The 72089-nt window shown below is 37.6% G+C and overlaps 1 protein-coding gene across 1 annotated transcript; it reads left to right on the forward strand.

Annotated features, from left to right (window-relative positions):
• Positions 1-26069: 26069 nt before the first annotated feature.
• On the forward strand, positions 26070-28122 carry LOC145166348 (single-stranded DNA-binding protein WHY1, chloroplastic-like). Its single transcript, XM_079085300.1, has 7 exons — positions 26070-26477; positions 26567-26658; positions 26760-26852; positions 27197-27291; positions 27385-27458; positions 27566-27654; positions 27760-28122. The coding sequence occupies exons 1-7, from the start codon at positions 26276-26278 to the stop codon at positions 27877-27879; spliced, it is 765 nt and encodes a 254-aa protein (XP_078941426.1). The 5' UTR covers positions 26070-26275; the 3' UTR covers positions 27880-28122.
• The last annotated feature ends 43967 nt before the right edge of the window (positions 28123-72089 follow it).

A 72089-nucleotide genomic window follows, 5' to 3' on the forward strand; every position in this document is an offset into this window, starting at 1 on the left:
GGTGACTCGGTACTCGGACAACGCTTCGTTTACTTTAAAATAATTTCCTTCGACGAAACCTAGTATTATTACCACTAGATTTTAGTCTAATATTTACTGTGACTAATTATTATTATTATTATTATTATTATTATATAAGCGTTTAAACAATATTTTCCAACCACTATGTACAGACGGGGGCTACACATAAAACACCGGAGGGCAGGACCATTTTGGCATATAGCACTTCTGAAATCCAACAACCCTATGCGGCCCTTTAAACCAGATTCCCCGTACCGTGAGTAGTTAAAAAGATATTATAACAACACTTATATAAGTCATAATAATAGCTCAAATATTTATTATAAGTTCATAATAACAATACTAATTTTTAATATAAGCTATATTAAAATAGGTAAGCATAACTTACTTACAAGGGGGTTTTAGCTAGGAGTAAGGCTCTGCAGGCGCAGAACTTCGTCGCTGAATCTTTCTAAGAAAGATTCGTGCAGCGCTTCAGCGCTCACCTTACTATACTAAAACTACAGAAAGAGAAGTCGAATCACGAGGGACCGAAATGCTCGGGGGATAAGAAGAGAAAGACTCTTGAATCAAGAGAATGGTGCAAGAAATATGAGAGCCCAAGCCTCTTATTTATAGTAATTGAATTTACAAAAACTACCCTCCATAATTACTTAATGACCTTATAGTTATATAAACTACTAAACACCCTTTCATAATACTATTTTAAATAGATTTAACGATATTTATACTAAACTAATGTTGAAAGTACTCAACACTAGGCTTATAATAACCGCATCGTCGATACCTTTCTAATGATATATACATTTGTATATATATGTGTACGTATATATGATTTATACTTTATTTTAATACGTAAATATGCTATTATAATTTGTAACTCGTTCATACGAACTCCATTTTTGACGTTCTTTCGCGTTGGTATTTACGAGTACTACAACTTTCATTTAGACGACGTCAGCTAATTCTCATTCTATCTCAGATTTACAAAACTGTATCGAATTTATCACGCTCGAAGAGTAGGGACCAAGTTTCGTCCATATCTTTAACATACGATCTATACTCTCGACATTATTTATATCCACGCGTAGGTAAAAACAAGATCTAAAACTTTCATTTAGACTCCGTCGGCTAATTCTCGACCGATCTTAAACTTAACAGTAGGAGGAGATTAGACTGTTAAATGACCGCGAAGACTTCGTAACTCCTTCATACGGACTCCGTTTTCATCAGTCATTTTACCGTTAAGTTCCTATTAATGAGATCTTCAACTCTCATTTAGGTCGCGTAAGCCAAAAACCGCTCAAACTAAAATTCGAGTTTCGGGCCGTGCACTGCTAAGTCGAATCTTAGAAAAATCATAACTTCCTCATACGAAGTCAGATTTGGGCGTTCTTTTTATGGATGTTCTCGGTTTAACATATTCTACGACTTTCGTTTAGATTACTAAGGTCAAAAAGTCCTCTATCGCAAATTCGCTATTTGCGCTTCCCGGTGCCGTGTCGGTTCCGTCGCGAAACTTCGACGGGTCATAACTTCTTCGTTATAACTCGAATTTATGCGTTCTTTATATGTACGAAACCCTTGAGACATATTCTACAACTTGTTTAAGATTATTTATTCTAATTAATCTTTTGACGAAAAGTCGTTTTCGACCCCCTATTATCTCTAAATTGACTAGCCCGGATCTACGAGCATTACAATGGATGACAACCACGGACTATTCTAGACAGTCCAGTGGAACACTAGCAGGCTCGCAACCTATAGGTGTTATTTGAACTGTGTATTCGCCAGCTGTACTCTAAAAACCCCTTGACACGTATTGCGAGTGGATTCTCGGAAACGATAAAGTCGATAAATGAGATAACCATGGCGACTATGAGACTTAGTGCCTAAACCCTGGCGACTTTGCGACGTAGTGTCTGATGTATAAACCCTGGCGGCTATGAGACTTAGTGCCTAAACCCTGGTGACTATGCGACTTAGTGTCTATCGTGTAAACCCTGGCAACGATGGATTTCGTGCCGATTCCTTAGGATGATCCTTAGGAATGAATGAACGAGGAATAGCTAATTCTTAGGGTAGATCCTTAAGAGTAAAGAAGATAATGGGGATGGGTAATTGGGTTGATTGTTTGATGTTTAAACATAATAATTATATTATTGTGGGTTGAAAACCCTATGTACTCACCAGGTTTCCCAACCTGACCCACTCAGTTTATTTGTATCACAGGTGTCGATGTGAAGCTACCTTACACTGAGAGATTTAAAAGAGATGTAGATCACTAGTGTAAATAAATGTAAGTTCTGTTTATGCTTATGTTTCTGTATTGACGATGACATCCCAATGTTTTGAAAATGAATCAAAATACATTTCTTCGGAAATGCTTTGATAACGTATTTATCATGTTTTACTGGGAACAAATTCCGCAACATTTTTATTAAAAGAAGCACTCTGATTTTTATAAAGCATAAACAAAATCGGTCTTTTCTGGCCAAGAAAATGGGGATGTCACAGTTGGTATCAGAGCATTAGTTTAAGCGAACTAGGAATATGGATTTATTTCTAGACTTAAACTTAGAATGCTAAGCAATGATTGTGAGGAGTGGGTCTAATAAAATTTAGGTAATACACCTGAATAGACCCAAGCACTAGCTTATTTAGGAAAATACCTAACATACTTTTGTGTGCTAAATGATTTATGATATGCAATATATGATCGGATTTATGGTCTGTTGCCGACCGGATCTGGAAACTTTATGTGTTCAGGTTTCTAAACGTTTAATTACGGTATTAGAACTGGCATATAACCTTTCGGAGTGATAGGGAGATTTACATGTCGATCGTAAATAAAATCTTTCCTATCTTAATTCTCGTCATTACACACCAAACGTCTGAATTGGTGTATACATTGAAATGGCAAGAACCCGCAGTGGAGTCGGGGACGCGAATGGAAATAGGAATCAACCACCAGTGATTGAGCAAATACCCGTTGTAGTAGCCGCTCCTGAGCCAATCACGATGGTCAGGGTACAAGCGATGATCCAGATGATGTTGGATCGTCAAATGGAGGAAACAAGGCGGTTACTGCTACAAGAGAGGGATGAACCTACGATGCCTGTTGAAGAGCCTGAATTGAACGATGGGCAGTCTGAGGAAGGAAACTACAGCAGGACCGTTGGGCAAGCTGATCCGCCTATAATTATAAGGAACAACCAAGATAATGGAGTCGAGAGGAATGGATGCAAGTACAAAGATTTTCTAACTTGCAACCAATCAACTTTCACTGGGAAGGAAGATCCGATCGGAGTTATGGATTGGATCTCGGAGATGGAATTAGCCTTCATGACATGTGGTTGCAAAGGCAAGCTACAAACCACGTTTGCAGTGCGTCAGATTCGAGGAGGCGCGGTTCGTTGGTGGAACACCCTGGGGAAGACTCTGAACCCCAATGAGCCCCTGCAACTGACATGGGCAAAGTTTTTGGTGCAATTCAAATGCAAGTACTGCTCGGCCCAAAACCTGCTCGAGCTAGAGAACCAATTCCTGACCTTGAAGAAAGGAAGCATGTCAATTGATGAGTACACCAACAACTTCACAGAAAAGATGGAGTTTGCCTTGCGTATTGTGCCGGATGAATTAACGAAAATCGACAAGTATGCCAAGGGACTCCCATTGGAGTATGTGGTGCCGGTACGTCAGGCACATACTCTGGAGGCAGCTATATGGGCTGCTAAGTCTGTAGAAGAGATGATCAAGAGTAGAGCCGCCAACAAGGTCGAAGTTGGCGAGAAAAGGAAGCATGAGGGATCTTCAAAGACCAACAAAGGAAGCAAAATCTAAAAATTTGGAGGAGAAGGTGAAGCTAAGTGGTGCGAGAAGTGTAAGAAGAAACACTTCGGAAAGTGTAGCGAGGAGATGACTTGCTACAAATGTGGAAAGACAGGGCATTACGCCAACAACTGCACATCCAACAAGAAGGTGTGCTACGGATGTAACAAAGAAGGGCATATTTCTAGAGATTGCCCAAAGAAAAACGAGGCAGCAAGGCCAAACACGCCACCAAGGCCAAGGGCATTTCACATGATCCTTGACGAAGCAGAAAACCATGCGAGGAATCAAGGATGAGGAATTCATACTCGAAGATCAAGTTAAGAAGTAACCAAGGGGATAGAATCATATGATGTAGCCTATTAGAGGCATAGTTTAGGGTGAACTTGAACACCTATGTAATAGTTTCAAGAAATAATAAAGCCATCGTTTTGTTATCTGGTGTGTTAAACTGTTATGTGATTTTCTTGTATGGTGACTTAGGGACTGTGAGACAATACTTGGGACGAGTATGAGTAGGTGTGAAAGGTAGTAGATGCATATACTACCGGAAGCACAGGACTCACGCTTGGATCAGGGAAAGTCATAAGGTTACCAAGAAGCTAGTAATTGATTCCGTTTTATTCAAGCATGTCGTTACCATCGATTCGGTAATGACTAAGAAGATTGTTGTTATTCCGACCCTGGTGGTCATATCGAATTGAGTCCGACTACGGTGAGTATGATACGTGGTTCAGAGAACCAAGTCCGATGTAGCATCTGACTTAAGCTAGAAGCTTGAAGTGAAAGACAATCAAATCGATCAGTAGAGGTATCGCGATAGTTGCTTGTAGCTAGGAATGCTACATTTTAAGATGTGATTATATCCCATTAGAACATGAAGGAAGGTATAGTATGTTCTAGAATTTGACTCTAAGAGACTTGAGTCTAAGCGTTGCAACATATGATGATAGGTCATTAGAATATGACACATCGTTCCATTGTAATAATAAAAGAACTTATCTTAAGTTCGTATCTAGTGAGGATCGAGATTGTGACTTTAAGGTCATAATTTAGAGTCTAACGTGAGATAGGCAGCAAGTGCAAGATAGAGCACCGCCTGCAGTCAACGAATCCAAGAGTTAGATACTCGTTCGAAGAAACAGCAAAGTTACCGTTATTACTTAGGATGAAGAGATAACGTATGGAGTCATCATGTGAGCCCCGTTTCGTTGATGATTACGGGACGTAATCATCCTAAGGGGGAGATAATTGTAACGCCCGTAGATCCGGGCTAGTCAATCTGGAGATAATAGGGGTCGAAAACGACTTTTCGACAAAAGATTATTTAGAATAACTAATCTTAACCAAGTTGTAGAATATGTCTCAAGGGTTCCGTACATATAAAGAACGCCGAAATCCGAGTTATAACGAAGAAGTTATGACCCGTCGAAGTTTCGCGACGGAACCGGCACGACACTGGGAAGCGTAAATAGTGAATTTACGATAGAGCGACTTTTATCCTTAGCGACCTAAACGAAAGTCGTAGAATACGTTAAACCGAGAGCCTCCATAAAAAGAACGCCCAAATCTGACTTCGTATGAGGAAGTTATGATTTTTCGAAGTTTCGGCTTAGCAGTGTACATCCCGAAATTCGAATATAAGAGCGAGCGGTTTTTAGCCGAAACAACCTAAACGAGAATCTAAGATCTCGTTAATAATAGCGTAACGATAAAAAGACAGACGAAAACGGAGATCGGATGAAGAAGTTATGAATTTTTAACGGACCAATCCTGTCCCGGCCTGTTAAAAATATAACTTTTAAAATAAAGTCAAAATTAGCCGACGGAGTCTAAACAAAAGTTGTAGACTACGTTCCCGCCTACGCGTGGATATAAAGAACATCAACAACGGAGCTCGTATGTAAAAGATACGAATTTTTAAAGTTTAGACTCGAATTTGCGAAGCCTGTTGCTCGATTGATGACGTGGCAAGATCCTAGCCATCGCGTGCTGATCACGCCTCACTGCGCATGAAGGACACGTCGCCCCTTCGCTATGCCCTGCGTCCGAAATTGGGTACCCCGGCGTACTTGATCTTGTGCGGTCCGAGAGATGGCCACGTAGCCCCACCGAAGCCTCGCCACCTGTACCCTATCCGAAGTTACGCCCCGCGTAACCTGCTAAACGCGCAGCGTAGGTCCGAAGTCCAGCGCCTATAAATAGGCTGCGAACCTTTCCGGATTTTTCACACCAATTCTTTTTCTCTCTCTAGTTTCTTTCTCTCTCTAGGGTTTTTAACCCCCCCTAAAGCCTAGGTGAAAACCCTAGCACCCGAAGGAAGCCCCGAGGCTCCCGGAGTCCCGAGAAAAAAGGGTCTTTCGGTTCGGAAACGCTGCTCCGAGCAAAGCCCGGTTTTCTTTAAAATCCGCTGTAAGTGAGCTACGCCTATGAAAATTTTAATATAGCTTTTAAATAATTATAGTAATGTTATTAGGCCCTTAAAATAATTATTTGGGCTCTTATTATGAGTTATATAGAGTGTTGTTTAACGCTTATAATAATGATAATAATAGCTAGACTATTAATTAGTCGCGGTTAACGTTAGACTAAACCCTAGTGGTATTGATACTAGGTTTTGTCAAGGGAAAATTATTTTGAGATAACGAAGTGCTGTCCGAGTTCCGAGTCACCACCTTAACAAGTGAGTGCATAGTTACTTTCATCTTACACATAGATACAAAGTATTTTATATAAATTACATGCTATGTGTGCATATTATCTGAATACTTGTTGTCTATGCTGGATGAACGATTTTATACAAGTTTTAAATGATTTAAATTGTATATGTATTTTATATCTACAAAATGTGTTGGGTAAAATATGGGTAGATGAAATAGTTGTTGTGTGACAAGAACAAAATGATGAGAGGTGATATAGACCACGAGATAAGGGTGAGAGGTGAACCATGAGAGAAGCCTTATACCCGAGTGTTGGCCCCGTCATCTAGTAGAGTATGGATGACAACCACAGACTATTCTAGACAGTCCAGTGGAACACTAGCAGGCTCGCAACCTGTAGGTGTTATTTGAACTGTGTATTCACCAGCTGTACTCTACAAACCCATTGACACGTATTGCGAGTGGATTCTTGGAAACGATATAGTCGATAAACGAGATAACCATGGCGACTATGAGACTTAGTGCCTAAACCCTGGCGACTATGCGACGTAGTGCCTGATGTATAAACCCTGGCGACAATGAGACTTAGTGCCTAAACCCTGGCGACTATACGACTTAGTGCCTATCGAGTAAACCCTGGCAACGATGGATTTCGTGCCGATTCCTTAGGATGATCCTTAGGAATGAATGAACGAGGAATAGCTAATTCTTAGGGTAGATCCTTAAGAGTAAAGAAGATAATGGGGATGGGTAATTGGTTTGATTATTTGATGTTTAAACATAATAATTATATTATTGTGGGTTGAAAACCCTATGTACTCACCAGGTTTCCCAACCTGACCCACTCAGTTTATTTGTATCACAGGTGTCGATGTGAAGCTACCTTACACTGAGAGATTTAAAAGAGATGTAGATCACTAGTGTAAATAAATATAAGTTTTGTTTATGCTTATGTTTCTGTATTGACGATGACATCCCAATGTTTTGAAAATGAATCAAAATACATTTCTTTAGAAATTCTTTGATAACGTATTTATCATGTTTTACTGGGAACAAATTCCGCAACATTTTTATTAAAAGAAGTACTCTGATTTTTATAAAGCATAAACAAAATCGGTCTTTTCTGGCCAAGAAAATGGGGATGTCACATGCGACTTAGTGAAACCCTAATTTAGGGTGTTGCACCCTATATAAGCACCTTAAGTCTTTAGGGCTGGCCTATTTACCAGTCTCTAAGCCTCCAAAACCCTAGAAATCGACCCTTATCCTCCATTGTTGTGCATTTGAGTCCTGAAGAAGCATTTGGTGGTTGTTTTGCTCTTTGTGAAGGAAGTAAAGAAGATTGAAGGTGCTTTGCCTGGTGAGAAAGTTATAGATCCAGAACCATCACCCTTGTTGCAAGCTTATTGAGGTATCAAGTTGAAACCTTGTCTTCTCAATGCTTAGATCTCTTCATATCTTAGTTTTTATGCTTTTGGTCCCTTTTTAGGTTGGTTTGAGGAGTTGGGACATTTTAAGGACTTATTCCTTTAGATCTGAGCTTAGTATGGACTCCTTAAGCATAAAGGTGCAAGCTTTATGGGATTTTTGGTCACATACATGCATTAAGTCACCTATTAAGTCCTTTTGAGCTTTAAGAGCCTCATTTATCCATGCATGAACATAAAGTTAGCAACTTTATGCGGTAATCCAACTCAAGGAAATCATATCTATGTTTTGGAGCAATGTCTTAAAGGAATAAGGGTTGATTATGAAAGATGGCTGAATGGGAGGAGTACGCTGGGCATACAAGCCAGTACGCGTCGCGTACAAGCCCTAAAGCATGCACGCTTAACGTACAGCTGAGTACGCCCCACGTACTCAATCGGTGGGCTTCAGACATTTTGGGCTATTCTTTTGGGCCTTGATGCTTACGGCTTTGTGGGCCATCTGAATGCAAATATTTTGGACTAGGATTATTGGTGGGCCTTGAGGTAAGGCCCATGCAAGGGTTTGGGCCCAATTTTACAAGTATGGGCCTTGAATGATTACTTGGTTTTTGGGCCTTTTGGATTGTAGGTTTGGGCCTAAGTCTTGGTCCAAACTAGGTAAGGGGTAAAATGGTCTTTTTATCCTAATTATGAACTGATAGTTATAGATTGTGATGAGAATAAATCTCAGATCGATTAGATCTTTCACAGGTAAAAGACGAAGATCAAACAAGACAAACACAATAATATTAAGAACACAGAACAGAATCAACGTTATGCTTATAATTCAAGTATAGTCACGCCTCAGCAGAGCTCTATGAAGAACTTCCACTATAGAGGCGAGCTAAGGTTTACAATACTCAATAAGAATAATAATAAAAGTGTTTTTTTTTTCAAAGGCTGCATGCATGCAGCTTAAATACTAAACCCTAGTGAAAACATGCACGGTTGGACAGGCCCACACCGGCAATCAAAACTGGGCTAAGGACCGAGCCCATGACGCAACACTATAAGCCCAACAATCTCCCCCTTTGCGTCAAATGAGGCGAGAGATCATTTTCTTTGAGTAGGCTTCCCAGTCTTGACAACCTTGAACAACCGAGGGATGATTTCAAGAAGTGTTTGCCGAAACTGAATGTACCATCGTAGCATGTCAGTAAACAGCTTCTTGTCGGCTGCAGAATTCTGATTGCACTTGTGGATAATCTCCAAAATATGCTCCAAGCAAGCAGTTGAGAATAAGTGCTTATCACACAGAGCGAAGATACACTTTTGCTTTTCGCCTCTGAGGAACATCACTGTGTGAGACTGGGGATCAATTCGACCCTTGACCATAACATTTACATCGCCCATTCTGCCAGAAGGTTTTATCGTTGGACGCTTGTGAATGGCAGAGGCGACCTCTTGGTCCATTTTCGCTACTTCGTGAATGTAGCATACAAGCATTCGCTTGATATGGTCTATGATCGGCTGATACTCCTGAGGATTGGACAGCAAAATGTTATTGAGGAGTATCCAGTCGTGTAGGTTAAGGTTCGGTAGATCAGCCAGGGAAAAGTTGTGAACCGAGCCTTCAGAGCCTCGAGTCACTTTGAATTTCACATTAACAAACTTCCCTGCTGAGTAAGGCTTCAACACCTTGACAGTAGTAATTTTCTGTAAGCTCCATGTCAGGTACTGTGGTTGAGCAAATTCCAGATAGAATTCCAAAAGATCCCGATCAACCTTCGAGTCTGGAGAGGGAATGGGCACAGTAGAGTTGAAGCAATGAAAAATGAATGCCTTTCGCGTGATAGGCATGTCAAACTGTGCATCCTTGGAATTTTCAAGCCCAAACGACATCACAGGCTCAAGCCAAAGTGTACTTGGTTCGTCAATAGCACACCTTTGGAGCGAATCAAGAGTCCACTCAGGAAAAATGGACTTCTTCTTTTCCAGGAGCTCTTTTTCTTTCAGCTCTTTTTCAAGCTCAAGCGATTCCTTCCTAAGCTTTTCTTCAAGCTCTTTATCAGATGTCTTCATTTTCTGAAAAGGATTAGAGGGATCTGCTTGAAAATTATCTTCAATGTCATCATCATCATTTCGGCTGTGGCAGTGCGAAGCTTGAGGTTCTTTATCTTCAGCTGAGAGGTTCACTTGTCGAGTTCATCCATGATGCGATTTTCCACAGCAAGTTCTGTTTCCAACTGAGTTAGACGCTCATCCACCTGTGTATGAAGTCGTGCGTTGGCACTTTCAATGGCCTTTCGAGCACCCTCAAGATTAGCCCTTTCAGTTTCAAGAGAACTCTGGAGAGTCGCAACCGAGTCATTGACTGTTTTGGCGTTCTTTTGAGCAGCAGCCTGCAAAGAATCTAAGAATAATTGAGCTTCAGAAATTAGTTTTTTGACTTTTTCGGTCGCATCTTTGCATTCTTTGGTGAAAGCCTCAACAGCAAGGGAGGCTTTCTGGCATTGGGAAGTGGATGCGTCAATAGCTTTAGATGCAGCGGTAAGAGAGGCACTTTGTTCTTGAACCACTGAGGAGAACAATGCCTTGAGAGCAGCGTCTGAATAAGCCCCAGAGGAAGAGGAGGAAAGCAGCTGATCAAGTTTGTTGTTGACTGCTTTGAGATGACGCTTAGTAACAGGTTCATCGTCGTCTTCATCACTTTGTACACGGTAAGGACTAAAATAAGTGGAATCAAATTCCAAGTCCTCACCGCCTAGAACTGGGGTGGTGTCAGAAGATGGTATTGGTGATTGAGGTTCAGTTGTTAGGGGAGGTTCGGTGGTAACAGGGGGTTCGGTTGTGAATGTAGTTTCGGGTTCTGAAGAACGAGCCCCCGTATCAGATACGTTGGTTTGAACTCCAGTAGTGGTGGTAGTAGTGGAATTGGTGAAGATAGGTGTAGGAATGGGAATAATGGAGGAGGGTTGAGATGTAATCACAGGAAAATTAGGAGGGATGGAGATAGGTACCGAAACTGGTGGAGGAGAGGGAACATGGGACCGAAAGGGTACCTCTGGTGTGGGCGAACGTGGTGGAGTATTACCACGAACCGAAACCTCATCCTCTGAACTCTCACCTTCAGATTCACTTGGTGGAGTTGGTGGTTGAGTAGGAGGAACATACTCTGAATCAGAATCACTGGATGATTGGAGAATTAACCGGCGAGCAGGTTTCTTAACTTTCTTCGCTTTCGGCTGGGCTGGAGCTGCTTTTTCCAACTTTCGCTTCCGAGGGGTTTGAACTTTGGAGACTTAGCCCCCCTTATCCCCCTTTTTCACTTTTGGCTTTTTGCCTCTTTTCCCAGGCATGTCTGCTTCTTCGATTGATTTTATCATTTCGGCCGTGAGTTCCCTTGGACCAGAGGAGGGAAGCTTCTTGTACTCCTGAATAATTTTGCTTGTAGGAGGCACAAAAGCATACATCGACTCAGGAATGGAGCCAATGAAAATGAATTTTGAGGCATGAGTAACGATGATGTTGGTGGTGTGAAAAGTGGTAATGGTAGAGAGCATGGAGTCTGCCATAATCGGAACATGAAACCGATCCATGATCCACTGAGTAACAACAGTCCAAAAACGAGCACAGGAAATCTCAGTGTGCCGGGATGAAGATGATAAACTTTGAATCAGTTGATGCCATAAAACCGTGCCAAAGTCGAGATTGAGACCGTGATACACCCCATAAAGAATAGTCATGAAGAACTTACTTGCACCATCGGAACCAGCACTTCTTTCAGAGAGTCCTTTGAAGAGCAGTGTGAAAAGGCCATTCCATTGAGGGGGAAGGCAGGAATTTTTGAACCTTGTCACAGTTGTTAGAGTTTCAGTGTAACCCATGTTGTAGAACATTGAGAAGAGTGGACCAGTGGTAATAGAATCAGGGTTCACCATGGACTCTTCGTTTGCAAGCCCTAGAAGAGTACAGAAACGATTCTTTGAGATTGAATCCTTTTGATTGAGAATATCGAAGAAAATTTTGTCTGCCCCTTTGTCATATGTTGCAGACGAGTAGACTTGAGAGAGACAAGACATCGGAACAACTTCAGCAATTGTTAGGGCTTTGGCGAGTGGGGAATACATCAGACATTCCACCACTTGATACATGTACGTATCATACTGAAAAGGAGAGAGATCGATCAGTAGGTTCTGATTAGGCTTGATGGCAAGAAGAGTGGAGCGTGCAGAAGTGTCTTGAACAGATGAGGAGTCTGCCATTGTAGAAGCTTGGAGAAGAAGATGAACAGTAAGATGAATCACCTTTGTTCTTTGAGAGAGTTTTGGAGGTGATAAAAGGTGAAAGAGCAGTGTGCCAAAACCTTTTATACGTACAAGTAGGAGAGAGAAAAATTCGGCTGATATCTTGGAGTTATTTGAAACGGCGCTTGATTTGACGGATGAACAGTTGTCATACCCAGTGATGACGCAGGAAAGAGAAAGGACGTTTCCTTTTTACACGCCATCCCATAAAAAGCGCTTTTTCAAATCGTCGAAACCGTTGGAGAAATTGCTGAGTCAGCCTTAACACTATCCCAATCGTCACCCCATATTTCACATGAACCGCCATCGCTTTTTAACTTTATCGAGCATTGAAGCACCGTTAATAGAACCAGATTTTGGAAAATCAAAAATTTTCGTGCATAGAGTGTAAAAGATAAAGAAATAAAGCAAACGGTGTGGGATAATTTGTGATGTCTTAAAAAGACATAAAGCAACTGATTCTGGGCACGAATCTCTTCCTTCAAAGTCAAGAGAGACCTTGAAGTGCTTGTGTGGCTTCCCATTAAATAACGATCAAATACTTGTTAAGAAGTATTGAAAGGCATCTTTTAAATTTAAAGCTAATAGCGGGTGGTCTTCACTTCAATTCATGAATTCGATACTTGATATAAGACCGAAACTGAATGAAGTACTTGTGAGATCAATGTGATCTGTTGAACAAGTAGGTAGGAAACATATTCAGTGACTTGTTGAAAATAAGATAACTGGAAATCTCAAATAAAATAAAAACTGGATCCATTTGGAAGAAAAGCTTTGGTAAGAAGCAATTTCATAAGGATCGCGCAAAACGAAAAAGGAGATTTCATATAAATACATAAAATAGATCAAACGTTGAAGTATTTGCCGTCAAATCAGTAAGGGAGTTGAATTTTGGGTTTCACTTAATTCGTGGTGAACGAACGTAAGATCATCAACACAGAATGGGTGTAACCATAAACCTCAGTGGTTATTACTGAGAGTCTCAAGGGTTACAAAATGTGAAACGAATCAGTGATGGAGAAAAATAAGGTGGGTAAAAGAAACGAAAGTGCCTCTGCTGGAACAGATGGACAAAGCAGAAAAACTCTTAACTCAATTTGAGAAGAGTATGGCAGCTCATGATTAGAGTAAATGTGATAGCCTGATTGGTAAGACAAGATTTGTATGTATCAAGTCATTAAGGCTTTACTCAGAATCGTTCGAGGCTTTGGTCAACATACAGCAGCATGCTTCTAGGGACACTTAACTAGTACTTATGGAAATAAATATACCTGCCTTAGATCCACATTCTGTTGCACTGGTACTCTTGTTATCTAATAGAAATAAGAACAAAGAAACACACCACACAAACAAACAAACAAACAAACGAAAATAAACCGAACCCGAAACGAAAATGGTATAAAACAAAATACAATCAAAACACATTGATATGAAAAAGAAGCGAATTGAGTTCAGATGGACCGAACCTGAAATAGACCGAACGCTCGGTTCATTTCGGTTCATGGTCGAGCCGAACCCGAAATAGACCGAACGCTCGGTTCATTTCGGTTCACTCTATTTCGCTTCTTACCTTTATTGAGGCGAAGGCGATTTTGGTACTGATTCCGATTCCATCATTCCTAGACCATGCAGAATCTTGTTGAAACTTGCTTCAGGAAGAGCCTTAGTGAATATATCTGCCAGTTGATCAGTTGTCCTTACGAAGTGAATTTCTACATTGCCATCTTCCACATGATCTTTGATGAAGTGATACCTCAGTGCGATATGTTTAGTATTTGAGTGTTGTACTAGGTTGTGACAGATCCTAATTGCACTTTCAGAGTCGCAATATAGTGGGATTTTCTTCATGTTCAGCCCATAATCTCTAAGCTGACTTTGTATCCATATAACTTGAGATGTGCATGATGCTGCAGCGATGTATTCAGCTTCTGCAGTGGAAAGAGAAACACATGTTTGTTTCTTCGATTGCCAGCTAACCAATTTACCATCTAGAAATTGGCATCCTCCAATGGTGCTTTTACGGTCTAATCCACAGCCACCTAAGTCAGCATCTGAGAACGCTTGAACAAAGAATCCTGAGTTGGCTGGATACCACAGACCGAGAGAGGAGGTTCGCTTCAGATAGCGAAAGATGTTTTTCACAGCTTGCAAATGAGGTTCGCGTGGGTTAGCTTGGAATCTGGCACAATAGAAAATTGAGAACATGATGTCAGGCCTACTGGCTATGAGATACATAAGTGAGCCAATCATTTGTCGATGAAGCGTCATGTCAGCGGCTGGTTTCTCTAATGAAAGTGTAAGCTTTGTCCCAAAAGCCATTGGAACTTTAACTCTGGAATCTCCCATCATACCGAACTTAGCAAGTAGTGTCTTGGTGTATGCCTCCTGATTAATAAAAATGCCTTCGGGTCCCTATCTAATGTTTAAGCCAAGGAAAAAGTTAATTGGACCCATTGAGCTCATCTCAAATTTAGTTTCCATCAACTTCCTGAATTCAGCTGTTAAGCTGGGATTCGTGGAGCCGAAGATGATATCATCAACGTAAATTTGGACTATCATAAGGTGGTGACCTTCTCTCTTACGAAAGAAGGTTGGGTCAACCGAACCTTGTTTGAATTTAGACATTTTTAGAAATCGAGTGAGAGTTTCATACCATGCTCTCGGAGCCTGTTTTAGGCCATATACCGCTTTGTCAAGAATATAGCAGTGATCTGGATGCTCCTCGTTTACGAAGCCTGGCGGTTGCTCAACGTACACAGTTTCTTCAAGTTTGCCGTTGAGAAAAGCATACTTGACGTCCATCTGATAGACTTCAAAGCTTTTGTGTGCAGCATAGGCAAGAAAGATACGAACAGACTCTAATCTTGCAACTGGAGCGAAAGTCTCTTCATAATCGATACCTTCTTCTTGGCAATAGCCTTTCACCACTAAGCGAGCTTTGTTACGAATTACGTTCCCTTCCTTATCCATCTTGTTTCTGAATACCCATTTGAGACCGACAACCGAAGCATCCTTTGGAGTTGGAATAAGACGCCATACTTTGTTCCTTTCAAATTCATTCATCTCATCTTGCATGGCCTGAACCCAGTCAGAATGATCAAGTGCTGAATTAACAGTCTTCGGTTCAACTTTGGAAACAAAAGAGTTGAACATGCAAAACTCTACTTGAGAAAAGAGTGCAGCTTGTTTCGCTTTGATCTGTGATCGAGTTAACACTGTTTCTGAAGATTCTCCAATAATTTGACTCTGAGGATGATCTTTGGTCCATTTAATAAGCGGTGGATAGTTTGGATCACAAGAGGGATCCAATTCTGCATTTATTTCTTCTTCCAATTCTGATAGAGTATCATCATCATTGACATGTGTACTCTCCCCCTCGAATGATGACACTAATTCTGGATCAGAATGTTCCCCTTCGTTTGGACTTTCGGTTGAGCCAGATGATTGTGACGTTGAATTCTCCCCCTGGAATGAAGGACCTTGATCGTGTTGTAGAGTCGGACCCTCCCCCTGGACAGAAGGACGGTTATTTGAAGGTTCACCTTCGACTGGCCTCTCGGTTGCTTTAGGTTGATCATCAGCCATCTTTTGAGTAGCATCATCGATGATTTGCTTTAGACTGTCAACCTTGTTATCTTTCGCCATTAATTCAGAATGACTTGTCATTGGAGGCTCATCAAAAAGAAGCATATATTGCTCGAAAAGATTTGAAATAGGGGCTGTTACTTGACCAGTCTTTGGAAAGATTTCCTGAGCTGTACCTTCAGTTGCTTTCATCTTCTTGACATATCTATCGTCAAAAGTGACATAGTATGTTTCTTTAATCTTCTTAGAGCGCTTGTTTAAAACCCTATATGTCTTAGAATTCAGGGAGTAACCTAAGAATATTCCTTCATCAGCCTTAGCATCGAACTTATTTCGCTTCTCTTTAGAGTTGAAGACGAAGCACCTTGAACCAAACACATGGAAGAATTTCACGTTCGGTTTGCGATTGTTCAAGATCTCGTAAGGAGTGTGGGAGAATCGCTTGTTTAGATATGATCTGTTCTGAGTGTAACAAGCAGCAGCTATAGCATCAGCCCAGAAATACAGAGGCAATGAAGCGAAGCTGAGCATAGTGCGAGCTACTTCGCACAGAGATCGGTTTCGCCTTTCGACGATTCCATTCTGCTGTGGAGTATATGGGGCTGAAAAATTATGAGTTGTTCCCTTCTCAGCAAGAAAATCTTCGAAATCTTTGTTTTTGAATTCCAAGCCGTTGTCACTTCTAACGTTACGAACAACTTTCCTTAGTTGAATTTCAACCTGCTTTATGAAGAGCTTGAGCCTTGGAGTAGCCTCAGATTTTTGCTTCAAGAAAAATACCCATGTGAAGCGAGAGAAGTCGTCGACGATAACCAGAATGTACTTGTTTCCACCAATGCTTTCAATGGAAGAGGGACCACACAGATCGATGTGCAATAGCTCCAATGGTTCTATTACCTTTGTATTGATAATGGAGGGATGACTTTGTCTACTCAGCTTTCCCATTTCACAGGTTGCGCATAGATGTTCTTTGTCGAATTTGAGAACTGGAAGACCTCGAACATGATCTCCTAAAACCATCTTGTTGATATCCTTGAAATTAAGATGAGAGAGTCATCTATGCCATAACCAGCTTTCATCTGAATGAGCCTTCGTGAGTAAGCAAACTGCTGGTTTACCTCGAATTGGGTTGAGGTTCAAAGGGTACATTTCCCCCTTTCGCTTCGATTTAATGTTATTTGACTTCTTCTCAACGATTTATGAGTCTTCATCAACAAACGAGACCTTCAATCCAGTTCCAACTACCAGCTGAGATACGCTGATAAGATTGTGTTGGAGCCCTTCAACATACGCGACCTTTCTGATTGAGAAATCACCATTCGTAATCATTCCATAGCCTTTGATGGTTCCAAATGAGTTGTTACCATACTTTACAATACCACCATCCTTGAGAGACCTAAATTCCCTCAGTTCTTCCCTCCTTCCTGTCATGTGACGTGAGCAGCCACTATCAATATACCATTCTTTGTCAAACTGCGCGTCACGTATAACCTGCAAAAATTAAGCAGATTTAGGAACCCAAAGTTTCTTGGGTCCTTGTGAGCCTTTTACAAGAGAGGGAATAGTAAGAGAGATATTAACTAAATAAGTATGTTTAATTAAAGTTGTTTCATCTTTTCTTTTTATAGTGAAAACTTTAATTTTGTTTGACTTAGATTCGATAGGGGTAGGATATGAGATGTCATCTTCTGGAAAGAGCTTTCCTTTCCCCTTTAAGTCTGTGGAAGAATTGGAATGAGAAGAGTTAGATTTGGAAGTGACATAGGATCTTCTCTTCGTTTGATTGATCTTGCAGAGTTGAGGACCGAAACTTCTTTTTCGGTTGCCATTTGGTTGAGGACCGAAACCATTCTTTCGGTTGTTATTGGGTTGAGGACCGAAACCGTTCTTTCGGTTGATGTGGTGCTGAGGACCAAAACTCTCCTTTCGGTTCCTTTCAGACGAGGGACCGAAACCATCTTTTCGGTTCATTTCAGTCGAGGGACCGAAACTACCCTTTCGGTTCACTTCAGTCGAAGGACCGAAACTACCCTTTCGGTTCCTTACCTCTTTTTGTTTAGAATATTTTTCATAGTGAACATAATTAGGATTTTGAGATCTCCAGAACTGCTTCCTTTCGGTAAGGTTTTTCTTGTACCTCACATTTCTTTGATGCTTTCTTTCTCTCACCTGTTTTGGGTTTCTGTGAATGTTAGCCTTTTTCTCAGAACTTTGAGTATTAACATTGCACCTAGGTGAATTGGTTTCGCTTGAAATAACCACTTGCTCATCTGAAGAGTTTTTAGTCCCACTTGTGCTCGGCTCATCAAAACGAGTAGGATCATTAAGTGGTTCGGCTATATATCTGCCTCTCACTCTCCATGTGGTCTTCTGTGACAGACCTACTGTTTCCTCAGCATTATCAATAGGTGCTGACCAGAAGAATTCATCACATCCGTCAGCATTATCTTCTGCTACTATCGCCGTCAGTTCGGCTGTTTGTTGCTGAGTTACTCCATTTACTTTGTATACCTGATTTGGAGTGGATTGTACCTTTTGATACACAACGGCTTTTTCTCTAAGGACTTTGGTCTTGTCTTTGGATAGACGAGCAAATTCAACTGAATTTTCAGAAATCAGATTTTTGTGGGTTTCAGGTTCGCTCTTGACAAACTCAGAACAGTCTACCACGTCCTGTCACACCCCCAAACCAAGGATGGCGGAAACGTCCGGGGGTGGAGGACTTCATGTATAGTATCATAACAACAATTGTAATAGTAATTCAAGCAAACCCAACCAACATATATATAATTGAAAAAGTTACATCATTGTATGAATTACATGTTTACGAATCAATTACAATATGTTGACAAAATATGAAATAGTAGACGCCTTAGCGTCCCATCCTCAAATGCACTTGGTTACCTGTTTAATGATTTCCTGAGAATACAAGTTGTTTGAAAAAGTGTCAACACAAAGGTTGGTGAGTTCATAAGCTTTTGTTTAGTATTATTAAAAGCCTTTCGTTTATAAAAGTATTATTTGTTTTAGAAAATCCAATATTTTCCTTAAAATGTATATGTAGTCTTAAATCCAAAGACCGAAATGTATAAGTAACTTTTCTTACTTATAATAAATAATGTGAGTTTATGTGAGTTTATTAAAGCCTTTTCTTGTAAAAGTAGTGTTCGTTCCAGAAAATCCAATATTTTCCTTAATGTGTAAATGTAGTCTTAAAACCCAAAGACCGAAATGTACAAGTAGTGTTCGTTCCTTATAGTAAAACAATGCAAGTTTAAATCGACATAAACTCGTTTGATTTTAGTGAAATCCCCGTAAATTCTATGTTTGTTAATACCACATGTGAGTTATTATAACCATGCTATGACCTAGTTGGCCTGAAACGACGTTCTTCAGGCATCGGAAATGTTATGACATTTGTCACCCCAGACCTGTCGGTCTAGCTGTTGCATGCAGCTAAGGTGTGGGTTTGTCAGACCCAATATAGATCTATACACAAGTATCACGCTCTCCCTCGAGGAGACTCTGGTTATAATACAGGACTTATTTGTAAATTGAATCGAATGTCTCACATAAGTCATTAACGCATTTACGTGTAGTGTAATGAAAACTTGGTACCGTATGGCCGTACCTTGCTTAATGAAAATATCCTTTTTATAAATGTACCCTTTTTAAATGTATGTGTTATGTAATGTTTCATAAAGTCATTAACGGAATTACGTGTTATGAAAACTTGGTACCGTATGGCCGTACCTTGCTTAATGAAAATATCCTTTGTATAAATGTACCCTTTTTAAATGTATGTATTATGTAATGTATCATAAACTATACCTATTATAGTTTATCAACCAAGGGTAGTACGTAGTAATGTATGCAAACTATATTCAAAATAGTTTATTAAATGTTTGAATGTATCGGTTGTACTTTGATTATAATCACTTGTTATTCTTTATATTTTATATGTCCAAATCCATTTGTAAACTGATGTGTGTCTAAATATTAAGATAAAATGTCATATATTGCAATAACATATAATCACATAAAGATATACACCTTGCTCAACATTTTACAAGGTGAAATGAAATTGACAGCAACTTTTTGTTGTATACAGTTTCTGTTACTGTTCTTAGAAAATTTATAGAAAAATCATCAAAGCTCTAAATCCAAATCCGCAAATTCTGAGAGTTTGGAATATGAGTCTAGTTTGTTCGTAAATTTTATCATGATTTTTAGTGATCTCTAACAGAGGTGAAAATGTTCATAATCACAGACTGGTCCGGGTTTGCCTCTGAAATGATAGGCAGTTTTGTAAAAATCACCATAAATTGTAGAAAAATCATATGGAGATGTGCAAGTAGCCATTTTAAAGCTAAGAGTTTGAACTACTTGCACCTGGAACAGTTTTGAAAACTAAAATATTTAAGTTGACCAAAACTGTTCCAGGTGCAAGTAGTTCAAACTCTTAGCTTTAAAATGGCTACTTGCACATCTCCATATGATTTTTCTACAATTTATGGTGATTTTTACAAAACTGCCTATCATTTCAGAGGCAAACCCGGACCAGTCTGTGATTATGAACATTTTCACCTCTGTTAGAGATCACTAAAAATCATGATAAAATTTACGAACAAACTAGACTCATATTCCAAACTCTCAGAATTTGCGGATTTGGATTTAGAGCTTTGATGATTTTTCTATAAATTTTCTAAGAACAGTAACAGAAACTGTATACAACAAAAAGTTGCTGTCAATTTCATTTCACCTTGTAAAATGTTGAGCAAGGTGTATATCTTTATGTGATTATATGTTATTGCAATATATGACATTTTATCTTAATATTTAGACACACATCAGTTTACAAATGGATTTGGACATATAAAATATAAAGAATAACAAGTGATTATAATCAAAGTACAACCGATACATTCAAACATTTAATAAACTATTTTGAATATAGTTTGCATACATTACTACGTACTACCCTTGGTTGATAAACTATAATAGGTATAGTTTATGATACATTAAATAATACATACATTTAAAAAGGGTACATTTATACAAAAGATATTTTCATTAAGCAAGGTACGGCCATACGGTACCAAGTTTTCATAACACGTAATTCCGTTAATGACTTTATGAAACATTACATAACACATACATTTAAAAAGGGTACATTTATACAAAGGATATTTTCATTAAGCAAGGTACGGCCATACGGTACCAAGTTTTCATTACACTACACGTAAATTCGTTAATGACTTCTGTGAGACATTCGATTCAATTTACAAATAAGTCTTGTATTATAACCAGAGTCTCCTCGAGGGAGAGCGTGATACTTGTATATAGATCTATATTGGGTCTGACAAACCCACACCTTAGCTGCATGCAACAGCTAGACCGACAGGTCTGGGGTGACAAATGTCATAACATTTCCGACGCCTGAAGAACGTCGTTTCAGGCCAACTAGGTCATAGCATGGTTATAATAACTCACATGTGGTATTAACAAACATAGAATTTACGGGGATTTCACTAAAATCAAACGAGTTTATGTCGATTTAAACTTGCATTGTTTTACTATAAGGAACGAACACTACTTGTACATTTCGGTCTTTGGGTTTTAAGACTACATTTACACATTAAGGAAAATATTGGATTGTCTGGAACGAACACTACTTTTACAAGAAAAGGCTTTAATAAACTCACATAAACTCACATTATTTATTATAAGTAAGAAAAGTTACTTATACATTTCGGTCTTTGGATTTAAGACTACATATACATTTTAAGGAAAATATTGGATTTTCTAAAATAAATAATACTTTTATAAACGAAAGGCTTTTAATAATACTAAACAAAAGCTTATGAACTCACCAACCTTTGTGTTGACACTTTTTCAAACAACTTGTATTCTCAGGAAATCATTAAACAGGTAACCAAGTGCATTTGAGGATGGGACGCTAAGGCGTCTACTATTTCATATTTTGTCAACATATTGTAATTGATTCGTAAACATGTAATTCATACAATGATGTAACTTTTTCAATTATATATATGTTGGTTGGGTTTGCTTGAATTACTATTACAATTGTTGTTATGATACTATACATGAAGTCCTCCACCCCCGGACGTTTCCGCCATCCTTGGTTTGGGGGTGTCACACGTCCTCTACAGAGATTTCACTCAGATCATCATCCTCATTAAGTTCAGATGTATTTTCAACATCAATTTTATTTTCTGAACTTAGTTTGGCATTCAACGAGTCAAATTTCTGTACCGTTTCGGCTCTTATCTTCAATCTATCATTCTCATATAACAGATTTTTGAGCATGTCCTTATGGTCCTTGGACTTAATGTAGGACTCAATTTTGTCAAGACCGATTTTGTATGTAGGTGAGATCTCATCAGAGGATACCACGCTTTCACAGTTATAAGCTTCAGCATCGATTTCATCCTCCTTTAACTCAAGGAAGGGCAAAATCATGCGATGTATCTTCTTTCCTATTTCACAATCGAGATGCAACTGAGTGATATTAAAATAAAGTCTTTTAGCAATCAAACAAAACACATTTCGTTGTTTTAAAAGTTTAAGATTGTCTCTTTGCAAATAAATTGACTCATCCTTAGACCTAACCAACTCTTTCTCCTTCAGCTCAATCCACATCCTCCTTTCCTCACTCTTCGACGATACCCTCTGCTAAGTTGATCAGTCAGGTTAGAGTTTGTGACACGGGTTTGGGAAAGACTGCTACTTATACTAGAAAATTTAGATTTTAAGCTATTTAGTTCCTTTTCATAGTTAGTAACAGGTAATTTTAGAGAAGCAAGAATATCTTGTACCTTCTTGATCAACTCATCACATTCGTTGATCTGTACACTAACAGGTTTCGCAGCAAAACACCTGTCCTCTCGCTCCTTCTCGCCTTCTATTCCTCCATCAGTTGTATATCCTCTCATCTGGGATACACCTTCGGTCACCATGAAACACCTTCCAGCAGTGTGTTCTTCTTTTACCAGCATCTCCTTGCCATGAGTGGGTCTTCTTACTTCTTCGTCCTCTGAGTCTGTGGACCATACTTCGACGCCACCAAATTCGTCACTATTGCCTGTATCCTGTACAATCAAAGCATTTATAGTTTTATTGTTAACAGCAGACTTTCTTTTCTTGATTTCCTCCAGTCGTCTCAGGAGGCTCGCTTCCTCATCATCATCATCTGTCTTTTCTGCCCTCTTTTTCAGCATGCAGTCCTTGGCAAAGTGATTCTTGCCTCCACAGTAATGGCAATCAAATCCTGAGTCTCCACCATTTTTCACTTCTTTCTTGGACTCTTCTGACTTCGATACTATCTTCGGTTCCTCCTTAACCTTTTTAGCGCTGTAACTTCCCTGCCAGTTTCGGTTCTTGTTGGCTGGGAACTTTCTTTTAATGAACTTTCTAGGATTGGACACCATTAGGGCATACTCTTCACCGGTTAGATCATAGTCGGCAAGATCCAATTCCTCTTCTTCTTCAACATAATTTTTTTCTTTAGAAACAAGGGCTAACGAACCTAAGCTAGAAACCACATTCGTTTCCTTAGTCAGTGCACTTTCATGGGATTTCAAAATTCCCACCAGTTTCGCCAGAGAATACTATTTAAACTGTTCATGTGCCTTTACTGTTGACACAACTGCCATCCATTCGGGTCTTAGACCGTTCATGAATGTGACCTTCTGTTCAATAACCTTCCTTTCGATCCCATGCTTTATCATCTTACTTAAAAGATGATTAAAGCGATCAAAAGTCTGAATAAGTTTCTCTTCCGACTTCTGTTTGAAATCACCAAATTCAGAAAGCAGCAAAGTCTGTATCGAATGTTCCAGATCTGCGTCAATGGAATACAATTCTTTTAGTCTGTCCCATATCTCTTTAGCTGTAGTGCATGAATTTACCAGACGAAACGTATCGGACTGCAATGCAAACCTAATCATTCTTAAGGCTTTAATGTTACATTTAAACTTTTCTTTCTCGTCTTGAGGAATATCTTTCACATCACTAACAAGCTGATTGTACTCCTTTTGAGTTTTGACAATCCTTGAGGTACTTGAATGAGCAAATGGGCCAACTGTGATAGCTTCCCAGATCAAATACCCATTATCTTCTGAGCCAATCACATAATCTTCAAAGTGGTGCGTCCAAACCTCATAATCCTGAGTGTACAAGATTGGAATCCTTGTCGTTGATCCGATACTGTTGAGATGTTAATTGGATTAGTTTGCGAATCATCCATGGACATTGTGATGAATTTTGATCGATAACCTGTTTAAGATCAGACTTGTAATTTATCGTTAGAGTAAGATCGACAATTAATGAGATACGCCAATATGGAATGACGGCTCAATTAATATCAATCAATGTAGAAAAACCCTAATAACTTCTTCGACAGAAGAGATGTGTATGAATTACACAGTCTCCTGCTCTGATACCAATTGATGAGAATAAATCTCAGATCGATTAGATCTTTCACAGGTAAAAGACGAAGATCAAACAAGACAAACACAATAATATTAAGAACACAGAACATAATCAACGTTATGCTTATGATTCAAGTATAGTCACGCCTCAGCAGAGCTCTATGAAGAACGTCCACTGTAGAGGCGAGCTAGGGTTTACAATACTCAATAAGAATAATAATAAAAGCGTTTTTTTTTCAAAGGCTGCATGCATGCAGCTTAAATACTAAACCCTAGTGAAAACATGCACGGTTGGACAGGCCCACACCGGCAATCAAAACTGGGCTAAGGACCGAGCCCATGACGCAACAATATAAGCCCAACAGATTGAATTCCATTTATTAATTGGATGTTATTTGATATTGATAGCTCGGGGATTCGTCATTTAGTAGCCAAAGATTTAGTCGTGTGATTCAGCAGGCAAGGTGAGTTTCCTCACTGAGTTTAGCGGGTCTAAGGCACCAATGTCGGCCCTTGTTATTTATGTTAGGATGCTAGGAGTCTGCGTGACCCTTGCATGCGATATGCTCTGCTATGTATACCGGACGGGGCTCGATGTCAGGCGAGGCCCGATGACTGTATCGTATGCTATTGTTTTATGATCATTGTATGTGTTAGTATGATTATGTGATATATGTCTATGTGTATGGTGGGCGGGGCCCGATGTCAGACGTGGCCTAAGAATAACAAATTTGTATACCGAGCGGGGCTCGATGTCGGGCGAGGCCCAAAGCCGAGTGGGAGTCGATACCAGGTGGGGCTCGATGGAGGGCGGAGGCCCAATATGTGATTTAATATGTATTGTATGAGGTAGTTTGGGGAACTCACTAGCTTTGTGTTTACGATTTTCAGTTTATGTTTCAGGTACTTCCAGTTACAAGGGGAAGTGTTCGGGATGATTGTAGAGCACACACCACCTCGCTCCGCTTTTTGTGATGTACTCTGATTTGAGATGATGTTTGTTACACTTATTTTTATTGGGATTATATTGATGATGTTTTTAGAATACTGGTTTCATCAAATTAAAAATGAAAATTTTGGGTCTTATTTCTGGGAGGTTACAAATAGAAACATTTAAAAAAAAAAACTAGGGGTGACAATGGGTTGGGTTGGGTCATAAACGAGTTGACCTATTTATTTAAATGTGTTGAAAATTTCTACCCAACATAACCTGTTTAAGTAAATGAGTTGAAAATTTGTAACCTAACCCAACCTTTTTAGTAGATGAGTTGAAATTGGGTTTGCTTGTTTATTGATTTTCCAATCCAACCTATTTACTAAACATATTAAACCCGGGTCGATCCATTTAAATATTTACAAAAAAAATCCTTTAAAAATCAAATAATTCATCAAATAAAATTGCATACAATTTTAAAGCTATAATAATTGTTCAAGTTTGAAAACAAAAATAAGTGTTTACATCTATAAAACATTATAAATGTTTAATTTCAAAATTCTATGCAACTTGGATATCATTTTTACCAACTCAGAATTTCAATAATAGTTACCAACCCATAGTTTTGATAAATAAAATAATCAAAATATAATAATCAACTAAATAATAATACTAAATAAATAAATATAACATTAAAAATATTTAATAATTTTATATGGGTTAACGGGTTGTAAACGGATTAACCCATTTAATTAAAAGGGTTAATTTATTTAATTAAATGGTTAAAAATCTAAACCTAAATATCTATTGGGTTGGATTGGATTAGAAATGCCAACCTAAAAAAACCGTTTTATCACACACCCGATAAACACTTTTGCACGTACACCTTTAGAAACAAAAGTTCCGTGGAGCTAAAAGTAGGGTTTTGAATGGGTTTTTCAAGATTTTAGTACATTCGTCCTTTTGTCTATCCAGGACCGAGAGAGAGGAAAACAGAGATTTTTCAAGATTTTAGTTATTTCTCACCGTCTACGGTGAAGAACTCCATCAAAAATCATCGTCGAGGGCAGAAAGAATGTTAAACCTATCACTATCTTCAACACAAGGTGGCTACATCATCCAAAACCCTAAATCCCCTTTCATATTAAACCCACATCTCTCTTCTCCTCCTACAATCAAATTCATAAACCCCAGCTCAAGAAAACTCAGTCTGAAATGTCAATACTCCGACCAACAACAACGACCTGATGCTTCATCTTACTCTCAACCCAGAGAAGGTAACATCTCTTCTTATTTTGTAAAATGAAAATGTTACTCAAAATGTGAAACGCGTTTTGTTTTGTTTCGGATTTCGATTGATGAACAGACGCTCCGAAGGTTTTCATCGGGCATTCGATATACAAAGGAAAGGCTGCTCTTACAGTTGAACCTCGCCCTCCAGAGTTCGCGCCTTTAGACGTATGCCTGATTGTTTCTTCGTTTACTGTTTAAATGTTGGCTTACTATAATATGATTCTTCGATACACGTTGTTTGATTTTGTGGGTGATTGTTTGCATAGTCGGGGGCGTTTAAGTTGACAAAAGAGGGTTTCGTGTTGCTTCAATTTGCGCCTTCTGCTGGTGTTCGTCAATATGATTGGAGTAGAAAGCAGGTAACTTTATTTTCTTGATTTTCGACTGATATAAACGAATTTCTTTTGCGCTTCATTTGCTACACTGTTTTGATGTTTTCATTCTAAACTAAATGTGTCAAAATTGATAAAGATCCTGACTCGTGTCTTAAATATGACATGATTACTAGATTATAGAAGATCTAATGTGTAAAGATTACAGCCTCTGTTCTTAAAAGATTGTCTATATTTCTTTGATAAGTTCATTCTACTAGTCAATGTTGTATGTTAATGTTCTGTTTATTATAGTTATTCCTGTGAACTTTTGCGTTAAGCATATATTTTCGCATAATTTATTCTTTTTATAATTCCATATGCAATTCCAGGTATTCTCATTATCAGTTACTGAAATCGGAAGTATAATCAGCCTTGGTGCGAAAGATTCATGTGAATTCTTTCACGACCCTTTTAAAGGAAAAAGGTAACCTTTATATATAATTTAAATGTCATTTATTAAATCAAATGTTTTTTTTTTCTTTTTAAATAAAACTAATGTCACCATGATTTTTTACAGTGATGAAGGCAGAGTTAGGAAGGTTTTAAAGGTGGAGCCTCTCCCAGATGGATCGGGCCACTTCTTTAATCTAAGTATTAATCTTTTTTTTGTTTTACTATTTTCAACTCTTAATCCACTCTTTTCTTGATTATAAATTTAACCCAACTTTTTTTTTTTTTTTTTTTTTTATAACTTGAAGGTGTTCAAAACAAGCTTATAAACATGGACGAAAGCATTTATATCCCTGTTACAAAGGCAGAGTTTGCAATTCTTGTCTCAGCTTTCAATGTATATATATTCTTTCCTGCATCAATTTATGTCTTCATTTTTTTTTATATATAAATTTTTGGGTTGTTTTTTTTATAACTTATTGTGTGTGTGTGTGTTATGCAGTTTGCTGTGCCTTACCTTTTGGGTTGGCATACATTTGTGAATTCTATAAAACCCCAAGACTCGACCCGTTTGAATAATGGTAACCCGCGATCCGGTGCTGATTTAGAATGGAGCAGATAGTTTGTATTTTGAAGATGGTTTATGGATTTGTATGCTTTTAAGTTTGAGGGTGTCATTTTGTTCTTGTTTTTTTAGGTTATGTGAACCGAAGTTAGAATTTCTTCTCTCCCATTATGTATATCTTTGTTATCTTGAAGAGTATTAGGATTTACATTTGGATGTGGTTTTGAGTTCATGTTTGTGATGGCATGTACACCTTGATCTTGGGTGAGATCTATCTCCGTATAAAAAAGAATTGCAGAATTGTTGTGAGTTTATATTTTAGGGTTAAAGTCAAATTTGTTCATTTTAACTTTTGGTTATCAGCTTATTTGGTCATTTAACTCGTTTTAAAATTGTTGGTCATTTTAAAAGTTAAGATGTTAATAAACTTGTTAATGTTTGCCAAAATGGTCTTTGAACTGTCCTTTTTGTCTATTTAAGATTACTAACTTTTTTTGGACTCTTATTAGTCTCTAAACTTTTAAAACTATCATCGTTTAGTTTTATATATATATATATTTTTTCAAAGTCTGTTTTTACAACTTCATGTATTTTTAATTAGATATAGATGAACATTTAATGATTGGTTTGATTGTTATTTGGATGTTACTAGTGATATAATTTATTGTGTTTGTTTAATTAAAGACAAATGTGTTTGCTTGAATCATAGTAGATCATGATTATTGACAATTATAACTAGTGATAGACAAATCTTATAGTTAAGTAGATATAGTAATGAACTTTAATATGTGTGAATTGTATTAGATGACCATTCTATGTAGTATTGATTTTTCATAACTATTAGATTAACAAAGATTAAATTTTGCATAATACGGACTAAATATGGGTAATAAAGATAGTTAATTATATGACAATTGTGTTAATTGTCTTTAGAATCATCAAGATTAGAAATAAACTAAGAGACTTAACCACATTAGAAATCGATGAATGAGTAACTAATATCCTCTGCAGGTAATAGATCTCAACATTAAGGAAAAGGGTGTAATCAAAGTCTAACTAAAGTATCTTTATTTATCTATTTCCTAATCAATTTTCTAGTTTTGTTTTGCTTTCTTTCTTAGTTTGCGGTTTGGTAATAAATTCCCCCCTTTTTTTTTACTGTTTTTAGTGTAACTGACAATTAGATGTTTTGATTGAATCATATTCGTTCCTCTAGTGTTCGACACTCGTTTTTATCAAAACTATATTACTAAACAATTGGGTGCACTTGTCCATTTGTGTAATAATTTCTAATTCTAGTAAAATCGATTATAAATTTATGACTGAATTTTACACATCAAGTTTTTGAACGGATTATACACATCAAGAGCTATGAATGGAATTAGATATAGTTTGTGACTTGTGGGCGAAGAATAATCTTAAGTGATACATGTGATCAATTGTGCTTGCTTCCTACTTCTAATTGTGAAACCTCGAGATTTGCTATATAAATTTATAAAGTTCATGTTTCAGTGTAATTTGATGATTAAACAAGTTTTAGACATAGAATCAATTTCAACATTCTTATGGGACCTAAAATCTAGATAAGCCAAGTTTAAAAAGAAGTGTAATGTAAACATTATTATTGTTTACATTCAAGCAAATAGCCAAATATATGTAAACTCTAATCCCTGAAGAGATGACATATAAAATGGCATGGTCTAAAAAGTGGGGCATTAGAAAATTACTTTAAAAGGTCAAACGACATGTACAATCCATGATCACATTGAAAGATTAAAGAAAGCATTTCATGATTAGATAATTAATAGAACGTTACTGCTAGATCAAGATGTGTATTAAATTGGTTAGTGGTTTTAAGTGAGATTTAATTCATTGACCAAGTCATTATTTTATATGAACTTGACAACTATGTAATGTGATCACCGTACTACTAACTATTCATTTATTTAAATATATTGGTCCATTCGTTAAAAATATAATATATTTTCCAAATAAATAAGTAACTATAGAAGTCTTATGTAATTATGTTATGTAAGAGTAGGTTTAGCTTGACTTCAATATTTCATTAATTTACTACTAACTTTTAGGTTTACTTGTCTACCTTATAGTCGACTTTTCTTTTTTTTGCAAGGAAAAATATTATAGCCTTTTGGAATACATAAGTTTTTGGTCGTTTATCATATGTTATTCCGGTGGAGTTTTAAAAAGGTGTAGCATTACTTTCAATAGATTTAAGAGTGGAGGAATAACTTATGAATATAGATGTAAAATATCATAGAAAATAAAAACAAAATATTTCTAATAGTATTTGAAGTAGCTTGTAGATTATTATTATGTTTTTTAAATAAAAATTTTAAGTTCATATTTTCGAATGAAGTTTTTTCTTAAAAAACAAATGCTAAAAATTTCTAAAATCTCTCAAAAACTCATTACCAACCGTACCCCAAAGGCTCTTAAAAAGCACCAATGCATCATATTCTATTTTATTAAAAAGGGAAAATATGTTTAGATTTTTAAGTGTAAAAAATGTTTACATTTTTTAGTGTAATCTACGGTAGGGCTAGGTTATAATGTGGATGAACAACTATTGTGAGGACGCGTGGATAATGTTATTCTATGACAATTACTAAGAGAATAAGTTGTTTAGTGATGTGAATACGTTCAATCTCACACAACTATCGTCATTTTCATGCATTATCACTAATTCTTATTCATTTATGTTCTCACACATCATTTTTTACTCATTCTCATTCTTGCATAATATGACTCAATAAGCATTCTGACAGAATGAGAATAATAATAAAAAGTCTATAACAACCTTATAGACGATTTAATTAGTGAGAATGTTTGATAATGACAATAGTTATGTAAGATTGAACGTATCCATATTATCAAACAAAATATTTTCTTTGTCATTCTCACAGAATAGCATTGTCCACACGTCTACACAATAAATATCAATCCACATTTAAATCTAACTCATCTACAGTATATTTATCAAAACTAGCATGTAGTATATAACATTTATTATTCTCTATTCATGTAGTTTACATGTTTAATTCATTCCGTCTCCAGCCAACTAAAAATAACTAAGGGGGGTCTTTGGGATTGTTATGTAAAACAATTTAGGCTTATTTGTAAAAGTCTTTAACAACCTTTTCGGTATTAGAACAGGTTATCAAAATGTAATAAGCTAACAATTTCTGTTTAAAGAAGTAAAAACGACTAAATAATGACGGCAGAATGTATATATATATATATATATATATATATATATATATATATATATATATATATATATATATATATATATATATGATCGGTGCGGCGGTTAGGCATCCTTAGACGAAAGAGTGGTCTTTCAAGATTGGTCGTTGTGTGCCACCACCTCATCTAGAGGTGTATATTCCCATTCTGCCTGGATCCGGTATCATAAGTCATATCGTTTCTACTTTTTCTATATATATATATATATATATATATATATATATATATATATATATATATATATATATATATATATATATATATATATATATATATATATATATATAGAGAGAGAGAGAGAGAGAGAGAGAGAGAGAGAGAGAGAGAGAGAGAGAGAGAGAGAGAGAGAGAGAAGTTCAATTGAGATTAATTTGCCGCAAAATGCTTTGGCGTACCAGCGTGACGGAAGATGAGTGTAACATACTGATTTTTACCACAAAATTTTTATTTTTATTTTAGCAAAAACCTCAAGTATCATACAACTAAATCAAGAAAAATCTTAGGAGTATCAATACACTCATCCCAAATCAGAGTATCAAAATACGATAATCATAAAATCTGCAAGCCGGAGTGTACAGTGATCATCTGAAGTACCTAAAACACATTCAATCCACAACTATAAGCATAAAACTTAGTAAGTATTTCCCTAAAACATCAATACAACACAACATAATAAACAATTATGGGTTATCAGCAACCTTAGGGATTATCAGCAATCTTGGTGGGCTAACAACATGCCTTGTGGATTAATAACACGTTTCAGGGGTTATCAGCAACCCTGTGGATTTTCAGCAATCCATAAATCATCAGCAATTCAATTTAATTCACATATAACAATAATCAACAATTAAGACCCGGATGGTTATAGACATAAATACCACACAGACAAAGGTAGTGAGAAGACTCACCTTGTGAATAACAGCTAGAATTACAACTCTTACACACATAGGGTAAACAGGAGCAACAAGACACCTGACAACAGTAAAGAATACCCTCTTAGTATACACCCTTAAAACCCTAGTTTGACCCAAAAGTCTACAACCGTTAAAGTCAACGGTCAACCCTACTACACCCTTCGTACAAACTACTCCACACATGACGTAGAGCTAGGTGGTTATGGGTTAAAACCAAGCTACGCCCAACGTAACAAGACTTACGCCCCGCGTACTGGTCTGAATGTCAAAAGTTTCATTAAGCTCTTAATACAGAAAGTTTGCTCCTCAAACTTCTAGATATGAACCAAAGGAACGACTTAATGAATAAAGTGTGTGACTTTATCCATTTTCATGCCATAAATGGGCCATAAAACAAATCCTAAGTCCATGAAGTGCACAAATACTCAAGATCTCATGCATGGGGTGGATGGGAGTGATCAAGCTCTCAACTTTATAATTCAACAACCCCCAAAACAATAGGAAATGGTCTTCAAATGGTTTGGAGTAGGTCATACTCACAAAAACCAAAGTTATGGGACAAAAAGCATACAAAATGCATAACTAACTAGATCTAGCATGAGAGATCGGCAAGATGGGAACTTTATACCTTCTGGAGGTGGAAAACAAGATGAATGATCTGGATCTACAAGGCTTGGAGCTACAAGATGCTTCTCCAAAGGTATTCTCCTTCAAAGGGGCACACAAGAACACTTTAAAACCTGAAGGTTCTCATAAAAATGGTTAGGGTTTCAAAGGGTCTGGATGGGAGGATGGAGGCTAGGTATGAAGAGGCCCTCAAGAGGGTTAGAGCCTTTAAATGACCTCAAAACCCCGGAAATTATGGTTTTAGATTCTACATACCATGCGTTGCGCAACCATACTTACGTCCATCGTAAGTCCTTAAATGCCCATATGAAGTCTTTCTCCTCCGCTAAGCGTAGGAGGCCATCCTACGCCCCGTGTAGGACTTAAAAATACACTTAATGCCAAAAAATAATCCAAGGAAAATCATACTTGCGGGTCTCGGTGTTACAAATCTCCCCCACTAGAATCAGACTTCGCCCTTGAAGTCCTCAATCTCGAATAAAGCAGGATAGTGGATACACATCTCCTCCTCGGGCTCCCAAGTCCACTCAGACCCCTTCCGATGCTGCCACTGCACTTTCACCAAGTCCACCACCTTGTTTCGTATAGTCTTCGTCTTCCTATCGATAATCGCTACCGGCCGTTCGATGTAATTCAGGTAGTCATCAACCTGAATGTCATCAAAAGGTACTGCAGTTTTCTCGTCTACCACACATTTTCGCAATTGGGACACATGGAAGGTGCTGTGAATTTGAATGAGATAAATCCGGTAAATCCAAGCAGTAGGCCACCTTGCCCACCCTAGCTGCTACCTGGAATGGACCCATAAACATGGGGCCCAACTTGCACCGCTTCCCAAATCGGATGACGCATTTCCATGGAGACACCTTTATAAGTACCATATCCCCGACCTAAAATTCCAACTCAGATCGACGTCGGTCAGCGTAGCTCTTCAGGCGACTCTGGGTTGTCTGAAATATCTGCCTAACCTGTTAAATGAGCTCCGTCGTCTTGAGCACTTTCTCCGTTATCCCCGTGACTCTCTAACCAACCTCCCCCAACAAATCAGTGTCCGACACTTCCTCCCACAAAGGAGCTCAAAGGCAGGCATACCAATGATGGCGTGATAGCTATTGTTGTATGAAAACTCAGCCAAAGGGAGGTAAGAGTCCCAAATCCCATCCTAAATCCAAGATGCATGCCCTCAGCATACCCTCGAGCCTTTGAATGGTTCGCTCGCTCTGTTCATTCGTATGCGGATGGTAGACGGTGCTAAAGTGAAACTGTGTACCCAAATCCTCATGAAACATCTTCCAAAATATGGAAGTGAAGCGAACGTCCCAGTCTGAAACAATATAAGTAGGCACCCCATGGCGAGCAAGCACCTCTCGGGCATAAATGTTGACTAACTCCTCAGTTAAAGAACCCTTTCGGATAGCCAAAAAGTGAGGACTCTTGGTCAACCGATCGACAATCACCCATATAACGTCCAAACCCTTTGCAGTCTTTGGTAACTTCGTGATGAAATCCATAGTGATCTGCTCCCATTTACATAATGGGACCTACAGAGGCTGCAACTTGCCGTGAGGGCGCTGATGTTCGGTCTTGATCTTCCACCAGGTCAAGCACAACTCCACGAACCAAGCTATATCCCTTTTCATACATGGACACCAATAACTATGCCTCAGATTGTGATACATCTTCGTCGTGCCCGGGTGAATAGAAAATCTCGACTTGTGTGCCTCGTCCATCAAAATATGCTAGGTCTCACCCAAATAAGGCACCCAAATCCTTCCATGCAGCGTCAACAATCCCCGACTATCATAATGAAAAGCAGATATCTGACAAACCACCCACTCGCTCTTCCGATTCTCATCCTTGATGGCCTTCGACTGTGCAACCCTAATAATCTCCAAAATTGGAGTCACAATTGTCATCCTCAAACATACATCTTGAATTGGAGTACTAACCGACCTATGACTAAGCGCATCAGCCACCACGTTGGCCTTACTCGGATGGTACAAAATCTCACAGTTGTAGTCCTTCACTACGTCTACCCACCTGCGCTGCCTCATATTCAAGTTAGGGTGATCCATCAGATATCTTAGACTCTTGTGGTCCGTGTAAATAGTACATTGGACCCCATACAGGTAGTGGCGCTAAATATTATGAGGGAAAACCACCGTCCCTAATTCCAGATCATGAGTAGGATAATTCACCTCATGAGGCTTCAGCTGCCTCGAAGCGTAAACGATCACATACCACCTTGGCATCATAACTGCACCCAATCCGATGACCGATGCGTCACAATATACAACAAAATCCTCAACTCCCTCGGAGAGGGTAAGCACTGGTGCCTCACAGAGCTTCTGTCGAAGAGTCTCAAATGATGCATGGTACTCAGGCCCCCAACGGAAGGTGGCATCCTTCCTAGTCAGTCTAGTGAGAGGAACTATAATCTTGGAGAAATCCCTGATGAATCTCCGATAATAACTGCTAGCCCGAGGAAACTCCGAATCTCAGATGGAGACTTCGGAACTTCCCACCGCATAACCGCGTCAATCTTGACCGGGTCGACCAATATACCGTCCTAGTTGACCAAGTGCCTAGAAACTGGACCTCGCGCAACCATAACTCACACTTAAAGAACTTGACATACAACCTCTCCGCCGTAAGAGCTCCCAGAAGCTCACACAGATGCTCATCATGCTGCTCCTTGGACTTGGAATAGACTAAGATATCATCGATGAAAACAATTTATAAACGGTATAACCTAGGCCTACACACCCGATTCATGAGATCCATGAACGCTGTCGGTGCGTTCATGAGCCTGGAAGGCATCACCACAAACTCATAATGCCCATAACGAGTTTAGAAAGCCGTATTCATGATATCCTCCTCCCGAAACCTCATCTGATGATAATCGGATCTTAAGTCGATCTTGGAAAACCAAGATGCCCCCTGAAACTGATCAAAAAGGTCGTCAATCTGTGGCAATGGATACCGGTTCTTCACTTTTAACTTATTCAACTCCCGGTAATCAATGCACATCCGGTGTGAACCATCCTTCTTCTTGACAAAAAGGATCGGTGCTCCCCATGGAGAGCTACTTGACCGAATAAACTCCTTCCCCAACAACTCCTATAGATGGGAGGATAACTCCTACATCTCAGGTGGCACAAGGTGATATGGCGCCTTCGCAATTGGGGTGACACCAGGGATCAGATTGATCATGAACTCCACCTACCTCTCAGGAGGCACGCCAAGCAATTCCTCAGGGAAGACATCAGGAAACTCTCTCATAATATAGACATCGGAAACTGACTTCTTCTTTGATGGGTTTCGAGCAATACATCATTCCTATGGTGTACATGCAAACCCTAATAGCTTTTGGATCTAGTTTGTCTAATGAACATGAAATTGAATATCCAAAGCTATAAACCCTAGATCTATCATATAAGAACTGAAATAAGGGTTTAGTAATTACCTTTGATTGTTATATAGTAATAACAATCAATTCCTTGCTTTGATTTGCTTAAGAAAGCTTAGTGCCTCAAGTGTTGCACCTCTAATGGAGTCACAAACACCACTAAGCAATTGGATGAAGGAGAGAAGAGAGGGGAGGCACCAAAAACGGCTGGAAACCCTAATCCAATTGTTAGCCACGTTTTTGGTGCCCAAGGGTTCCTTATATACTTAGGCTATTAGGGTTATCCAACAAGGAAACCCTAATTTGACTGCTTAAGCCCTAAGCAGCCCATGGACCCCTTCTGGAACATGCCTTGGACGATTTCTAATGGGCTTCCCCATAGAATTCGTCCAACCTATTATTCCAAGGTGATCCATAGCCCAATTGCAATTATCCTATAATTACAATTCTAGTCCCCTAAGTTTAATTAATCTCTTTTAGTCACAAAATTAATTCTTAATTAATTCTTGACTAATATTAATTAAACAATATGATTTCTCCTTTAATATATTATTCTTATAATATATTAATAAATCATAATTAAACCTTTCTCTCCTTAATTCATCCTACATATTGCTATGGTGAAGGCAACCCAAAAGGATCATGCTCATAATCGGGTCAAGTACATACCAAAATAGTTATGGACTTAGACACTAATCCAACAGTCTCCCACTTGGATAAGTCTAATAACTATTTTGCATAACTTCAGAACCTGATCAGCAATCGTAGCTTTCAAAAGCCGTTGTCAACTCTGATCTTATCAGATACGCGTGTCCTTTAGATAAGGGATCATATATTCCTCCATTCTCAAGATATCGTATAGACACGAGACATGGATTTAAATCATTGTCTCTGTCTATGTATTGTTTCCCGACATCTGATTTAGGACGACTGACAACAGACTACAATTGAACACATCAACTTAGTCCCGGCTTGGCCAAGCGCTTAGGGTGTCATCACTAAATCATCGAGGGGCCCACAGATATCGCTTTTATCCCACTTTGGGTAAAAGGAATGGATAAACTTCGACTCAAATGCTTGCTTGCACCTACTAATCGAATCACACACAACAATAAGTTTTATAACACCAAGTTACTGGTGCGTTTACTTATCATCAATGTGCAACCGACCAGCAAATAACAACTCACACGTCTCGGTTTCAAGAACATACAATGTTATCGTCTCACTAATCAGCCGTGATAAATCCATGAAGTGATTCAAGTAAGCGTGGGTTTAATCCAATACTTTAATCTTATCAAAGCACTCATGAACTCTGCAGCAAACTTGTGCTATGTCTAAACACTTTAGACAATCTGCAGACAGATTCATGACAGTCTTCCTTCATACCTACTTCCAACGTATGACCGACTGTGGAGGTTTGAATAACCCAGTTATTCTGGAAGTCAAAACATGCAAAGTGAAACACAATAATAATATTAATCCTATATGGCCCCAAAGTTTTTGAGCGTAAATAAAAACACTTTTATTTAAACACCATATTGATTACTCATTATTCATTGCTTACTGTTTCAAAAAATCAACTTATTACTCGAATTATAACCACAATTGTCCCATGCTCCAAGCATGCACACTTTGGTTTCCTATGGTCCATACTTTGTGAAATAGATCAATTGAAAAACTTTTCCAATGAAACTCATTTCACAATCCCCAATCCTTATTATTAGTATAAGAATACCAAATTCTTACCACTTTTAGAATATGTCAGATTCTAACATTTTATGCAATGATTCTTTCGTAATGTCATAGCACAAAAGTTACCAAGACCCGGCTAATGAAATTACAAGGTATTCTATCGGAAATTGTTACAAGACAATTCCATAGACGTGAAGTCTCACATTCAAAGTACATTCCTTTGAACATCCTTCTCGCATAAAAGTTTCTAATCTAGAACATATTTCTTAATATCCAACTCTCATTAATGGAAACATTTCCATATTTGCCATATGACAACTCATTCTTAATAGAATCTTATCTATTCATAATAATGTCAATATAGTCTATTCAGTACTATACTTCCAACTACTCACAAGCGACAAATCCTCAGTGAACCTCAGATCGTCCTTTGATAGTTGTTTAATTATTTTAGTCAAAACCGATTCTAGTCCCTTTTTCCCTCTTAATGCCCTAGGCATTTGGAAAATTTTAGAACGGTCAAATATTATAGCATATGCAATCGATCCTATACTCGAAGCGTATTGGACACGATGCATAATGTCTCACATAAAGACGTGATACTTTATCATCCTTCTGCCATAATATTTTATGTGCCATGTTCCCACAATTCGAACTATGAAGAGGGATGCCGTAATCATAATCGAATTCTGAGAATGCACTATGTATCCTTGACTAAATTTATTAACATTTCTCGATCTAAGCTTTAGAATTTTGAAACGAAGTATAATATTCTCTCCCTTAATTATAGCAAAACAACTTTTCAACCTTTGCAACTTTGCAAAGTGAATCTTTGTTTTCTATAATTAATATTGCTAACTTGCAATACTTACCATAATAATCATGCTTCCACTAACATGATGATTATTTTCTTACCAGCATAACACTTATGCTCCCACTAGCTTTGACATGTATTCAGAAAACAATTGAACTTCCAGAAAACAATGCTTATTGAATTCCTTAAGTTCATATTTCTAATACCTAATGCTTTGATAAGCCTTTATCTAAGCTTTTTAAGTTCATACACCTTTGCCTCAGATAGCTCACATGTATGTCTAAACAATTCAGAATTTATGTTACTAAGTCCCAAATGTTCAGACCAATTGCCAAATCTCACACTTCGAACTATGAAGAGGGATGCCGTAATCATAATCGAATTTGAGAATACAATTTTCACAATTGCAATCTTCTTAAAATCTCTCTTAGTGAAAGGATTTCCTCACACTTATTTTCATGAAGGAGGGAAACCTCATGACACTTAGATTTTAAGATGTATGTGTTCCTATCCATGTGAATTTGTCAAAACGAAGGTTTGCGACAAATCCAAAACCATATGGACTGAACTTGTTCAATCTTTATTTTTTTCCTCATGGTAACACGAGTGCCCACCATGTCTTCCAAACAACTCACCCCTACATATCAATATACTTTCCATTGATCAAGGTGCTTTGTCTTTGTGCATTCAAATGAGAACTCATAGAACTCACATGCACATTTAACTCAACTGGAATGGTACAGAAACAAGATAACGTCAACACGATAGGTTATATACCTCAAGTCGTGTGCTAGTGATGATCAATTAGGTTTATTCTTGATTTGTTCTTGAAACTTTTCAAGTCCATTAAGACTCCCATTGACTCCTTGACATATGAGGTTCTCTTGTCAAGAAACATTTCTTGACAAACAAATATTCAAGAGTTAGTGTAGCCTTTTAACACTTCACACAATTGGTCTTGGTTGGTCTTTGTCTTATCCAAGACATCATAACTAACCAATTTCAAATGTGCAAGAATAAGAAAACTTTTCCAAATTCTACATTTGACGAGTGTTATAAACCTACTTAAGACTTGTCACTCAAGTCACAATCTTGGAGTATGACTCTTAAGACTTGATATTGGAACGAAGTATGATTGACTTATTGATTTAACTATTTCCATAATTCTCGATTCCTCTTCTTAGACATGCAAATGCACTAAGACTCACTTAGAGGACCAATTGAGAAATAGTTCTTAATCATTAAGACCTATCATAAAACACAATAAAAGGTACTCTCCCTTCTTCTTAGAATAGAGAAACTTTTATCTTTCTGCCTACTCGTTTCTTCTTATTCGTTCTGCTATCGATTGAAACTCTTTCGATCAACTCAGAATTATACGTAATCTTATAAGTATAACCATATTTACTAAACTTTAGTAAATCATGATGAATATCTTTATCACTCTTGTGGTGGACTTGATCAACGCACAACCTAGTGTACTCGATCTCCTAGTCCTTCTCTTGACACTTTGTCAAAGATTTAGTCTAATTTCCAAATATGAAGTTTCTCATTCATCACGCAACCAAGTTGTATGATTCCAAGTTTCTGTCCAATTGAAACTTGGGCGATGAGAATCTTCCCTTATTTGGCAAATTCTCGACATTTCCACAAATAACATAATTAAGAATCAAATCCATTATTGCTAATAATAGAAACAATTAAACATCAATTTTTCATTCACACCATTGCAAGGATAAATAAATAAGACAAAATCAAAATTTATTTTATTGCGGAAAAATTTGTCCGTACAATGCAATTCAACTGAAAAACTATGCTATTACATATTTGTAATCAATCTATCCTAACTCTAGAGCAGCAGCTCAAAAATCTGATCTTCGAATCCATGCGATCAAAACCATTTCTTCATGATCAGATTCAGCACGCTTCTTCCTTAAGCTTCCTCTCTTTTCTTCGATCCTGCAAAACATCAAAATGTAATCTTATCACATCATGTATCAAGAATCAAAAAATAGGAACTTACAGAGTTAGATAATGGATTTTACCTGAAGTAGAGCCATATTCCTCGACTCTCCCATCTCTTAGATCTCTCAGGTAGTTTGGGCAGCTTCGTCTCCAATGCCCCTTCTTTAGGCAATAAAAGCAAATGGACTCCTTTGGCACAGCACATGGGACAATCTCATGCTTAGTCCTTTCTGGACTTCCAATGTTGCCAGTGTCCATTGAAGTTTGGGAGTTTGATTCACCAGACAAATTTTCTTGACTAGCATGCCAAATCATTGCTGATTCAGCAACTATAAGCAAATAGGTGAGATCACTGAGGGTCACGTCGTGTTCCATCATATAGTACTTTCTTACGAAATCACTATATGATTCAGGAAGTGACTGAAGAACCCAGTCAACAGCCAACTCACCTGAAATCTCGACACCCAACATCCTTAACCTGTCAATGTGTGACTTTATCTCCAAGACATGTGCACACACAGGTTTCCCATCTTCGTGTTTACTTGCCAATAGGGCTTGAGTGAGCTTAAACTTTTCAAGCCTTTGAACTTGTGGGTTAGGGAGAATAATTGGAGGAGGTGGAGGAAGTGAAGCATGACTCTCATTTCCTTGATCGTATCGTGGAACGTCATCTTCATTTGGAAAGCTTGTTCCAAGGGACTTGGGAAGACCATTGTAAGATTTAGACATCTACAAAACGGGAGAAAATTCAAGTTAGTTGATAAGAATCCTTGATGTAACACCCAAATGAAACATCAAGGCTAGGATCCAACATAACATTCTACAACCTAGAAGAGGGATGCCGTAATCTAGTTGCATAATATTTGAAGGTAGGCAAATGACGATTTACCAATTTCCACCATGAAAAACGAAAAAAAGTTTAAGTTTTAAATGAATTGAAACTCCTAGGTCTTTTGAGATTCATTGAACTTTTCAATGGCATGTTTAATCTCGATTATGCCCTTCTATTTGTGACTGGGATGCCGAGGATCACAAATAAGGTGTGAATAACCATGCAAACCTACGTGGTGCACTCAATGCTACTACCACCTAATCAATGTGCCGGTTAACCACACACGCTCCATTGATCTATGATAAACATCGAGCCACCCTTCACAACCAATGTCAACCCCAAATTAGTGTGCCGGTTAACCACGCACGCTCCACTAGCGTTTGGCAAGGGTGTGAAGTGTAATTCCATGGATTAGCATACAATTTCACATTTTGCCTAAAGTAACTATGATTTGGGAATTTATAAAAGCATTTAGTTACTTTGTACTTCATTATACTTATAATGGAAGGTTTTGTCCTATCCTACCTGTTCGGCTAACGACCCTCCACTAGTCAAGAGTGCGGTGGGTAAGAGTGGATACCCATTCAATCGCCATTTTATAGGCAATTTCCTTAAACACCCCTTATAGACCAGTTTCGTGAATGAGGCCTACTAACGGTAAGACTGACTTTTTACTCATACATATATAATATTAGACTTTTAATGTTACATATAGTATAAGGGTGTATTTTATACTTTTAAAATACTAGGTGGTCTAATTTAATAAATTATACTTTTAATTTAGTTAAATGTAAACCAAAACTTTATGGAATTATTAGCTCTCTTTTAATTATACACTTTAATTAATTAATAAAACCATATGGGTGTAAATTGAACTTTTCAAAATACTGGGGTTTTAGAATCTAAATATTACATAATTAAACTATTAATCAAAATTTTAAATTCCAAAACTTGAGGGCAAGTTTTGAAACATTTCAAAACATTAGGGTTTAGAATTTAAATATTTCAAAATTAAACTTTTAATTAAAAAATTTAAATTCCAAAACTTGAGGGCAAGTTTTGAAATTTTTCAAAACATTAGGGTTTAACTATTTAAATTTCAAAAACAAAACTTTTTAGTTCAAATTTAAACTATAAAACCTAAAGGGGAAAATTAAAACTTTTTCACAAGATAATTCAAATCTAAATTACAAATAATCAATCTTTATCTAATAAAACAAAAGATTATCTAAATTTTGACAATTATCTTCTATTTTGGCAAGGATAATCACCATATATACATAAAATTCGGATTTTATTGATAAAAAACTGTTTTGGTAATTATCCCACAGCAAAATAGGCAAGAAAATCGCAAAAACAGGCTGCCAGATCCAAGGACTCGCCGAGTGAGGGACTGGACTCGCCGAGTCGGCCTGACTCGCCGAGTTCATCCACTGACTCGCCGAGTCAGTAAGGCAGAGGGCAAAAAACTTCGTTTTTCATGCAAAAATCGATCAATCGAGCATCAAATTCACTAACAAACAGCCCTAGGCTCTGATACCACTGATGGGTTTCGAGCAATACATCATTCCTATGGTGTACATGCAAACCCTAATAGCTTTTTGATCTAGTTTGTCTAATGAACATGCAATTGAATATCCAAAGCTATAAACCCTAGATCTATCATATAAGAACTGAAATAAGGGTTTAGTAATTACCTTTGATTGTTATATAGTAATAACAATCAATTCCTTGCTTTGATTTGCTTCAGAAAGCTTAGTGCCTCAAGTGTTGCACCTCTAATGGAGTCACAAACACCACTAAGCAATTGGATGAAGGAGAGAAGAGAGGGGAGGCACCAAAAACGGTTGGAAACCCTAATCCAAGTGTTAGCCACGTTTTTGGTGCCCAAGGGTTCCTTATATACTTAGGCTATTAGGTTTATCCAACAAGGAAACCCTAATTTGACTGCTTAAGCCCTAAGCAGCCCATGGACCCCTTCTGGAACATGCCTTGGACGATTTCTAATGGGCTTCCCCATAGAATTCGTCCAACCTATTATTCCAAGGTGATCCATAGCCCAATTGCAATTATCCTATAATTACAATTCTAGTCCCCTAAGTTTAATTAATCTCTTTTAGTCACAAAATTAATTCTTAATTAATTCTTGACTAGTATTAATTAAACAATATGATTTCTCCTTTAATATATTATTCTTATAATATATTAATAAATCATAATTAAACCTTTCTCTCCTTAATTCATCCTACATATTGCTATAGTGAAGGCAACCCAAAAGGACCATGCTCATAATCGGGTCAAGTACATACCAAAATAGTTATGGACTTAGACACTAATCCAACATTCTTCTCAACCCACGTATCTACCACATAAGCAAGATACCCTATACACCCATGCTAAAGACATTGGCTCGCCCTGGCACTGGAACAGAAGGAGGATCCAACTCTAATACCCTCACCATAGATAGTCTGCACTCCCCTACTAGGTCCACGAACCATCACTAGCTGATTTTCACATTCTATCAATACCCTAAACCGACTCAGCCAATCCATACTCGCAATCACACACACACCCCCATCGCAATAACGATAAGATCGATTGGAAATCCAACACCGAAAATCTCCAATACACAATCCCGATATATCTTGGAAGCCGAAACCATACAATCAGCACCTATAGTGACCTTCAAAGGTCAATCCAGGGCCTCATGAGTAATACTAAAACCTCTACAGAAAGATGCAAACACAAATGACCGACTTGCACTTGAGTTAAACAACACCAAGGCAGGTACATGATTCACAAGGAAAGTACCTAACAGAATTACAACATAAGCATATACAACAAGATAATTCAACAGAAATATAAAATAGATACATATTAGAAATAACATCAGGTGCTGTTCTTGCCTCCTCTGCAGTCAACTGAAAAGCTTAAGCCTGGGCCTTTGGGGTATTAACCTTTCCATGAAGCCCATCAGTGATGTGCAACGTCGCAGACGCACGAGTCTGAACTAACTTTGATACATGAAGTGGACATTCTGCCTTCACATGGCCCGCCTGGTTGCAACTGAAACAAACTCGTAAACTCTTCAAGCACTCCTTCGCAAAGTGTCCATCATTGCCACATAATTAGCATACCGATCCCGGCCGAAAGGGACCCTCATGACCCTTGCCGCACTTGTTGCAAGTGTGGCTCCTCTGACCTCTTTCCCTCGAATCAACGAGCTTTGCCCGCTTAGCTGCTTGCTACGAATGGACTGGTATCACATCCATACTGTGAGTATCCAACCCGGTCTGTCTATCTGTAACTCCAACTCAATCTCCATCCTCTTGGTATTGGATTGCAACTCAACCAATGTTCGATACTGGGAGTTCTTCATGAATGCTATGATATCCTTTTTTAGCATATCGGTTCATCTGTGCCGACTCAGTGGATGAGTTATATGGGAAAAACATAGCTCTCTCATGGAACATCCTGGTGATCTAAGCCACAATCTATGTCATCTGTCAGAGAGACATGTACTCCTGAGCCAATCGCTACCTCTCTACCAAAGCAACATACTCCTCGTGGAACATCTCAACAAACCGATCCCATTTCACCGCGACCTTCTGCGCAGTTGAAAAGTAAACAGTTACAAACGTCCACCAGTCCGTTGCTCCCAAGCGAAGTAGGTTATGCGCAAGGTGAACCATCATATCATCTAGAAAGGAGTAGGTATAAAATCATCCCTCAACAACAGTGATCCAACTCATAGCTGCAATTGGGTCCTGGACCCCATCAAACTCTGGGCACTTTGTGGTTTTGAACTCCCAGTACTGCAATGCATCACCCTCGTGGGATCTCGCAGCGACGACAAATGCAACCTCCGTGACACATCATAGTGCTCGTCAAACATCTTGATCATCGCGGTCTTGATAGACCCAAATACCTTCAGGATAGCCACCCTGACCACCGCGACTACCTCAGCGGCAATGATCCTATGGATCTCATCATCACTGATACCCTGCCTCTCCGGGCCACTGGAGCCTGAACCTCAGTTATATACCATACTGAAATACACAAGGCAAAAGGTCAAAACCAGACTTAGAGCACAAGCAAGCATATAACCCAATCAACTCCTCAGTACCCTTGAGACTCCTTCTAAATCACATACAAATCTATTCTTTCAGTAGTATAGGCCCATACTACCTTCCACACCTACCCGTAGTTGAATTAGATTCCTTCTCAAGGTACCGAGTCACAAACACCCTACTTCCAAGGAAGCAGCACACATACACCTAGGTGCTCAAAGAACCACATCTAAACCCCTAGATATACATCTTAGGTCCCCGATCAGCTACAACCCTACTCTGCAAGAAGTCTCTGCTAATCCCGCAAATGGCTTTGCGTAAAACAATTGTACATAACCCAAACTCAAAAGAAATTCAAATCAATGATTCCACCCTAAATCCACAACCAAACATGGAACAGGAAGTAAGGCTAAACCAAGCATTCTAAGGCTATAAAATCTTAACTATGTACAACCATGCACTTTACAAAAATCAATTAGTAATCTTAGCTTCAACCCTAACAAAACATCCACAACTAATCTCGTAGGCTATAAGGCATCACACAGTCAAGCAGCCATATCCTAAAACTCCTGAGGGATCCTTAGCCTATCACCAGCATACATTTCTATCAACTCAATTAACAACAATTACAATACAACATATAACACAAATATGGATATTTTGAGAGATCACTTCCTCGAGCTCCAGCTTACTGTACACTCTGCTTCCTTTGAATTTTCCTTGAAATTCATTCTTTTTGTGTAAAAGGTTTTTGTAAACTTTCAGATCCTTAGTTTGAGTCTGGAATCCCGCGAGTGTCCATCCAATTCTCTTAAACCAGGGCTCTGATACCAACTTGTAACATACTGATTTTTACCACAAAATTTTCATTTTTATTTTAGTAAAAACATCAAGTATCATAAAACCAAATCAAGAAAAACCCTAGGAGTATCAATATATGTTAGAAATTTGGGGTATAGAAAGGCTTGGAAATTCTGAGAATTGTGTTGAACACTTTCAGATTAAAGTATTTGGGTGGTACTCCCAATCTTCTTTATTCGGATAAGACTCAGAGAAACAAGAACATAGAGTGTTTTGATGATGTTTTCGTATGTACCAGAAAATGAGACCAAAACCGATTTTAAGATCTCTGTTTGAAAACTGTCATATGACAGTTTCAAACTGTCACAAACCACCATCCAGGGGCTCTGCCCCTTGGACCCCGCCAGGGGCTTCCACCCCTTGGACCCCGCTCCCATGGGCGCTGCCCCCGGACCCCTGTTCGTTCAGGGGCTTCGCCCCTAAATGACAGTGTACTTAGAAACTGGGTCAAACTTAAACAAGTGTATACTCCACACCTTCCTTACTTGTTTAATATTTATCAAGATCACCTTTGGTCAACAAATTAATCCCATTACACATAAATAACATTGATGATAACAAATCACCAACAAACCTCCCCCATTTAAGTGTAATCTTAATTAACTTAAAATGAAACATAACGCCAACAAACTGATGCATAAATGAAATGTCATGACGATTGAATTTCACATTTGTATATTATACAATCTAAATATTCGAATATCAAGGTGTCACTAAGGATTGAACCCTTTCTATCCATAGTGAATACATGAAGATAATACACACAACAATTTATATTCTCATAAGTTCTAACTTTACACTATATTTTACTAGCTTGTGTCCCATCCTTCAATAAGCATATCAAAGCTAAGTCCTAACTTCTTAAAGCAGCTAAACTTCATGCTTATATAGGTAGTCCTTTTATTCTTACACCTGCAAATGCACTTTTTCAAAAGAACTATTATGTATATAAATTCAACCTCCTTTACTTGCAGTACTGAGCACATACCTTGGGATGATGATAATAATGTGTTCCAGTCTTCAAATATTAAGCATTCCACATTTAATTCAACATCTAATATTACACTAGATGGGAATTGGGTATCTCAATATGAAAGATTTTGGGTGGACTTTAAACCCATCCATATGACCGCCTTGTGCACAAGATCTCTTGATAACCCTTTGGTTAGATGATCGGCCAAATTCAACTGAAATCTCACAAACTCCATAGATATCACACCAGTCATGATGAGCTCACGAATCATGTTATGTATAACACCTAAGTGTCTAGACTTACCATTATACACTTGACTATATGCCTTAGCCAAAGTAGCAACACTATCACATCTGATAGATATGGTGGATATCAGCTTAGGCCATAATGGAATTTCATAAATCAAATTCCTCAGCCAGTCAGCTTTCTTACCAGCAGCAGACAATGTTACAAACTCAGACTCCATAGTTGAGTTTGTAATACAAGTTTGTTTCTTGGATGCCTAAGAAATGACTCCTCCTCCAAGAGGAAATACCCAACCACTTGTAGAAGAGTGATCTTCTAAGTTGGTAATCCAACTGGCATCTGAATAACATTCCAAAACAAAAGGATATCCAATATAAGTCAAATCATAATCCTTGGTTCCTTTCAAATACTTGAATACTCTATTCACTGCTTGCCAATACTGTGCACTAGGATTACTAGTATATCTACTAAGCTTACCCACAACAAAAGCTATACCAGGCCTAGTACTAATCATAGCAAACATAAGACATCCAATTTCTCTAGCATATTCAAGTTAAGAAACTGGAGATCTTTTATTAGGTAGAAGCTTAAGATTAGGATCTATAGGAGTGCTTACAGGAGAAAAATTCTCAAAGTTAAACTTTTTCAGTATCTTCTCAATGTAATGAGATTGAGAAATTGAAATCCCATTGTTTCCTTTTCTAATTCTTATACCAAGAATTACTTCAGCCTCCCCCATGTCTTTCATGTCAAAACTAGATGATAAGAATTTCTTGGTTTTATCAACTTCACCTTGATCAGTACCAAAATTAACATATCATCAACATATAGACAAATTATAACTCCTTTACCAGAAGAATCAAATTTTCTATATACACATTTTTCAGTCTGGTTTAATGCTAAACCATTAGACAATATCACATCATCAAACTTTTGATGCTATTGTTTGGTGCTTATTTCAAACCATATAATGATTTCTTCAACTTGCACACCTTATGTTCATTACCAGGCATCACAAACCCTTCAGGCTGTTTCATGTAAATTTCCTCATCTAAGTCACCATTCAAGAATGCAGTTTTCACATCCATTTGGTGAATCTCAAGATTATGTACTGCTGCAAGAGCTAACAATAATCTAATTATGGAAATTCTAGCAACAGGAGCATAAGTATCAAAGAAGTCAATGCCTTCCTTTTTCTTAGAGCCTTGGATAACCAATCTAACTTTATACTTATAAATTGTGCCATCCACCTTCATTTTACTTTTGAGGATCCACTTACTTCCCAATGCCTTGCAACCAGGAAGTAAATCAGACAATACCCAAGTACTGTTATGCATGATAGAATCAGTCTCATCCTGAATTGCTTCTTTCCATAAATAAACATCCGTAGAAGCCATAGCTTCACTATAGGTATTTAAGTCCTCCTCAATATTAAAAATATACTAATGTTGACATAGAGTTTCATTCCTTGTTCCTTCAACTAGATAAAGTTGAAAGTCAGATCCAAAAGACTTAGCTTTTCTAGCTCTTGTGCTTTTTCTAGGTTCAGGTATAGAACTTGCACTACCAGAAACATCTTCAACTTGATTAGTACTCTTTTTAGAAGATTGATGAATCATGTCTCTTGGTCTAGGTATAGATGTAAATCTTTATTCATCAAAGATAGCATCTATTGACTCTATCACAGTGTTTATAGACTTAGAGTCATTAGATTCTAAAACATAGAATCTATAAGCTTTGGAATGCTCAACATATCCAATGAAGATACAATCTATGCCTCTCTCACCCAATGTTTTCTTTTTGGGTTCAATGATCCTTACAACTGCTCTACAGCCCCAAACTTTGAGATAACTAAAATTTGGTACCTTTTTACACCAAAGTTCATAAGGAGTATTCTTACTCCTTTTATTTGGAGTTTTGTTCAAGATGTAACATGCAATTAACATTGCCTCACTCCAAAACACTTCACTTAATCCAGAATAGGAAAACATGGAATTAACCATTTCTTTCAATGTCCTATTCTTCCTTTCAGCTACACCATTTTTGTGGTGTATAAGGAGACGTGGTTTGATGTATTATTCCGGTTGATTCAAAATAAACTGGATCATAATACTCACCACCTCTATCAGTACGCAAGACTTTTATTAATTCATTTTTATGAAGATCAACTTGTTGTTTATAAATTTCAAATTTATCAAGTGCTTCATCCTTAGAATGTAGCGAATAGACATAACAATATCTAGATGCATCATCAATAAAAGTAATAACATACTTTTTGTTTCCAAGGGAAGGTTTTTCATGGAAATCACATAAATCACTATGTATAACATCCAACACCTTGATTTCCCTAACAACATCTTTGAAAGGTTGTATAGTGATTTTAGTGAGCATGCATGTTTTACATTTTTCATTATTTTGCATATCAAAAGCAGGAATTAAACTCATTTTAGAAATGTCTTTTACTCTCTTGTAGTGAATGTGTCCTAGTCTAGCATGCCATAATTCATATTTATTAAAATTATTGCTAGTACTAGTAGAAGCCATGTAAATAGAATTATCAATAGAAGGATAATTAATATTAAGTCTAATCATTCAATTACGTACATATCCAAATCCCATAAAAGAACCATGTCTTGACAATATATACTTGTCACTTTCTAATACTTGTTTGTAACCACAATTATTTAATACAATTTCAGACACGAGATTCTTCCAAATCCCTGGAACATATAAAACATTTTTCAAACACAAACATTTCTCATAAGTAAAAGCAAGTAAAACAGATCCTAAGCCCTTGATTGGTTCAGTTGCAACGTTTCCCATCTTCACAATAGATCCATCTTCAATTGGTTGATATTCCTTGAACCAATGTAGATATTTGCAAACATGTTTTGTTGCACCTAAATCAACCCACCATGCAACATCATCATCCTACACATAAAATGCTTTAGAAATCATAGAAACATAATTTTGCACATAATTAAAATTCTGCATAAAATTAGAATTCTGACCTTGTTGCTTTTTTGGATCTTTGGATCCACTAGGACCAGAACCATCCTTGTTCATCTTACGAAGATGACAATCTTTCTTGAAATGAGCCGGTTTGTTACAGTTCCAACAAACCACTTTTGCCTTTTTGTTAGAAGACTTGTCATCCTTTCCTTTAAACTTCCTTTTACCATTAAACTTCTTTTGATTCTTTGATCCTTCTCCATCCACCATGTTCACAGAAGAGAAAACAACTTGGTTCTTGCCTTTAGGATTGTTGTCACGTTCTTGAGTCCTTAGAAACTCTTCAATCTGTAAATGGCTTCCAAGTTGAACCAAAATTAATTCTTCCTTGTTATGTTTCAGAGAGTGTTTAAACTCTTTCCAGAAGGGGGGCAGTTTGTCATGATGACAGCCACATAAATGGCTTCATCCATTTTTATATTGTGTTGAGCAAACTGTCCCATGATCCTTAACATTTCATGGTATTGTTCCATAACAGGCTTGGAATTAACCATCTTGTAACCCATGAAGTTACTAACCAGAAACTTCTTACTTGAAGCATCTTCTGCCATGTATTTAGATTCAAGGGAATCCCATAGTTCTTTTGCAGATTCGACATTTTGATAGATATAAAAAAAAGAGTCATACATACCATTGAGAATGTGACCATGACAGATGAAGTCATCATTCTCCCACTTTGATCTCCTCCTTGTTGCCTCCAAAGGTTCATATTTAATAGATTCTAGTAAGACTGGCATTGGTGTACTCAGAACATACACCACTTTCAAAGTGGTAAGGAGAAACTTCATGTTTTTCTGCCATTTACGAAAGTATTGGCCATGAAACTTCACCAATATGTCAAACTTGCTTTTCATGTCCTTCACATTTTCGCCACTTGCCATGATCACAAAAATACTTTAATATTTTTTAAAAATTTGGGGTATAGAAAGGCTTGGAAATTATGAGCATTGTGTTGAACACTTTCAGATTAAAATATTTGGGTGGTACTCCCAATCTTCTTTAATCGGATAAGACTCAGAGAAACAAGAACATAGGGTGTTTTGATGATGTTTCCGTATGTACCAGAAAATGAGACCAAAACCGATTTCAAGATCTCTGTTTGAAAACTGTCATATGACAGTTTCAAACTGTCACAAACCACCAGTCAAGGGCTCTTCCCCTTGGACCCCTGTTCGTTTAGGGGCTTCGCCCTAAATGAAAGTGTACTTTGAGACTTGATCAAACTTAAACAAGTTTATACTCCACACCTTCCTTACTTGTTTAATATTTATCATGATCCCTTTTGGTCAACAAATTAATCCCATTACACTTAAATAACATTGATGATAACAAATCACCAATAATATTTTCATCCCAAAACAGAGTATCAAAATACAATAATCATAAAATGTACAAGCTGGCGTGTACAGTCAAGGCTCCGCCTTCTCGCGATCATCCGAAGTACCTGAAACACATTTAATCCACAACTATAAGAATAAAACTTAGTGATTCTTTCCCAAAATATCCATACAGCAAAATATAATAAACAACTATGGGTTATTAGTAACCCTAGGGATTATTAGGAATCCTGGTGGGCTAACGACATTCCATGTGTATTAACAACACGTTTAAGGGGTTATCAGCAACCCTGTGGATTTTTAGCAATTCAAAAGTCATCAACAATTAAATTCAATTAACATATAACAATAATTAGCAATGAAGTCCCAGCTGGTCACAAACATAAATACCATACAGACAAAGGTAGTGAGAAGACACACCTTGCGAATAGCAGCTAGAAATACAAAAACTCTCACACACACACACACTGGGTAAAAAAGAGTAAGAAGACACCTAACAACAATAAGGAATACCCTCTTAGTCTACACCCTTACAACCCAAGTTTGACCCAAAGGTCAACAATAGTAAAAGTCAACGATCAACCCTACTACGCCCTGCGTACATACTCCTCTACACATGTCGTAGAGCTTAGGTGGTTACGGGCCAAAATCAAGCTACGCCCAACATAATAAAAATTCTGCCCCGCGTATTGGTCTGAATATCAAAAGTTCCATTACACTTTTAATACATGAAGTTAGCTCCTTAAACTTCTAGAAATGAACCAAAGGGATGATTTAATGGATAAAGTCTCCGACTTTATCCATTTGCATGCCATAAATGAGCCATAAAACAAACCCTAAGTCCATGAAGTGCACTAATGCTCAGGATCTAATGCATGGGGTAGATGGAAGTGATCAAGCTCTCAACTTAATGATTCAGCAATCCCAAATATAGCAAGAAATGCTCTTCAAATGGTTTGGAGTAGGTTTACTCACAAGAACCAAAGTTATGGGACAAAAAGCATACAAAATGCTTAACTAACTAGATCTATCATAATAGATTTTCAATATGGGAACTTTATGCCTTCTGGAGGTGGAAAACAAAATGAATGATTTGGGTCTACAAGGCTTGGAGCTCCAAGGTGATTCTCCAATGGCATTCTCCTTTAAAGGTGCAGACAAGAACACTTTAAAACCAAGAGGTTCTGCGAAAATGGTTAGGGTTTCAAAGGGACTGAATGGGAGGATGGAGGCTAGGTATGAAGAGGCCATCAAGAGGGTTAGAGTCTTTAAATAGGCTCACAACCCCGAAAATTAGGGTTTTAGATCCTGCATACTATGTGTTGCGTAGCTATACTTACTGTTGGGTCTGAAATTATGGTTTATACTTTACTTTTCTAGGAAAATGTATTATTATGTCTAGGACCGTAAACAGCTTACTGTTTACGGCTGTATATGTGTTTACGGCTGTGTTTACGGCCGTGAACAGGTTTACGGCTGTAAACCCATTCACAGCCCATGTCTACTATATATATAGTGAGGAGTACAAGTGTGGCAAAGGGTAAGGCTAGAAAGGAGGAGAGTTTAAGTGTGTGAAACCCAAGGTGTTCTAGAGAGAGAAAAAGAGAGAGAAGAGAGGAGCTTTAGTGTGTGTTAGTGTGTGTGTGAATCTTGTATCTGGATCATTCATTCTAATTAATTCATACAAGATTCATCATCTTCTTCTTCTCCTTCTTCTTCATTTTGATCTGACATCATCCGTTTGATTGGGATTCCGCACCATCAAACGGATCTGATTGATACACAAGAAGATTGGGGACTTACAATTGGTATCAGAGCTTGGATTGTATCAATCAATTTTGTCAGATCTGGAGCTTATTTGATCTTATTTTTGAAGGATTTCTGCGTTTTTGGATAGATCTTGGCAAAATAAGGGGGGGTTTGTTCTTCGTGTTTTTCATAAAAACGAGTTATTGATCGAGTTTTGGAGCAAAAAAGGGTGAAAACGATGTTTTTGGTCGTAACCAGCGAGGGGGTGGCGGCGTGTACGGTCAGCAGCTAGGGTTTCCGAAGTTTGTGGTCAGAGGGTTTACGGTCCGAGATCTCGCGAGTTTACGGTCCGAAGACACGTGTTCGGTCCGAAGTTCACGGCCTGCATCGCACGTTTGCGGCCTCGGAGTTTACAGCCTGCTCTTTTGCGGTCCTCGTCCTCGCATCGCAATCTCGGCCAACAGGAATCCTCGCAGCGTGCTTCTATTAAAAAAGGGAGGGATTTTAGGGGTGCAAGGAATTGAACTCGAGAACTCTAACTCTTCAAACACGCGTCTTACCAGTTGAACTACATTGCAAGACGTTAAACATCTCGCTCCTTTTAGATATATAGTCTTCGCAGCAGAAAATAAATCAAAAGAAATCGAGGGTTGCAAGATTTGAACCCGGGTGCTCTACGTATTGAATCCTCCGCCTTACCAACTCCTCTACCATCACTCGTGTTTCATTCCTTTCGATTTTAATTCAAAACCACTCCCATTCGCACCTAATTTTGCCAATTTGACATTTTTAGCCCAAAATCAATTTTCTTTTAATTTTAAATTACATTTTCAACCCAAAATTTTAGATTTTAATTTTTGACTTTTTACTTAAAATTTTGACTTTGACTTTCAAGTTTGACCTGTGACTTTAAACTTTGACTTTCTTGTTTACTTTCAAATTTTCAAATTTAGCTTTTCGGTTTGACTTTGAAGTTTGACTTTTCAAGTTTGACTTTTAAGTTTGATTTTTCAAGTTTGACTTTTTAAATTTGACTTTTAAGGTTGACTTTCTCAGTTTATTAAGTCAAAGGGCATATTTTTAAACAATGAGTTCCTCAAACATCCCGATCAATGAAGTCTCTTGTTCTCAATCTTGTATTAAGACTGTTAAGTTTTTACGTGAACAAATCGAGTTGATTAAAAAAGAAAATGTGGATCTAAAATAGGAGATGTATACTATTAGGAAAGAACAAAAACCATTAAAAGAAAAATTAGAGGCCAAAACTAAGGACTTCAGGAAATTGCAAGAAGATTACAACAACAAGTGTGTAAACTATGATCACATTAAAAGCAAACTTGCTGCTGTAATTGAAGAACTTGACGCTTTGAAAATTAAGTGTGGAAAAACAGATGTTAGTTTCAAAAATTATATTGCGTCAAGTAAGACAGTCGAGTCCTTAGTTGAAAAACAATTGAGTTTTAAAGATAATCAAACCAAGGGTCTAGGGTATGATAAAGTCCCTCCTCCATTTAATCATTCATATTATGTTAATCCTTTGACTCGGGAAGAGATTGACCGAGAACGATTAATGGTATACGGTAAACCAGCTGCTGAACAGGCAACTGAGGGTGTTGAGATGAAAGATACTAATGATTCTACTTCCTGTGCAGGTAAAGCAGTAGAGGATGAGAACAAGGAGAAAACTACTGAACAAACAAACGACCCCTTGAACTCTAAATCTGTTGCTTCTAACTCAGTTACTTCTGACAAACCTGCGGTTGAGAAATACAGGCCACCAATTTCAGTGAAACAGAGTGCCTGTTGCAAGTGTGCATGTGGAAACAACCAGCGACAAGGCAAAGACACGCCACCAGGGGCAGGAAGAAACAATTTCCCAATGAAGAAAAGGACATGTTTTCACTGTGGAACACCTGGACACATTGCCCGAAATTGTCCAAATCACGCATACGTTCCTTACTATGCACAAGGGTGGCAGAACGCGCCAAGAGGGAGATTTTCCAAAAGAAACCCCTCAAGGTCACGTTCAGACAATAGCGAATGGAATGCCACGAAGGGCAAGAGTTCAACTCCCAAGGCTAAGAATCAAGCTCCTATGAAACAAAGACCGGTTAGGTCAAAATCATCTTGACAGCCGACATCAAGCTCAAAAGCAAGTACCAAGGCACCCATCGGAGCGAAAAAGAAATGGGTTAAACCCAACTACAAATGGGTACCAAAGGTTAAATCTCCCAAATCTCCCAATGACTCTAATATTTCTTCATCTTCTGTTTGTGATAAATAGGATATGTCATGGGAGAGAATACCGTGGAAGGATGACAAAGGTCAACCCAGTTTCAAAATGGACTGGGTTCCAAAGACCAACTGATCCCACTCTGTGATGGAGCAGCTATGGAGTCATATCATCAGACTTCAGTTTGTTGATAGTGGCTGTTCCAGACACATGATAGGATGCATCTCTCAACGGTACAACATTCAGAACTTTGCTTGAGAGTATGTGTCCTTTGCGGGAAAGGAAGAAAGGAAGGGATCACTCATGGGGTTAGTTCTTAACGATGTGAAGAATTTTAGGATCTGTTCTGAGATTATGCGTGCTGTTCTCAGACCTTTTGGATGCAAATTCAATCGGTGACTTACAGTTTGGGTTTTCTTCTCGATACTCCTGAGTTTATCTTACACTGTTTCATTTCAAAGACATTTTTCTTTAATTTCCTTATATGTCATTCTTTAGTAGGTTGTTTTGGGAAGTGATATGAAGTATAGTGCTAAAGGGCAATTTATGATGCGTGTAATGCAATAAAGCCGAATTGTCTAGACTTTGTATTCAATGTGCTGGTAGGCACAAAGGATTCAAAAGGACTAGACATTGTTTGACCATAAAAGGACTAGACATTATAGACTTAGATAGTTTCATTTGGACTGAACATTCGACGCTCGGGTAGATTGAGCAGTGAGATAAACATGGGAACCTGCGAGATACACTAAAAGTTAATTATCTAGAACTGTGGCTGAACATTTCCTTGATGTACGGACTTATGTCCTTAATTCTGGTTCTGATAGGGCGACTGGGGGGTTCTGATAAAGTAGGTCTGTAGGAAATTATTTTCTTGCTTTCTATCTGTCAGTTATATGTTGCTTCCTCTGCGTGATTGGAAGAGATCCGACCTGGATTGCAACATATGCAACTCTAATTCTACGCACCTCCTTATCTATGAAATTCTTTCTATCTGTTAGCCATATGCTGTCCCCTCTGCGTGATCGGAAGATCCGACCTGGGACACAACATATGCAACATTCTATCTCTCTAAACCCCTATCTATGTTAGTCATATGTTGTTCCCTCTGTGTGATTGGAAGACATCCGACCTGGGATACAACATATGCACTTCTATATCTGAATTCTTTCTTAATTATTGAATACTCACCTAAAGTAAGGAGTTCTTTGGAAGTTCTTGATTACCGAGGTATATCGGGAAGTGGGAAACATGTTCTAGTACATCTAAAATTGAACCATTTAATAGGTTGTCTGTAGATCTTGCTGCTTAATTTAAGTGGACAACAATATCCTTGGTCGTCGTCAGCTAAATGTCCATTTAGGAATATATATCACAATGACTTGTCACTTATAATCTGTCCAAATTGTCAACATCCTTTGTGTTTAAGTGGACCACAATACCGGTGATTGACCAGATCTAGACATGCATGCGTGTGCTGATAAACGATATTGGATTGCTTAACAACTTTGATCCCAAAGATTTTTGTTTTTGTTAAATTTGTTCATAGTTTTCCTCTATGCACAAATTTAGGGGGAGAATTAAAAAAAATTCAAATATCAAACAAAAATTAGAAAATTAAAAATCCAAAAATAGTGTTATTTCTGTTTTATTTCTTGTTTAAGAAAATCAAAAATCCAATATTTTTATTTCTGTTTTATTTCTTTCAGAAAATATAAAAAATTCAAAAAAAATATTGTGTGCTAAGTTTTCTTTTAGTTTTTGTTTTGTCTTGAAAGTGAATTCAGATGTAGATGAAACTCATGGAGACTGTATCGAGATTTCTGAGCCAAGGCTTCATCCGTGAGCATCGAAGAATTCTCATTTGAAGGAGCAAGAAATGAAGATTATTCTTTCAACATTCAATCTTTCAACCCTAGAAGCAAGGCCAAGCTGTTCTTGAAGATCATGTGACAGATTGCATTGAAGCCTCCTCAGTCAATTTGCTGCTATCTTGTACCTGCTGAAGTGATCCAGAAGATTGTTTCTCTCTGTTGTTCTCTCAGAAGATTCTCAAGCTGAAAGCGCTATCTTTCAAGAATCTTATCAAGAAGCCTCCTCACCCAATGTGCGGTCAGAGTTAAATTTTGAAGAAAAGCCCAACCGCTCAAGATGAAGTCATTCATTGAAGATTCATCATGTTCATCTTGAAGTCATGAAGAATTTGAAGATTAAAACTGAAGCCAAAGCTCCCAATGAAGATTAACAAGAAAAGCCAGCTACTTTTTAGGGGGAGTTTTTTTGGGTCAGTTAGAAAAGAAAACTATAAATCAAGGCGGAGATTGTTGGGTCTGAAATTATGGTTTATACTTTACTTTTCTAGGAAAATGTATTATTATGTCTAGGACCGTAAACAGCTTGCTGTTTACAGCTGTATATGTGTTTACGGCTGTGTTTACGGCCGTGAACATGTTTACGGCTGTAAACCCATTCACGGCCCATGTCTACTATATATATAGTGAGGAGTGCAAGTGTGGGAAAGGGTAAGGCTAGAAAGGAGGAGAGTTTAAGTGTGTGAAACCCAAGGTGTTCTAGAGAGAGAAAGAGAGAGAGAAGAGAGGAGCTTTAGTGTGTGTTAGTGTGTGTGTGAATCTTGTATCTGGATCATTCATTCTAATCAATTCATACAAGATTCATCATCTTCTTCTTCTCATTCTTCTTCATTTTGATCTGACATCATCCGTTTGATTGGGATTCCGCACCATCAAACGGATCTGATTGATACTCAAGCAGATTGGGGACTTACACTTACGCCCAATATAAGTCCTTAAATGCCCGTATGAATTCTTTGTCCTACACTCAGTGTAGGAGGCCATCCTACGCCCCACCTAGGACTTAAAAATACACTTAATGTCAAAAATAATCCAAGGAAAATCAAAGTTGAAGGTCCGGGTGTTACAACGAGTAATATTTATATATGATTATATAAATGTAAGTGTATTCATATATGAATCTACCACCTCCCCACCGCCCCAACCACCACCACCACCGCCACCTACCATCACTGCCACCTCCGCTACCACCACCACCTCTACCATCAACCACTGCCACCTCCGTCACCAACCACCGCTGCCATATTCATATATGAATAATTACTACCTCTATACTTATTCATATATGAATATACATATTCATATATGAATACACTAATTCATATATGAATATACATATCCATATACGTACTCATATATGAATATGATATGTTCTATCGACCCGGTACGCTGGAGCGCTTAAGCGGTATATTCGAAATGAGTGGCCCATATTCACTCCCTTCATTCTCAATCCCTTTTTTTTATCAATTGAACCCTCATATATATATATATATATATATATATATATATATATATATATATATATATATATATATATATATATATATATAGTTAGGTTATAATGTGGGTAACAAATATTGTGTGGATGTAGGAACAATTCTAGACCAAAAGTTAAAAAAAATGAAGGGATGTGATTTGGGGTGCATGATATTAAAATGGTTGAGCATATACGATATAATAACATCAATATTCTTTTATGGGTATTTTAGTCAATTTAGTTGTATTTAAAAAAGGAAGAATACGAAATTTAAGGGTCAATTAGTTTTCTAAATTTAAAAAATCTGATTCTCAAAATATAATTCAATTTTAATTTTAACTTAATTTTTAATCAATTCAACTCTTAATAAAAGAATAAGGCTCCATTCAACATATTTTTTGAGAATTAACATTTATAAAGAATACTGCAACATATATTATCAAGAATAAGAATTTATATGAAAGTTGTTTTAATATTTAAGAATTAATAATTACATTCATTCTTATAGAATACAAGTATGAACATAAATTACATTCATTCTAAAAGAATACAACTAATAATGACTAATAATTACATTTATTCTAAAAGAATAAAAATGAGGATGGTTTAAAATCAAATTAAAACATTGAAATCTAAGTAAAACACTAATACATTTGATAGAATATTGTTGCTAATACATGTTGACTAATATATTGTTGATAATCCATTCTAATAGAATATTATTGGTAATCCATTCTAATAAAAGATTCTTGCTACTCCTTACGTGCCGACTCTCTATGTTTCCCATCTGATGTGAATGATGCAAAGAACTAGTTTCGAACATTTCTTTGACCTGGTTTAGTTTGAGAAAAATATAATAAAAGGTCAATGGTAAAAAAATTAATGATTAAAAAACTTATATGGATCAAAACAAATAGAACACTCTCTATAGATTATTCTAATAGAATAATACACTTTGATGTGCATGTTTACTACAAAATAGAACATTCTCTAGAGATTATTCTAATAGAATAATACACTTCCCTATTAAAATATGTTTTTTGAAAAAAAAAACTACAAGTGACAACTAGCAATGAGGGGCATATGTGACTCATGCATTTACTTATTACTTGTGTAACTTAATAAGAAGAAAAATTATATAATACTAAAATACCCAAGAGCGTAAACGAAGGTGGGAAATTCATTTTGGGTACATCATGACAGTAATAAAAAAGTATATAAGCATGATGCAATCAATCATTTCATTTAAGCATTTTAGCAAATACTTGGCGGCAATTATATTCTAGAATGGGGTTGCAAAAAATGAGGTTTTATCACACTAGCAAAAAAATGATTCCTCAAATTGAAACAGTAAATAAATTAAAACTAAGTACTATTTGTTTGATCTAGAATCAGACCAATAAATATTATTAACCAAAATCAAATAGCATGGTCACTATAACAAAGAAATGTTAAAGATCAAGGTGTTTTAAGGTTGGTGTGACCTTTGTTTTCAACTTTGACTTCAACTTTTGTTATTGCGTCAGTATATTAGATCTATTGTAGTAGATACAAATTCACAAAAGTTTTTACTTTTTCTAAAATATTGAAGAAACCAGATGGAAGATAAATGACTTCATGTAATTAAGGATGCCATTTTGTCTTTATTTGTACTAGCATAAGAATATTGCATCGATTCAAAATAGCACATAAATTAAAAATCAAAATCAAACCTCAATTCATCTGTCAACAACTGTATACAAATAGCTTAAGCCGGAAGATATATCTAGAACATAATAATTGCACACATACAAAATTCGAAACTGAAATGATCGGGAGAAATCTAGTGGTCAGAAAATTAGGTCGTCCGTGAGGTGGAAAAACACAATGGCCGACGACTTTTGAGAAATAGACGAAGAAATTAAGATAATTAGGCTTAGAGAGGTATGTGTGGTCCGCCCGTGGCATTAGGATTATGGGTCCACTGGTCTAGTGGTTAGGCTTCACGATTTTGTAGTAAGGGTTTCTTAAGGGTGGTGGTGCGGTGGCGATAAGCTTTTTGGAGGGTAGCAAGAGGTGCGTATGGAAGAGGAGCGTCAAATCATCCTTTGATCTAATGGTGCCTTGATGGTGAAGATGTAGGGAAGAATTGCATATGTGATTTAAAGAATTTTCCAAAAATATAGAAATTGGCGATGTGAAAACAGGGATTTTCCAAAATTACAGGAATTTATTTATAAAATGACCAAACCACCCTTATTTGTTAATTTAATGATTTTTTTTCTTCTAAAATCTCATTGGTCCTTACATCCACACAATACATGTCCATAGACATTTGAACCTAACTCTCTCTCACACTCTCTCTCTCACTCTCTCTCTCTCTCTCTCTCTCTTTATATATATATACATACACACACACACAACAAAGTTAATAGTGTACATTGATTTAAATAATTCATAAAGTATTTTAGATAAGTTAGAACTCACTCGTTTATAAAAACTCTTAATTTAAGTTAATAAGCATTTTGTTTATTTTAATATAGCCAAACACTAAAAACTATGTGTTAACGATGTCAGATCGTAATAAGCTAACAAACACCTTCAATAAGCAATTCCAAATACCCCTATTTCGACACTATATGCTTTTTCCTATTTATTATTTATGATTTATTAATTCATTACACTTAACTGATTACTTACGTGATGATTATTGAGCTATAGTATTGTTTTATGTGGTAATACATGAGGTTTCAGGTTGCCCGATATGCAACTTTTTTACGTGTGAGAACCTATGTGAACATGGGTTTTTGCCGGTGAACACCGCCCCAAAATGTAGTGTTGTCTTGTGGAGTGGAGGTTTCCACCAACTTTCACAGCAGGCTTCTCTATATCTCTTTCTTCTTTTTTTCTTTTTCTTTTTCTCTTGTTCAATAGTTAAAACCATTTCCAGAACCTGGTGAAAATGATTTGGATAATGATGTGGCTTGCTCTTCAATTGCTTTTAACGTGTATGCATACCCCTTAGCCGTATGAAAAACTATTAATAGTGTTGGGTCACTCAATTGTAATGATTTGATGATGCAAAATATATACACTATAGTTATAGTTAGATAGTTAATATGAATATATGCTGATGGAAGTTCATATGTCGAAGACTAAAGAACATCCCCTAATGACTGAAAGACCCTGAAGATTCTATCAGCACCAAAGGCACTCAAAGTATTGTAAGTCCCCAAAATGCTTGAGTATCAATCAGATCCGTTTGATGGTGCGGAATCCCAATCAAACGGATGATGTCAGATCAAAATAGAAGAGAAGGAGAAGAAGAAGATGATGAATCTATGTATGAATTGATTAGAATGAAGATCCAGATACAAGAGATTCACACACACAAAACTTCTCTCTAATTTCTCTCTCTATAACACCTTACCCCCTCTTGTTCATTCTCTACTCCTCACACCTAACACTTATATATATACTTGGGGAACATGGGCCGTAAATGGGTTTACGGCCGTAAACACCCACCTGGCCGTAAACCTGACCGTAAACACATAAAATATTACAGAAAAATACAATTGCCCAGAAAAGTAAAGTATAAACCATATTTTTGACCTAACAAGTACCATCAGCACGAAGACATCATTTACTAAAGACTGATTAGTGTGTCCAAATGTTGATGGTTATACACTGATGAAACATTGATCAGGTGATACACTGATGACACTCGCTAATGGTACTATCTACTGAAACCGAAGCTGACTCTGAAATTGAAGCCGAAGCTGATCTCACTGACGTTGATGCTGAAGCTGAAGCTGATCAGCATGTCGCCATGACGCTGACGTTGATGCCCTAATCAGCGAGACTCCTTGAGGCTGATGCTCTGATCAGCATCTGATGTGTTGGTGCTGATATCCGAATCTGGAGCAGATCTGATCTAATACATTCCTTATATACCATATTCGTTTATATTTAAATTAGATGCAATCCTTAATTGAAGGGATTCATTAGAATAGATTAGTATATCAGTGTTGCAGAAATTGGCCTTGGCGACCGATTAATCGTTTGGCGACCTTTAACCGATTACGATTAGGGTGTTTGGCAGAAATTAGTCAAAATCGGTCAAATTCGGGCTTGGCGGTCCTTGGTGGCCCTCGGTGGTCATAGGTGGGAATTTTTAAAAAATTCAAAATTTTTAATTTTCAAATATTAGACCAAAATTTTAAAATTTCAAAATTTTAAGCTTTCAACTTTTAAAATATTAAACTAAAATTTTCAAATTTTCAAAATTTTAAAATTTTAAAATTTCAAATACTTAGTTTTTTAGGGAATATTAACTTTTTAAATAATTTTATTAATAATTAAGGGTCCCCGATCCGATTAATCGCTTATCGCCAGTCGACCGCCGAGCTACCGCCGAGCGATTTTTACAACCTTGGTATATATTCAACATTAGGGTGAAACCCTAATGTAAGTCTTGGTGACCGTCTTTGTGACCTTCGTTCTCTTGGTGAGAACAACCCCTTTCTTGGTGAAAGATATTTTTGTGATACTTCTGTGTTCTTCATTGTTCTTTCTTGTTTGTATCCGATCTACGAATCTACAAAGGGTTTGGGACCAACAAGTCGTATAAGAGTAGGCTAGAACATCTGTTCTAGGATCTGTTCAAGATTCAGATGGTCAAGCATTTTTTAGAAATTCGGAAATAAGAAAAAGAAGAAGAAGAAATCTTATACAATCATCCAAATATGAAGAATACATCAAAAGCAGATAAGAAATAGTATGGTACGTTTTATTATCTTTGGTATTATCTAACTATATTAGGTATGTTTGGTTCTTATAATGTCTCTCAGATGAGAGAAGTATTTTTAAATGGGAGGATAAACAAAGATACAAATGTTTTTAATGAAGAAGAAAAGAATAAAAGTAAAAAAAATAATTTGGAGTTGATGTGAGTCATTTTTCTTGTTTTCATGAACTAATGTATGATCCAAAGGCTCCCTTATATATTTTCTTCATGGCTAAACTTGATCTAAAAGACAAAGTCATCAAATAGAACCAATAAGATATAGAAATGTTAAAGAATAAGCTGGTTGAGAGGGAGAAAGAGATATCAGATCTGAAGGAGAAGATAAAAGAAAAAGATGTGAAGAAGAAAAGCTTTTCATCTACTCACGCTGATAAGCCTCATGCTACGAAGACAACTCACCCTGACAAGGCTCTTCACATGGCCACTTCAATTCATGCCGCCATGAAGTCTTGTACTATCTAGACTTCACACGCTCACAAATCATTTAACACTGATAAGTTTGTTCAACCTGACAAAACTTTTGGCACTGTCAATTCATCTCAAACTGTGAAGACTGTATCTCACCCTGTCAAGACTCTAACTTCAGCTCCAACCCCAAGCATTAAAAGATCTCATACTGGTAAGCTTCCTGATGTTTGTTCTTTTTTCAATAGGTTTTTTTACATGGCAAAACAAGCAAAGAAAAAGGAGTCAAAGTACACAAAACCAAAGAAGGTATGGACTCCAAAGAAGCCATCTCCAGAACAAAGGAAGATGAAACAAGTTTGGGTTCTCAGGAGTACATCTCCTGAACCTGAGACAAAACCAGTCAATGGAGTTTGAAAGATATATTGCAATCAAAAGTCTCCTAGAAAGAAGAGGAGTGTTTTGAAACCTCAAGCTGGTTGTTCTTTAACTGATCAAAAATATTCAGGAGTAAGGTATGTTTCAAAACACAATCTTATTTGGGTTCCTAAGATCTCTTTTAAAGTTTTGTCAAATGAGAGAGACTTAAATTTTTTTCCAAAGCTCATATATTTTGTAGTCTCTCTCTGAAAAATGTGAAAAGCCTTTTCTATGTGGTTATTAATTTCTGTTCACAAAAGACAACTGAAGGGTTTGTTGTGTATAGCTTTGTAGAAGATGTGACAACTCTACAATTTGGTTGTCTCTTTTTATTGGTTCAATATGGTGTATTTCCAAAGAATAGACTTTTCAACAACAACTAGAGCAAAAGAGTATAAAAAAATGAGTACTAAAGTTTTGATGAATCATGTATCAGTAATTAATGGGTTATCTCTTTACCCATCGGTTCATATATGGTATGTACGTATTCAAATATCAAGGAATAGGTTTTGAAGTTGTCACTAAAGTCAAAGAAATTCCAGTACCAATCTCTCTAAACAAAGTATGGTATTTTAAAGCATGACATTGTTACTTTGCTTTTCATCAAAAAGAAAAAGACCAAAGTCTACTACCATATTTCTCTCTACTTTCTCACATTGTCTTTGTACCAGTGTTTGTTTGGTTCTAAAAAAAGAAAGACATGTTATGAAAAAGTTATTTTATGGCAGATCAAGTGGGTCCAACTCTCAAATAGGATAGAGAAGCATGATTTTTTTTTGCCTGCATGGGTGTAAGTTGGGAACCTCCCCTGAAGTTGGTTGTAAAGAAAGAAAGCATAAGTATTTCACATTGTCCTCAGGTTCGTGATGATTTCCATTCGCTGATTGGAACTCTCATTGATTGGACTTACATGCAGATGGGACTCACTGGAAAATACTCCAATTTGCAATGTACTTACCATGTTCAAAAACCAGCTGCACTTTCTTTGCATGTGTTACGAGGTTGGCCACAAGGAGATTCCATAAGTAAGTGTAAAAGGAAACAATTTCACGCTACCCTAAATACTTAAACTGTTCTCACTTATAGGATTTTGTCTCACATTCGTTTTAAGAAAAATATCAAGTGAGCAAAGCTACAAGGGTAGTTTGGTCAAAGCTTGATATAAAGTGGTCGTTGGTAATGTAATGACCCGAAATTACTAAGAAAAATTTCATTTTTAAAGTCAACAGAAACATCATTCTTTCATTTCAAAACCCATCAAAACGTGATAATGTATAAAATAGTTATCAGAGTACAAATCATGTCATAAAATGCGGAATGCTGGTGGATGCGGTGCGATCATGTCGGACCCTTCGCTTTCGAACTGGAAGTACCTGAAACCATAAACATAAATCTGTAAGCACAAAGCTTAGTGAGTTTCCTAAAAATACCCCATACCATACATACATAACAGTCAAAACATAACTAGGTCTATTTCACCCCCTTCGGTCTCTTTCAACAGGTATTGGGTCTATTTCACCCCCTTCGGCCTCTTTCAACTGGCATTGGGTCTATTTCATCCTTTTCGGTCTCTTTCAACTGGTAACGAGTTTATTTCACCCCTACAACTAAGCACACAATCAGATCAAAAGGAGTCACAAAGACAACAAGCACATGCATGCATAACAGTAAGTCTCACATAGACAACTATCACCCTACACACATAATCCAGTGGGCCGGTATTGGTGCTTTCGACCCACGAGTACAGTGAAGGAACTCACCTCGATCCGCTGATAAATAAATAACACTCATGCTGTTGAACCGAAAAATCCCCACACTAATCACAAATAAATAAATCTCAATCACTAAATAGATCATAATCCATAATTAGGATCCTTTTCCATATTTACAACTCCTTGGGTAAAATAACATTTTATCCTCCAAGCATAGACTCAACCAAACATGGTCTAAAGCCTAAAATGGCCCAAAAGTGACAAAATTCCCCAATCGGGAGTACGCCATGCATACATCACCCCTTATGTCGTGCATACTAAGCATAATAGAAAACAGGGCTATGGTAGAGTACGCCCAACGTACCTATACGTACGCCTAACGTACTAATCAGTCAACAAACTTCATTTTTAGGTCTTATTCCCTTAAGACCAAATGTTTAAATCCTCAAGTCTAAGCCTAATGGACATCTAAAGTCCTAAAGTTCCTGACTTTATGAATTTGCATGGCTTAATAGAGCCCAACACCCAACTTAAGCTTTCTAGCATATGAAAATAACCAAGAATTTACTTAAAAGTGCTTAATACCTTAATACTTTATGTCTAAAGCTCAGATCTAATTCTAATGGGTGTCTTAATCAATAAAGTAATCAACTTGATGCCTTTGCATGGCTCCAAGAAACGCAAAACCCAATTCTAGCCTAGTAGCTTCACTAAGAGGTCAAAAACTCATGCATGGTTGGTCCAAAACCATCAAGATGCAAACTTTATGAACAAGAGACCTCCAAAACATCAAAATGGACAACCCAAAGCCTCTAGAGTAGCATTTACTCACAAGAATCAACTTATAGGACCAAATATACACCAAGCTAGGAACTTTATACCTTCTGGAAGATGGTGAAGATGAATAGATTCTGGATCCACATGCTTCAATCCAACCAATTCTCCTTCTCAAAGCTTCTTCTTCTTAAAGATGCACCAAAATCTCATAAATATGCTAAAGAGGCTCAAGATATTCACAAATGGGGCTACGGTTTTGAGATGAAGCTTTAGAGAGGATAAAGGCTGAATATGGAGAGATTTTATAGAAGTTAAGTTGCTTAAATAGGGCTCAAACCTGAAAAGTTAGGGTTTGCACCGTGTGTAATTACGCCTAACGTAATTTAGGTACGCCCAACGTGGCGGATAAAGTCTCGCGACTCATTTAATTTTCAAACGGCCATAACGTCTTCGTTCGAACTCTGATTTTGACGTTCTTTATACCAACATAAAGGTATCGAGGAGCTCTACAACCCTATCTAGTTAAATTTGACTTAACACAAGTCGAACTCAAAACCATAATCCTTGCAAGCAGTCTGAAACCTATCGTTCCCTAGTTCACCCTTAGTTCCCACTCACTATTCAAGGGCTTAGATCTCACAACCAAACTTGTCAACATTCACTAAGGCTTAAACTTTACTTTCTCAAAGCCCCAAGTCTTCACATAATCGATTTACGGCCTACAAGTGTTGAATCACTGAATGATCCAAGACGGGGTGGTACAACTCTCCCCCACTTAACTTAGAATTTGTCCTCGAAATCATTCCTTACTATCTCCTCTACCAAACCAAACGATCCTCACTGAACTCCTTGAATCCCAAATAAGACTGGAGAAGTCACCTCACTCCGAAGACCGTCCATCCTTACTGCTGTCAAACACAAATTAGTAGAAATCAAAAGCCCTAACGAAGAATGAACCTCAACTTTTGCCCTAAGCCAACGAGTATCGAACCGCTATGCCTGAAATTGAAAACCCTAAACGATGTCTGACTCCCACACAAACAGAACCATCCAAACCATTCCCATAATCACTCAACTTCACAACCTGAACCGAACAAACCTATTCATCCTGAGAAATTTATGGATACCCGAAAACATATACACCCCGACCAGTTACCGGTACCGAAAAATCCTGTTCGAAAACAATATCAGCTCCAGACTCAAAACTGAACAGGTACGAGCGGTCCTAGTCTATCCACCAATACGACTCCATCAATCATTCATTCCCGATGAAAGACAACTCAACCAACCAACGCACGCACGGTCACCAAGTACACTTTGCTCTAGTGATGGCTGCAAACTGAATCGAGTTCTCACATCATATTTGGCCCCAACCCAGCTGACGATTTTCCCAAGTATTACAAATGCTGAGGCCCACTCACAACCCTTCACCCAAACATGCGATGATCTAAATCGTCCTAGAGAATTCCACGAGCCAATTTATAGACTTCCGTCACTGTTACAACTGTCTATCCACCTAGTGAATGCTACGGCTGCTCCGTAGTCTTACAACACTTCCACAACAACATACTAACCTGGTGAATGCTACGGCTGATGCGCAGTCTTACATCACTTCCACAACCGCAAACTAACCGAAAATACTGTGAGTCAAAACCCTGTCCTACCAGAATCTATAAGGTGCTTGGGTTGTGCTTCAGAACCGAAAGCCTTCATCAGAAAAGAACATGCAGAAAGGTCCTAACACAACCCTCAAACTGAACCTAGCCATCAATCCATATCATTAAATCTGATCCTCACCACTGATCGAATAACACTATTCCTTTATTAACCCTGAACCCTATCGCAACTAGAACTGGCTCTCTAGTTGTCTTAGAATGATACCATGCTGACTGGACTTCCTAGTTAATCCTTAATCAAACAATATCTTATCTGGACCACCCGATTAGCCGTTCAAGGCCTCGCCGACCAAACGGTAGATTGCTCCACACTCACAATGCTGACCCATCTTGGATTCTTCCCAACCACAAGGAACCCTGGCGCTCCCTCCAGATATATCGATCCAAATCCCTGACATGGGTACAAATTCTAAAATGGCTCTCACTTGGAACTATCCCCGATGGTCCCAAGTAACCATCCCTCACTTGGCTTACCAAGCCATCCAAAAATCTCACTAATCAACCACCACCATACTGAGGTTACTGGACTAAGATCCCACGACCCAACGATATCGGGTGCACACACCCTAAATCAAATGAAACACTTTACTACTCTTGAAGAAATTTTTTTATATCCAAAGTAACTTCCCTTGATACTATTCCACATCCTTGTACAATCCCAACTGAGGACAAGGAACCCATAAATCCATAATTGGAACAGACAGATAATCAATTCAATGTTCTACTTACTACCAAATCGAACCCGAGTCTGTTATAGGCAATAATCCCATAGTCCAGCAATTAAGGGCAAACGTACCCATAAGCCAAGATATACTATAATAGAGCTTGACGATAGGTCGTTACGCCCACTGACCTCTAATTTATACAACTCGAAACCTTCCTAGCATCCTAAATTTCGATGATGAGCGAAAACAATCAACGATCGAGAATACACTGACAACAACCCAAAAAGATCCAATCTTCTATTGAACTAACCCATGTGGAACAACACATACCAGATTCTGAAGTTGACTGACAGATCAACCACTGCTTATCATAGACGATATGTAGCAATCTATACCCTGAACTGAAAAATCCTTCAATCAACCGATACTCGACCCAAGCGACCTAAACACCTCTTGATCAGTTCATCAGCATTCCTGAAAGGGACCACTAGCTACAACGAGTTCCTTGACCAACAACTTCCTACCGCGAAGAAAACTTATGTATTCTTAGGCACATACATCAGATGGCAACTTGTTCTACACCCTCGTCTCGAACCAAAGTCTCGCATACCCGAACCGTCGATCCCTGTAACTTATTCTTTTGGAACCATAAAATCGAACAGTTCGATGATCTTCCAAGTAGAATACCCAGTTCTTCCCCACTTAGTGTTCGAACTATCACCAATTGACGTTGCAAACAAACCATACCTTAAAACAACTCCACTAGGTAGATACTATCCCTGACTCTTGGAATATTTAACACAAGGCAAGAAGGTCTTCCAAAATGAAGACCAACCAAACTCAAGGAGATTCCGAATCTCAGATGGAGACCTCAGAAACTTCCCAACGTGACCACCTCCGATCACCAAAAATCTCAAGCTGCTGTACAAGCAGATATTCCGACGGTCCTATCATAGCACCGATTATCTATCTAGGGACAAATGGACTACCACACACACTTTGCCTCTGAATCCCCAACCATCATTCCATCACAAGAACCATTCATAAAAACAAGTGGCATCATTCTCATAGTTGAGATACAACATAGATAATGAAAGTTTTCGTCCCCTATTCGCTTTTCCTGATCACCTAGGACAACCTGCGTGAACACACTCTAACTGAACTCAAGGAAGGCATACCCTTGTTCCCATCTTGAATAATCTCCACGAAAATGACTCTCTTTCCACATATGAAATTTTCTCGTAGTGATCAAATCACAAGAATCCTCTTGTGCATTTCCACCTTTTTTGTAAATACCACAACCATTCGGTTTCCCCTAACTAGGTCTTCCTCCAAATTCTAAAATCATACACTCGCTCTCTCTTTCCCCCAACACAGAAAACTGTAAGAACATAATACTTTGCATAGGAAATGACATCATAAGCCATCTGTCGATCACTCAGATGTCAAGGATGAAATCCTAAAGCCGCTCATCCCAATCGTTCCATCCTTGGGTCCCGCGACTTAAACTAGCACTACCTTAAGTAGGGCCCTCAAGATCTCAAAATCAAATGTTCATCTAGATATACACCATTCAATCCTCAACTAGCTCCTTAGAGTTTCTAGGACTTTCCTTGATTCGAGTACAGATCCTGTTCTTTCTATAGTACAGGCCCAATACTACCTTCCACACCTATTCGTACTTTCCTCAGAATCGTCTCGAATCCTCTAAGTCACTTCCATATAATGATACCCTCCAAATCTGCTAAACAACGCACCACTCGCACTAAAGCACTTCCTAGTCTCTCCTAGGATTTCACCTCACCCTGCCATAAGCTACTAAAGGAATCCCATCGATGTCATCTAACTACTTCACGAATACAATCACATGCAACAAAACCTAAATAATCCTTCGACTAAAAGACCCAACCGTATAACGGTTAGACTCAGACAAGAGCCGCGTAATAGGTCCAACTCAATCACTCTCATATTTATGTAACTTATCATATTCATGCAATAATTAACTCACATAAATATGAGTCCAACAAAGCACAAAGCAAGCAATATTCGAGCATCCAAAACTAAAAACATTGCCTAAATAGGCAATCCTTTATTAGAAGCTCCTGAAGATCTCTAGTCACTATCATGCATCACTACTAGCTCACAAAACATGCGTAAAGGCATCTCTCCTAATCAGGCACCCTACCACGCACCACTAAGCAAATCCTTAGCCCTAATCTAGCATGCAATTCTCATATACTCATATCAAACATCAATCATAAAACACGTATGGGTATTTTGGGAAATACTTACTTGAGATCGGCTGATTGCACGCATCACACTCCTTTTTATTTAATTTAAAAAAAAAACTTTTTAGAAAATCGTTTTCTTTTAGAAAATTTTACCAATTTCCCACTTTTAGTTCAGGCACACCCGAGAGTATGCCCGAATCCCTCAAACCAAGACTCTGATACCAACTTGTAACGACCCAAAAATTA

The sequence above is a fragment of the Lactuca virosa genome, chromosome 3 (genome assembly GCF_052849685.1).
Source record: "Lactuca virosa cultivar CGN04683 chromosome 3, Lactuca_virosa_CGN04683_v6, whole genome shotgun sequence".
Classification (NCBI taxonomy): Eukaryota; Viridiplantae; Streptophyta; class Magnoliopsida; order Asterales; family Asteraceae; genus Lactuca; species Lactuca virosa.

Coding starts and splice junctions, on each gene's coding strand:
- LOC145166348 (XM_079085300.1), top strand. CDS start 26,276: ATGTTAAACCTATCACTATCTTCAACACAAGGTGGCTACATCATCCAA. Junction 26,659..26,759: donor CAGAGTTCGCGCCTTTAGAC/GTATGCCTGATT, acceptor TTGTTTGCATAG/TCGGGGGCGTTTAAGTTGAC. Junction 27,292..27,384: donor GACCCTTTTAAAGGAAAAAG/GTAACCTTTATA, acceptor GATTTTTTACAG/TGATGAAGGCAGAGTTAGGA.